The sequence below is a fragment of the Eulemur rufifrons genome, chromosome 19 (assembly GCF_041146395.1).
Source record: "Eulemur rufifrons isolate Redbay chromosome 19, OSU_ERuf_1, whole genome shotgun sequence".
Classification (NCBI taxonomy): domain Eukaryota; kingdom Metazoa; phylum Chordata; class Mammalia; order Primates; family Lemuridae; genus Eulemur; species Eulemur rufifrons.
Genome location: NC_091001.1, coordinates 36,753,318 through 36,825,406, shown reverse-complemented (window position 1 = coordinate 36,825,406; position 72,089 = coordinate 36,753,318). Strand labels below are relative to the sequence as shown.

At 42.0% G+C, this 72,089-nt stretch overlaps 1 long non-coding RNA gene and 1 pseudogene across 1 annotated transcript; one reads left to right on the top strand and one right to left on the bottom strand.

Moving 5' to 3' along the window:
* Positions 1 to 34,358: 34,358 nt before the first annotated feature.
* Positions 34,359 to 43,208, bottom strand: LOC138399884 (uncharacterized). Its single transcript, XR_011236195.1, has 2 exons — positions 43,136 to 43,208; positions 34,359 to 34,886 (listed from the first exon to the last, which is right to left on the bottom strand). It is a non-coding gene; the product is annotated as an uncharacterized lncRNA (long non-coding RNA).
* Positions 40,420 to 40,537, top strand: LOC138400335 (small nucleolar RNA U3; annotated as a pseudogene).
* Positions 43,209 to 72,089: the final 28,881 nt, after the last annotated feature.

Sequence of the window (72,089 nt, the reverse complement as noted above, 5' to 3'; positions counted from 1 at the left end):
ACTGGAGAGACAGCCCAGGAGCGAGCCTGCCCACAGTTCACAGCTCACTGACAGCCCTGAGATGGAATCATAAAAGTCAATTAATCATTAAAAGCTGTTACAAGCACATATCGAACCAGTCTGGCACAAAATGTTAATCAGTCCAATATCAATATAATAAATTCCTGCAAATTGGAGCGATCGATACGTTTAGGGCCTAATGAATCAATTTGAGGGCACTGGGCCGCTCCTTGGGGTCCCCGTGACATGGCAGCCGGGTGAGTGCTACATCTCTAGGCGCACTGCCAACAGAGGTCACCTATCCTAACAGGCTGTTCGCTTCAGCCGCAGTTACCACGGTGACAGCATGTCACCGTTGCCCTAGTGTCCTTCTAGGTAAGGTGGAAACCAATGCATCACTGCCCTTGATGGATTTGTCAATAATACTTAGCAGGGGAGGGGGACTGCTCACATAACACTCGCAGGTCTCCAGTCCCCGAGCAGTTTGGTGTGATTTAATTGTCTGAAGAGGTGTGTGCTTCTGCATATATGCAGGAACTAAGCAGTGGTCACAGGCAGAGGGAGTTGGCAGTGGAGCTGACTGCGTTTGAAAGCCTTGGGAAAACAGTACTGAAAATAACAGGCAGCCAGAGCCCTGGCCAGGTTGGTGTTCCATTAACCAAGTCGCTGTGTAAGTAAGAAATAACCTGGAGCTTCTCAGATTAAGAATTTATTAGCTACAAAATTTTAATACATTACTCATGAGTGGAAATGCAGTTGCGTATTAATACCCCCAAGGCTTAGACTCAGCAGCAACATTTCTAGACACCTGCTTACAGACTGTAGATGTTCACCAAGAAAAGTCCGTCAGGGTACATTTGGGGAGGCAGGAATGAGTGCTGGGACTCTCTCTCTTTCTCCCTGCCCCCACCTCTCTCTCTGCCACCTCCCTCTGGCCCAAACAGAGCCATGACTCCGAAAGCTTGAAGCAGACAGGACACACAGAAAGGGGATTTTAAACCAGCCTCTCCATCATCTGTTTTTACAAACCAGAGTCTTCATGTTTCCAAACACTTTATCTTTTGTTACGCCCTATTAAAACTGACCAGCGAAGGGGGAGCCAAGAGCAGTTTCGGCATCGCAGAGAGGAATGAAACCTCTTTAGAGATAAAAGAAATCTCATCTACCGAGACTCTGGGGAATCGTCGTGTTCCAGAACCTTCACTGTCATTTAACATAAAACATAAAGGTTAACACTGAATAAAATAATACCCTGGCTGATTATTTTAATAGTCTCAAAGTACAACTTTTTCCCCTGGATTGCTGTTAGAGAACGCATGGTCTGTCCATGCTTCTGGGTTGCCTTGTATTTTTCCGCCAATAGGATAGTTCCACTCAGGTTAATCCCCAACAGTTATTGTGTGCACCTCCCTTGCAGTCATTTATTTCCCTTCTAGAAAAAAAAATGGAAGCTATGCCAATCCCAAGAAATGTTAATTTCTACTAGCTAGTTATTTTAAAAGATTTTTTTCTTCTTACCTGGAAAAAAAAAAGAGAGAGAAAAAAAATCACTTTTTATAATAGTGGTCTGAATTATAGGAAACATCAAAATAAATTACAAATTCTCTGCTGAAGAAATAACTATTCAACACATTGAGACAGGGTGATGTTAAGGGTGTGCAGACAAAGGTAATGTGGTGCCTTCGCTTAATTGCCCTGACATCGTGCTTAGTTCCTCCAGCTACACTCTGAGAGCTAAAAATCTCTCATTGTTATTAATTGTATTCCTTTTAGAATGTAATGTCATATCGCTGCAGGCTGAGCTAATGAAACATACCCATATTACCAAAATAGGCATATTTCTTTTTGTTCAATGCGTTCTATCAAAACTGTCTACTAAAGACATTGTGTTAAAGATCCTTTCACAGAGTAATATAAAGAACATCTCAACTACCTCAACATTTCTATTACACGATTACTAAAATGCCCAGGAGGACTAAACAATATAGTGTGAATTCAGTTATCCTATAAGACTTTAGAAATATTGCTAATTCCTGCCTCTGATTTATGTTAATATTAATGCTAGATTACATGCTATGGCTTCTGAACAGCCGCTGCATACCAATTCGCACAAAAGCAGGGCGCTCCCCTGCACCGGAGCTATATGCCTCTATTATAATGAGAATCTGAATTATTTATCTCTATTTATCCTACAGGAGTTCACCCGACCCCAGTCCCATTTTCTTTTCCTACTGCACATCAATGCATGTAAACATGACTTCAGAGCTGCTGCACACTTTATATGTGCTGTTCTTTTTCAGCCACAAGGCACAGCGCTAGGCAGTAGACAAAAATGTTACACCACTAAGAGAATTCATTTAAGCATTTATTTGAGGTAAACTCTCCTAATTAAGTCAACTTTAACACAGACACGCAAATGGCACCATGCATATGTGTCTGTGGCGCCTAAACATCATCTGGTGAGCCCAAAGGAAGTCGGGCAGCGGCAGGCCAAGGAGACAGTTAATAAATTCAGCCTCTCCTTCCTATAACCTTTCTGCTAGAAAAACGTTTGTCTGTGGGGGGTTAAGGGGCTCTGTGTATTCTTGTGGCAAGATGGGCTTTCCATCCTTTGGCTTGTCCGCAGAGGAGCTACATTAAGATTTGTTTCTGGTTTTGCTCTGATACTCACTCAAGTTGGTCTGGTGAGTGGCCGGCAAGTTCCTTGCTCAAGGAAAGGCTGGGATGAGTGGGAATGATTGAAAGTCATAGGAAGATTCAGCCCCAGGGCTGTGGAATAGCCTAAGCTTTCTAGGGTAGGGAAGATTCCAGAGAGCCTGTTGTATGAAACAGGATGTGGTAGGGTACTCTGGGGCAGGGGGTGAAGCATCTGCACAGCTTTGCAAAGCCAATATTTCCATCAGGAGAGTGAGTTGTCAGCAATGGGACTTGCCAATATTTTAGGTAGCCCAAAGTAGCACATTAAAGGGACACCCTTTCCTCTGCAGCTGTCGGGGATGATTGGAGGGTCAATTACTTAGGGTTAATCATCATAGAGTGAACCATAAAACCCTGGTACATGATCAGATAATGTACCATGAGTTCATCTGATCCTACTAAAGTATAGTCTACCAGATGCCACTGACAGGAACACTGGAAAGTGTACATAAAATAGGATTGAAATAGGTAAGACAAAAAATCCTGGAGATGAGCCAGTGTGGCGGTGTGCGCCTGTAGTCCCAGCTACTTGGGAGGCTGAGGCAGGAGGATCGCTTGAGCCCAGGAGTTTGAAGCTGCAGTGAGCTATGATTGCGCCACTGTACTCCAGCCTGGGTGACGGAGCAAGACCCCCATCTCTTAAAAAAAATCTTGGAAGTGTGAATTTGTATTGATATACAAAAATTGACCAAAAAAAATCAGTTGGTAAAGTATTAGTAAGCATGTAAGGCAAATGGCAATACAGCAGAACTAATCCAGTTAATAACCAATAATCTGTGAAAAGTGAATCTCAAACAAGAATATAAAAACATTAGGAAAGTGAGATTTTGAATCATGTAAGGTATAATAACACATTATTTTTTTATAGTGTTCCTTGTCTAAGTCGTGGTACAATATATAACACTGCACACACTCTTCCTTAGGACATCCCATAGAAAGGCTTACTCAGGTGTACGCTGAGATTGGCTATCGGTTCCTGTCCTTTTAAAGGGGATGGGCTGAAGCCCTGAGGCTGTGGTGCCTGGGATATGAGAGGGCATGGAGGGGAGGCGAAGCCAGGCAGGTGGATAATGAATTTCTGGGAGGAGAGAGGCAGAGGCTGGGTCCCTGGGTCCACCGAATGCCTCAGGCCAGTCTCCCCTGTTGGGCCCATGAAACAGGTGCTAACTAATAGGGAGATTCCTGGAATGTAGACATTATCCCTGGAATCCCAGCCAGCCCCAAGACCTAGAATCAACCCTGTGGCTATTTAACCAGCACAGACAACCGCCCTCACAGCAACAAGGCCCAGCTGGGACCAAGATGGATTTGGAAATAAGCATGTGGACACCTGGAACACATAGCTGGCTAGCTGCTCACGTTCATCCTGGTCTGTTCGTCCTCCAGTAATGTGACCTTCAGTTGCACACCACTGAATTTGTTAGATTCCACTCACGGCATAATGACAGACTTTTACTATATATTTTCTTTCTTTTAAAATTTCATTCCATCATGCAGCTCGTTCGATAGACCACACCAAAGTGCATAAAGTAGGAGTCCTGTCTGTTCTCACCCTCCAGGGTTCACCACTGTGACTGTTGGATGTATGTTATGTGAGTTCCTTTGCATATGTATTAATACGTAGCTGAAGAAGAGTTTTGTTTTAACAAAGTTAAGTTCAACACACCTTATAGACATCAATGTGCTATAACAAATGACCACAAACATGGCTTAAAACAACAGAATGTATTCTCTCACAGTTCCAGAGGCCACAAGTTCAAAATCAACATGCCAGCAGGGCCATGCTTCTGAGGTTCTAAGGAAGAATTTGTTCCATGCCTCTTTGCTAGCTTCTAGTGGATTCTAACAATCCTTGGCTTACCTTAGCCTGTGGCTTCGTCTCTCCAATTTCTGCTTCCCTCTTCAAGTGGCCTTCTTCTCTCTGTGCGTGTCTGTGTGCAAATTTTCCTCTTCTTACAGAAACACCTAATCCAGTATGACTGTCTTAACATTATTACATCTACTAAGACCCTACTTCCAAATACGGTCACATTCTCAGGTTCTGGGGATTAGGACTTGAAGGTAACATCTGAGGGGACACAACTCAACCTGCAACAACATGAAACTGTTATATTTGGCTGGAGATAGCCTTTGGAAGTTACGGACAAATAGTCGGGATTCAAACCTCCAGAACTTGTTGAGTTCAATTATATTTTAACTTTGAGGGTTTTATTTGCTTACTTGCCTCTTTGGCATACAAACAATTTTCTATATTTATGTAGTTCAAGTTGGCAATCATTCCTCACACACTTTCTGATTTTTGTATTCTGCATAGAAAGGTCTTTCTTGCTCCAAGATTATAAAAATTTTCTTAAAGTGTATTCATTTTTTTCCCTTTGTGTCTTTGACCCATTTGAATTTATTTTGGTGAGGAATAAAATAGTGATCTAGTTTTATTTTCTCAAAGGGTTAGTCACTAGCCCACAATAAGTATGTAATAATCCAACTTCTCTGCACAGATATGCCACTTTTTGTAATATAGAAACGGGTCTGTGGTTGGGTCTATTTCTAAACTGTCCATCAGATCTATTAATTTGCTTGTCTATTCTTGTCCCTCCTTACCTCCCTGTTTTTTATTATTGTAGCTTTATTTTACATGTTAGCATCTGGTAGAGACTGGTTTTTGTTGTTGCTCTTCTTCCCCGATCGCCCCCACCCCAGAATTGTCCTGGCTAATCTCAAACAAATGTTTATTCTTCCAGATGAACTTTGGTATCATTTTTCTCTTATTAAAAAAAAAAAAAACTTCTGTTGGGATTGCATTGAAAAGGACTGACTTCTTCAAACTGGCCATATTTGCTCCGTGAGAGCAAAATTGTTTCTCCATTATGTGAATCTTTTCTTTAAGTTCCTGAATAGATTGTTATAGTTTTTTTCACATAGGCTGTGGACATTTCCTGGGCAATTTATTCTTAGACATTTCATATTTTTGTTTGTTTTTCTATTGTGAATGGAGTCTTTGAATTATGCCCCCAATTTCTCCTCCTACTCAATCTGTTAGCGAGTACTGATAGTTCTTTCTGCGTCTGGAATATATGTCAAACCTATGCCTGTTTCCTTGTCGCTGCCCCACCACTGTCTCCTCTCACCTGGGCCACAGGTATTCTGCTTCCACCCACACTTCCTACACTCTGTTCTCTACGCATCTGCCGGAGCCAGCTTTCTCAGCAGTCTGTTAAGTCATACCAACACCCTCCCCACTTAAAGCCCCTCAGTGGTGTCCTACTGGGTGCAAAAGAAGGCCCAGCCCCTGGCAGGTGTCCTGTGTGATTCTGCCCGGAGCCCCCTCCTCACTGTATGGGCTCTTTCCTTTCTCTCTAACATGCCAGGCTTTTGTCCTACTGCTATTCCCACTCCCCTTTCACTTACTTCTTTATTTTTTCTTCTAGTTCCTTGCGTGACTGTCTACTTCTTCTCCTTCATGTCTCAGCTCATATTCTGCCTCCTAGGAGAGGCCTTCCCAGGCCACGCTACATAATGGACGACTCTCCCCAGCAACCTGCCCCGACCTCTCTGATTCCATCACCCCTCCACAGCATTCTCCTGAATTCCTTCATAGCACTTCATACCACTATCTGAAAAGTCTTATTCGTCTGTTTGTGTATTTGCTTGTTTATGTATTGTTTATCTCCTCTAATTACAAAGCAAGTTATTGGAGAAAAAATACTCTATCCTCTCTTAGCTGTGTCCCAGTGCTCAAGGAAAATGTGTTAAGCAAATCAGTAAGATATTGCCTCCCCCTTTATTCCTCTGTCTTGTGTTTGTATGATAAAAAGCTATTATTAGTATTGTTTTTAAGTAACTGACTACCTATTTCTTTTGCTTTTAGCTAAGGCTTTATTTAATCCTCATGGAATTTTCCAGGTATACAATCTTATATCATCTGCAAATAATAAAAATTTTTCCTCCTTCTTTACATTATTTATACTTCTCATTTTGTTATTTTAATTCCTTTGACTAGTACTTCTGGAACAATTTTAAATAATAATGGCGATAACAGGGACCCTTGACTTGCTCTTGAATTTAATAGAAACACGTCCCTTGTAGGATTTTACTGTAAAACATGGTACTGACACTGGAATGAATGTGTGTGTGTGTGTGTGTGTGTGTGTGTCTGATTTTATCATGTTAAGGATGTATGGATCTATACTCATTAAAGGAAGGTTGTTAAAAATCAGGATTGGATGTTAACTTTGTTAAGACATTTCAGGATTTATTCAGATCAACAAATGATTGGTGATTAATTTATTAAAGCAGTGAATTATATGAATAGATTTTTAAATATTGAGCTATTATTGCCTTCTTGAGTGAACTCCATTTGGTCTTTTAAAAAAAATCCTGCCATTTCTATTTGCTAATATTTTATTCAGATCTTTGCAGCAGCATTCATGAGTACTCATACATGTAGGTGGTGACTCGTATATGGTTTACTTTCTAGGGCTGTCACTGATGAATACATTTGGAATGAGCGTATCTCTAGAAGTGAAGTTGAGATAGAGAAGAAAAAGAAAACAGGATTCAGAACATGTATCCCCACACAAGTTTATAATATGGGAAAACTTTGATAACTTTGTAGAAATACCTAAAAGCTCAACCACAGCTGATAAAATGCCCTGCACAAATAGTGTGTTCATTCAGAACATGCTCTGCATGAGAAGACGAGAGGACACAACCATTCCTTCACAGTAAAAGGTACAGAATTGTAGAAGAAAGGCTGGAGTGAACTTTCAAGAGCATCTGACCACCCTGTTAAGGAGAAAGGAGCAGCTGAGGAATTGCCCACAGTACACCTTTCCTCAGTCATCAAGGAGTCCACTGTGACCTCATGATCCTCTACAATCTAATGGTGGTACACAAGCAGAGTAGGAGAAGCTAAAATAAACTCTAATCAAGCAAGAGTGAGGAGGATTTCCCTTTCTCCCAGCTGGGTAACCACTCAGGTTTACTTAAGTCCAGTTAAAATGTGGTTTCACTAAAAATTTTCCAATGGTCTACAGCAAAGAATGAAAGAATCAATCTCTAAGCTAAGTAAGGCATGGAGACATCAATTATGCTAAAATATTTAAATTATTTCATAAGTTAAGAGTGGATAATGATGCATAGTAAATCATGTCCTGCTGATAATACTAGAAAATACTTTGGCAAGATGGACATAAGTGTATACTTTAAAACATTCTTTTTCTTTCTTTGTCTTCCCTTTTTCTTTTTAAAGTGCTTCCACTTCTTAAAGATTCCTAGAGAGCCAGATGGGTGATGAGAAGTCTCAAAATACCAGGTTTCACATGTGATACTAATACAGGGAGGAAAAAAGTGACACTAGAAATTATTTAGTATTCTGAAAACTGTCACGTCTTAAAAATGGCATCGGAATTAGAAAAGAAAGAATTAATTGTGTAACATTGTGTTCTCACATTTTCCATGCAACTAGTGAATCATGAGGCCAAAATCCCTTAAAATGGTTAGCCTGGAGCCCTGCCGGAGCTCCAGCCCCTGCCTTCTACCTGAGCAAGAATTTCCCAACTGCCTGATGAGGATGAAAACTATGTCTATGGTCCCACCTGTCCATGGCATCCCTAAGAATCTGAACAGAAGCCCAGAAGACACGCAGAAGACCCACAGATGGTAGCCCGGGATGCACAAGGAAGACTCCTCAAACCCCAGCTGAGGCATGTGTGTGTCAGTGCAAGAAGTCAGTGTTCTAAGATGAGATCTCTCAGGTGCCCTTGATCTAGGAGTCACCTGGGTCCTTGACACTCTCTCAGGTCCAGCTGGTCTGGCCCTCTGGATCTGTGCTTGCCCATCAGCCACTGTCCCTGCCTGGCTGTGCCCTGCTGCAGCTGTCTGTCCCGCTGCCCTGGCTGCTGGCTGGGCCGGGTCAGGCTGCCTCCCAGCTGGGCTTCCAACAGCCACAGTCAACTCCCATTTTGACATGAAGCCATTTAAATGGAAATCCAGTTTTACAAAGTGCAACTGACTGGTAATGAAGACATGAATGATGCTTATGAGAATTTTATTTAATTTTAAACCAATTGTGTGTTCTAATTCATTAATAAAGGGAAAAATAAAGAATACAGGAATGCCTAATCTCTTGTCATTATTCAAATACAAGAGAGTACTTCTTCATATAAAATTCTTAGGGAAATTGTCAATTTCCCATTTTCCCTGAAAATCTATTTTTATAGAAGAACGTGGGCCCAACTCGTTCTTTAAAAAATTAGATTTGACTTTATTGGACATTATGTAAACAAGGGGGAAAAAAACGTCCAACCAAGAGCTTGACTGAATTTTTCAAAATTCCATCATTTTTGTTATTGTATAGATGGTCTAAAAATAACATTATGAGCAACATACAACTTGGTTTGGGTACCAAGTTTCTGAAGAAAAACACCACAGTCTTTATGATAGACTCAAACACTGGAAAATGTGCTGTACTAGAGAGACTAGGGGCTTCTTTATGGGGTCAAAGCCCTTTAGCCCAAGTCTTCTTTGGGCTGCTCTTCTTTCCCTAAGGGTCAAGTTGAGGTCAAGTTTGGGCAATGGTGATTGTTTTAGCTGTCTTCAGCTCCCCAAAGACTTACAAGGGCAAAATATCTATAAACAGTCTCTTCTGTACTGTATGAACTAAGTGGGAACGAAAGAAAATCCACCTTCTATGTTCTCTTTCCCTCCACTCAGTGGGCCCTTAACTTGCTTCTCTCTGTTCCATTTACAGCCACCAACTGGGCAAATCACTTAAACTCTCCAGGTCTTATTTCACTCATCTGTAAAATAACAGTACCTACCTCATAGGACTACTGTGAGAATTAAATTAGGGCTTATTTGTCAACTATTGTGACAGCGAAGTGCTTAGTAGACTACCAAAGACAAAGCATTCCAAACATGTTAGCTAGTATTACTATTGTGCCTGAAGGAGAGTGCATTCTCCAAATGGAAGCATGGAAAATATTCAGGGGAAAAAAATAACAATACAACAATTTAAAATAATACTACTAAAAAATACAGTATAACAACCATTTACATGGCATTTGCATCATATTAGGTATTATAATCAATCTAGAGTTGTTTTAAAATATACAGGAGGATGTGCATATGTTATATGCAGATACTACCTCATTTTATATCAGAGACTTGAGCATGCATGGATTTTGGTATTTGCAAGGAACCAATTCTCTGTGGATACCAAGGGATGACTGCATGTTTAAAATATGCTGTGCGGCCACTTATAAACTCATAAGACATTGTAAGGGATGTGATAAAGGGAGTTGTTGTCTGTGACCGCCATGCCATGGGTGGCCACCACCCTTGATGTGTGGTGCTCAAGGTCACCATGGAGGGGCAGAGTGGGATGGAAAGCTGGCACGTTGTGGGGGTGGGGAGAAGTGTGGTGGGAATTGTGTCCCAAAAGGCCGAAAGAAGAGCATCTCCCAGCAGGTTTGTGGCTGGCTTTGAGGACTAGGAAACCCTCACGTGCTCCTGACACATAGAACACGGAAAACATGAATTTCTGTGCAAGTGTTCTGAGTCAGGATAAAAACTAAGGTAAGGAGGAGAGTGGAGGGAAAAAAAATGGAAGAGAAAGGAGCCGTCAACTACAAAGACAGGAACCATCCCAAACTTGGACACACAAAAAGCTGATTCAGCAAACCCTATCATATCAGAGACCCAAGCAAGCAGAGTCTCAGTAAGGAGAATTTTAGGCATATTATTGTTTCCTTCTGCTTTTTCAGAGTGAAGGAGAGACAGAGAGTTAATTGTAAGCAACATATCAGAAAAGCATGGCTAGGACTTTGTGTAAATAAATATGCAAATACATGCTGTTATATAACATTATAATATTAGGAACTTAAGAGCCAACTTTCAGAAGGTCTTCAGCCTACAACCACCCGATCAATGCAAGTGTACCTCTGACTGCAAAACTCCTGTTAACAGCTCTTTGGGGTGTTCATGCCACCCCCAGTCCCAAGCCCAGAAGCCCACAAGATCTGCTCCACCTCAAGCACCCAGGGCACTCCCCCCTGGGGAGCTGTACCCTCTGGGGAGCTGGGGGGGTGTGTTCTATTGTTGTCACTGCACAGAGGAGTGCTGAGTTTGTTCATGTTGTCGGGCAAGCACGGGGAACCTGGTTGTGTTGTAGGTGCTCAGCACATGCTTTCTGAACAAAGGAAGGAAGGGTTTGGGTACAGGAACATTTCTGCCACAGCTGCGATCACTCACAGACATCACCGGCCACCCGCCCCTCATGGAAGGCTGGCCCTGCACCCACTCTTGATTGCTCTGTGTATTCTCTCCCCAAAGCTGTGGAGCGCCATTTAAAAAAATGCTTAAAATAACCTGTGTGTGTGGGTGACCCCCACAGGGCTCGCAATGGGGCTAATCTGCTCCAATTAAGTATGTGGGTAGCTTGACCATTTTTTCTTTCTTTCACATTTCCAAAGGGCCATTTTTCTCCCCCTTTTTTAGGGTTTGAAAAGAAGACTCAAGATGTACGTTTTATTTATTTTATTTTATTATTTTCCCTTATTTTATCGCATTTTATTTCAGTGTCAGGGCACGTCAGGCCTAAGCATGAGCCCCACTTGCCCTAGGTGGTATCCACACTGTGATGGATTGAGTGTTACCGTGAGGACCCCTCGGCTTGCTGGGGATGGCTGCTGCCAGCCAGGGTGAGGCCAGCCGCGGTGAGTAGCTGCCGTGCTACCCCAGGAGGATGAAGATGCAATGATGCCAGCAGCCCTTCTGATTCTTCACTGTGTGACATTCACCTCACCAAGGCCATTGTCACCTTGCAGACAAGTCTGGGTTTGCTTTGCACAGAAGATTCTGGAATGTGTTCAAGCATTACTCATCTCCAGACTTTTTTTCATCCAATAAATTTTCATACTACTTGAATTATTACTCTCAAGATCCATGGTTTCATTTCATTTATGTAGATAGAAGAGAAAAAATGTAGTAGGGCTTAGCTGGTGAACTTCCGAAGGGTTACAAACCACCTAGATGCCAGGCAATTTTAATACTGCTTCGCTGGGCCTTGCTCTCCAGCCCAAAGGCCAGAAGCAGAGCTTTGTCACTCTGTGACAAGCAAACATACGTGGGCTTGTTGGATTTTTTTTTTTTTTAAGAATAGAGTCCCCAGCTGCCATCAATGTTCCTGACACTTTCCTCCATGTCTATCTGAGCTCGGAAGGGAAGTACTATCAGAAGACTCAGGTGCCAGCACTGAAATGGTCACTCCATCCCAGAATCAAACAGTCAGGATCTCTGCTGCAGGATTTAATACTAGGATCATTTTATAAAAATGTGTGTAAATGATGTTGGTTTACCAAGGCCCAAATAAGAGCTGTGATCTTCAGCATTGGCATCTTTAAAAACTTTTCATTTAAGTATAATACACATACAGAAAATACATACATACTTATGTACCCTAAGTCTACAGCCTGGTACGTTTTTACATCATTATTTTATTCTTGTTATTTGCATGAATAGATCTTTATACACTTAAAAAATAAACAGAAGCCAAGCACATTAGGTTATCTATCATTAAAATGGAAAATGACTGCTTAGAAGTATGCACAACCTCTGTCTGTGAATAGAGGCTCATCCACAATGAATGATCAGTTTTTTAAGCTGGGAAACCTCTGCATGGTACAGAAAAGGCAGCTAGATTTTCTATTGCCCTTCACTTTCTGCTTTCAATCCAAATCCTCTGTCAAAGCCACATACTTATTTATCCTCTGTGCATATGTTCTTGGGATATTCCTACTTAGTAGGAAAGCAATATCGGCGAGCATCTCTGTTTCTTATCTTGTCTCTTGGCCAGAATTTGTTAATGTTATCATGGCTCCATCCCCATACCTCTTGGAGAGGCTGTTTTCCAACACATTCTTGAGTTCATACTTATAAATGGTGTTAATCCAATTGTTAACTCAATAGAAGGGTAACTACTGATGTAAAATCGAAGTGCCACTTTCTGTATGTTCTTTACGTTTCTCAGGAAGCTTTGTCTCCGCTCCCCAACCCCAGCTCCTCTGCTGGGTAGATTCATGGTCGGAGCTGATCATTCCTTCCCGAGCTTCAGGAACCCGGCCTGAGAGAGCTGAATGGAGAAGGACCTGAAGAGTAAGACTTCTTTTATGATGAGTGAAAAGTAGGGGGGAAATTCCCTATCTTTGCATAACCAGGGACCGATGTTTTTAAAGTATTGCTGTCAAATCACATTAATTAAGCAGCCGAGACTTCAGCTGGAGCCAGAGCAGTGTCCACATGAGGATTTGGGGATATCTGGCGTGTCTGGTGTGGGGAAGACAGGCTGAGTCACAGCCGAGCTGCATGTGGACTTTAGTTGGAGGAGGAGGGAGATTGTGGTGGCCTGATGTTCCCTGCAGAAGGGAGGGAGAGGGGAAAAGGAGAGAGACAGTGTCTATCTCTTGCCTCTTCCTTCCACCCAAGGACAGTCCCATCCCTGACCCTGACAGGAGGTTTGCTATTGGCACAAGATGCAAACCAGGAGACACTCCCTAAGACTGGTAAAAACAGGGATATTTCAGGACTCAGGTGACAGAGGGTGACACAGAGTTGGGGGAAAGGACAGTCTACTGGCCTGTCTGTGGAGCCCTGAACCCCTGGGGTACAGGGAGGCACCAGCACGACCTGTGTGCACAGGGGGCAGCAGACCCAGCCTGCGGGTTAGGATGTGAGGTGCTGGTGGACAGCAAGGGCCTGGAAATCTGAGTCATTTCTAGCAAACTGATTCTCATCAGAATTCACCACCTGGGAAGACCTAGGGTAAGTTGAGTTAATTAAACAATAATTGTATGAGTCTTTTTAAGTTTTGACTGAGCACCCACTTTCAGGTAGCAGACAATGTGGCCAAGGTGATGGCAGAAGTTCAGGCAGCCTTACAGACACTCTCCTGCGAACTAGCCTGAGACCATTTGGTGGCTCAGTGACTTCAGGTTCTTCGGTGGGATTTGAGTAGTGTCCAATGATTGAAGATGGATAAAGGCTGTCTCCTGCCTCACAACTCTTTTGTGAACTAAAAGAAAATCTTAAGCCCCTACCAGCCAACTGAATGCACCCCCTCTTGGCCAAGGGGAACCCCTGAAAAAAAAAACCCTTAAAACTGAGTTTCGGGCCAAGAGGAGAAGGAAGGTCAGACACGCTTAGTTATGCCCTGTGCCTTTTGGAGTTACTCTTTGCAACAGTAAGATACAAAATCATTAACAAGCCTAAGGCCATGTAAGACAAAGCTTAAACCACACCTGCAGGTCATCAATTTACTTAACAGATTACTGAAATCTGGATATATGTCCGTGGCTTGTCTCTGATTAACAGACTTCCTTATCTTAACTTAAAACATTCCAAAACTTTAGACAAAGTTTCATTTCTTTAACCAATTACAAATCAAAGAATCTCTAAACCCACCTATAACCTATAAGTCCCCACTTTGAGACGTCCTGCCTTTTCGGGCCAAACCAATGTACCCTTCCATGTATAGATTTATGACTTTACAGGTCCTTCCTGCCTCCCTGAAGCTTATAAAACCAAACTGTAGCCCAACCGCGAGACCAGTGCTCAAGGCTTCTTGGGCGTGGCTCTCCGGGTCATGGTAGCGCATAATAGGCTCAGAATAAACCTCTTTAAATTATTTTACAGAGTTTGGGTTCTTTTCTGTTGACACTTTTCTACACAGAAAGCAAGTCTCTGGCAAAATCATGCCACACAAACATTTTTTTAGCACAAAGGATGAAAAAAGAATGACACAGACCCATGCTGACAAGCTCAGGGCAGTCCCTACTCTCTGTCCTCCACCCAGAATGAAAGGCTCAGCCTGTGCAGGGCACCGGGTGCTCCCAGCAGCCCGCTGTCCTCCCAGTCAGCTCGGCAGAGTCCTCTAAGCAGGGGACCAGGGCCCCAACAGCCCCAGACCCTCACTGACATAAGGGTGGTGGCGAGCCCCCAAATTCCTCAAGCCAACTGTGAATCTTCAATACTGCTCATTTCACCAAAGAGAAGTTGTTTCTAACATCTATGATGCTAATTGACAAACTCTGGAGAACACATTTAGAAGTTTGAAGCACTTGCCTCTGGAATGTGACTTCCTGGTGAATGTGCTTCACCTTACAACTAACCACCCCTGAGGTATGGGTTTCTGCTTAGGGTCTTTCAAATGCTGAATAGCACTCCCAGGGTGTTGCTTCAAGCAAATGTGCTCACTTACCTTAACTTCACAGAGTTGACTGTAAAGTATTTAAAATAAATTACCAGATAAAGCAATAGACATGCAATATGCAACCACAGCAAATGTGGCCCTTAACATAAAATAAAATCATCAGTCCCTTAAATCATTTCTAGAACATAAAACAAACATAAAAAAATTAAACAATTTTAGTATGTGTGCCATCCCTTATGAGATACTCTAACACATATGACTTTATTTAATACTCATTTAAAGGTGAATCTAACTTGTTCTAATAAAGAAGAGATCAAGACTTAGAGAACAGGAGGGTTTTACACAAGTTCCTGATTAGAGAACCCATTAATGTATGCATTGTCTATTCAACTAGCATTAATTGTTAGCCTACTCTGTGCTAAACATTAGGACAGGCGCTGGGGATGAGTGGTGAGCAAGTGTATTAGTCAGTTTTTGCTGGATAACAAATTAACCCAACACTTAGCAACTTAACACAAGAAACAGCTCACAGTTCCTGTGGCTCAGAAGTGTGGGCATGGCTTACCTGGGTGCCTCTGCTTCAAAATCTCTCATGAGGTTGCGGTCAAACTGTCAGCTGAGGCTGTGTTCCTCTCAAGTCACAACAGGGGCTGAAGAGTCTGCTCCCAAGCTCACTCACGTGGGCTCTCTGTGCAGAGCTGCCTGACAACATGGTAGATGGCTTCCCGCTAGGTCACCCAGGATGGAAAACACAGCCTTTTTATTAATATCACTTAATCTCACAAATGACCTCTGATTACCATATTCTAGCAAAGCTAGCCAATAAGGCCAACCCACACACAAGGGGAGGGGATTCCATAAGAATGTGAGTCCCAGGTAGCAAGGATGGCATGGGGCCATCTCAGAGGCTGCCCACCAGGAGAGCAAGTCATACACTGCTTTGAAGGTTAATCTTATATGTCAACCTGGCTGGCCTAAGGGATGCCCAGATAGCTGGTGAAACACCACTTCTGGGTATGTCTGTGAGGGTGTTCTCAGAAGAGATTTGCATTTGAACCAGTAGACTGAGAAAAGCAGATCCCTGTCACCAAAGTGGATGGGCCTCATCAACACCCTCCACGGTCCAGATAGAACAAAAAGGCAGAGGAAGGGCGCTTGCACTCTCTCTTCTTCAGCTAGGATATCCATCTTCTCCCACCCTCAGTCCTCAGTGTTGCTGGTCCTCAGGCCTTCAGGCTTGGACAGGACCTGCACCATTTGCTCCCCTGATCTGGGGTCTTTGGATTTGGATCCAGCTTTCCTGGGCCTCTGGCTTGCAGAAGGCAGATTGTGTGACTTCTCAACCTCCATAATCAAATGAGCTAATACCTTCAATAAATCTCTTTCTATATATCTATATATTACCATGTATCTTATTGGTTCTGTTTCTCTGGAGAACCCTAACTGATATTAATATCAGTGTTCCCTGCAAAAAGTTGTTGAGATGCTTGAAGAAGTAGTAGTCTGTTGGTGAGAGGTCAGAGGATTATGGTGGATGAGGCAAAACTTCGTAGCCCAATTCATTCAACTTTTGAAGCGTTGGTTGTACAACGTGTAGTCGGGTGTTATCTTATAGAAGAATTGGGTCCTTTCTGTTGACCAATGCCGGCTGCAGGCATTACAGTTTTTGGTACATCTGATCGATTTGCTGAGCATACTTCTCAGATGTAATGGTTTCGCCAGGATTCAGTAAGCTGTGGTGGATCAGAATGGCAGCAGACCACCAAACAGTGACCGTGACCTTTTTTGTGTGCAAGTTTGGCTTTGGGAAGTGCTTTGGAGCTTCTTCCCGGTCCAACCACAGAGCTGGTTATCCCTGATTATTGTATAAAATCCACTTTTCGTTGCACATCACAATCCGATTGAGAAATGGTTCATTGTTGTTGTGTACAAGAAGAGAATCTGACACTTAAAAACGATGATTTTTTTTTTATTTTCGGTCAGCTCATGAGGCACCCACTTATGGAGCATTTTCACCTTTCCAATTTGCTTCAAATGCTGAATGATAGTAGAATGGTCAACATTGAGTTCTTCAGCAATTTCTCATGTAGTGGTAAGAGGATCAGCTTTGATGATTGCTCTCAATTGGTTCTTGTCAACTCTCAATGGCTGGCCACTGGGCTCCTCATCTTCAAGGCTCTCATCTCCTTTGCAAAACTTCTCGGACCACCACTGCACTGTGTGTTCATTAGCAGTTCCTGGACCAAATGTGTTGTTGATGTTGCAAGTTGTCTCAGCTGCTTTATGACCCATTTTGAACTCAAAAAAGAAAAGCACTTGATTTTGCTTTTTGTCTAATATCATTTCCATAGTCTAAAATAAATATAAAATAAATAGCAAGTAATAAGTCATTAGCAGAAAAACATAAATTGAGAAATGCACATTAAAATGATGTATAACATAAACACATTTATTTAAGAATGTATTCCAATATCAAACGGCAAATTTCAACAATGCTAAAAATCTCACTTACTTTTGCACCAACCTAATACAACCACCCTCCTCTCAGGAGCTTATGATATGGTCATAGAGACAACTATTCATCAAATAATTCCACTCGTGTTTAGTTATAATTGATTTCTGTGCTGTAAGAGAGAGGTGTAGGATGTTGTAAGTGTACGTAAGAGAGGGGCCTGGACAAGCCTGGGGCTAGCGGGAAGGTCTCTCTGAAGAAGTGATGTTTGAATGGAATTTGGAGAGATGGGATTTAGAGAAAAGGGCTGCAGAGAAGAGGAGGAAATAAGCACAGTCTGTGCAAAGGCTCCAAAGTGGGAGAAACCTGGCTTTTTAAGGAACCAAGGAAAGGTCAGTGTCATTTTAAAACTATACACCTGATCACAGGTAGTGTGGCACTCATTTTTCTTGGACCACTACCTGACTGAGCAGTCCAGGACTGGGGATGTGTCTGCTCCAGGTCCGAGGAGCCAGGCTTCTTCTGTCTGGCTCCCTCGCCAGGGAGCTGCCCTTGTCCTCGAGCTCTCAGGGGCTGCCCCTACATCTGTGTTCTAAGCAGCAGAATTGGGGAATGGGTCAAGAACAGGGAGAAAGATATATCTTCTCCCTTTCAAGATATGACTGAGAAGTTGCATACTGGCCCAAATTTAGTTCCAAAGCCACACCTAGCTGCAAGGGAAGCTGAAAATATGGTCTTTATTCTTAGCAGCCGCGTATCTAGATAAAAACTGGAGACTCTGCTCTTATCATAGCATAATAATTTCTGCTATGGTTTGTTCCTTTGTCCACCCAAAGAGCTGTACATAACCTTCTTTTGGAATACACTCACTGACTTCCCAAGTGATAAAATTCCAAAACCATATCTGGATGATGCATTTGGTTCAGAGCCTCTTGGTGATGCTAAGTTCCCCCCAGTGGGCCCAGATGTGGAACTCTTTTCTGATGACCAAGACAAATTGTCCCTGATATACTCATTATACAATGGAGGAGAAAAACCGGAGTGTTGTGGGTTGAATTGCGTCTCCCCAATAGGCATATGTTGAAGTCCTAAACCACAGTCACTAAGAATGTGAACTTATTTGGACATAGAGTTGTTGCAGATGTAATTAGATAAGATAAGGCCATATTGGCATAGGGTGGGCCCTAATCCAACAACACTGGTATCCTTATAGCGTGGGGACATTTGGACACAGACAGGCACATAGGGCAAATGCCACATGAACAGGAAGACAGACACGACTAGGAGCACAAAAGATTACCAGCAAACTACCAGAAGCTACGAGAGGCCTGAAAAAGATTCTCCATCACAGCCTCTGAAGGAAACAACCTTGCCAACACCTTGACCTCAGACTTCCAGCCTCCAAAACTGTAAGATAATAAATCTCTGTGGTTTAAGCCACCTCATTTGTGGTACTTTTTAGGGCAGCCCTAACATCTAGTGAAATTATAAGAATACTCTTTGCCACAACTTGGAAAGAGAAAGATGAAAAATTTACAGTGGTCACTCATTCATAAAAAAAAAGTTAAGCTATCTGCCCTGTCTGCAGAGTAAAAAGTGTGAGTGTGCACAGGTGTGTGGGTCCATCTGGCAGCCCCAGATCCTGCTTTCTGGGAGGAACATCCCTGCATGTTGTCTCCAGTGTTCCTGGACTTTGGTCTCTGGACTTAATCCACTCTCCTCTGTGGCAGCATCCAAGATGAGCATTGGTGAGTTTGTCCTTGGCAGCTGTTCAGTTCAGCTTTCACAGCCCACTTCCTGCCAGTGCCATTTCAGGGGCCCAGCAGTGGCTTTAGGGGTTGAATGGTCATAGGCTTGGGCAGCTCAAACATCTGACTTCTTTAGCAATATAGTTACCTCAAAAACTCAGCCATCTCCTGGTCTAGTTGCTTCTGGTCAGTGCCATATGCAAGTAACTTCAGCCAATTATCAATAGTTTCTAAACTTGAGGGCTTTGGTTTTTTATTTATTGTCCTTGTGTTCTATCCATGTCTTCTCTCAACTTAATGACAGCAATTTGAGACCCTCTGAAACAATGGGCTTGAGAAGAAAAGCCACAAACATTTGATCCAGTGTTTGAAACTGGACTGGCATTTACTCCTCTTCTCTTCCTTCTCTTCTCAGTCCTCCTCCTCCTACCCCCACTTCCCCCCACCTCCTCCTTCTCTCCCCACCACCCATTGTCTGGCAAAAAAAAAACCACAGAAATGCTTGAAAAAGACTTTGGGTCACAAACCTATCTCCCCTTAAGCCTGTAGCTTTACTTATAATGGTTTCACTCTGGGGTACAGGAACAGCTGACTTTTTAAAGTAGTCTCTCAGTCAACCTACATTTTATGCTACAGACATTGAGCCCTGCCCTTTGCAAAACAAAATCCCCTTCCATCACTGCTTGCCAGCGGGCTGTCTCTAGCCTGAGTTCATCTCTCCCATTTAGGGCTTTAAAAAAGCAGCAAGAAGCAGCCAATACCCATCAGAATTCTCAATTTTCCCTAGAGCTAAGATTGGTCGGTATGTGATCTGCCTCCCAGGTTACTGCGAAAGACAGTTTCCCCAAGCATTTTGCTCTACCATGAAAAGGGGCACTGGCCCTCCAGCCTGCAATTTCTGAGTCGTTATAACTGACTTCTGAAAAGTCAATGCCACATATTTTAGGCACTTCCTGTATCAAATTCTGTTTTATTTGGATATGATGTAATGTAGCTGATGTAAAAGGAATCTAAAATAAAAGTGACTTAAAGTAAATAGACATTCATCCTCTTATTATCACTTATGTAATTGTCAGCAGGTAGGTGACCCGGGGCTGGTGTGGGGCTCTGCTCCCTTAAGTCATTAACAGCCGTCCGGTGTCTCCACGGTGTCACTTTCAGCCTTGTGGTCCAAGAAGTCCTTCTCCACATCCAGTTTACACCCAGCAGGCTCAAGAAGAGGGAAGAAAAAGGGCATACCTCCTCCCTTTAAGGACTCTATGTGGAACTTGGGTCCATGATTTCTGCATACATCCTTTTGTCTAACAGTCAATGGCCACACCTGGTTGCTAGGGAGGCTGAGAAATAGTCTCTACTCCATGAGATAGTGGAGTTAGCTAACCAGTGGGGGCACTATTACTAAAAGAAAGAAGAGAAGAGCACAATGAAGGTGACCAGCTGTGTATCTGAACAGCAGTGAGGGAGGAGGAGGAGGCCGTAATATGAGGCTGACGGCACAGGCCTTATGGATAGTGTTCAAGCAGGATGCTCATGTGCATGAAAAGGATGCCATCAAAACTCACACCAGGACTGGAAAGGATTCTGGGAAGATGGCAGAGTAGGAAGCACCAGGAATCTGTCTCTCCACCTAGATAGCAATTGCAGAATCTGTCTCATGTAACTATTTTGGAACTCTGAACTATATTTGAAGGCTTGCAACTTCCAGGAGAAGGCTTGAACAGTAAATTGTGGTTAGTTTTGATCTATTTCAGCTCATAGCAACCATCTATCCCCAATTCTAGGGCTGGCAGCCATGCATGTGTTTGTGTATAGTTTGCCAACAGCTTGTGGTAGCTGGGGTGGGTAACAAGGACCCTGTCCTCCAACAAACTGGAGATCTATGTTCTGATTGCTGCTTCTGATTTTGGAAGTGCAGGTGCATAAGCAAGCAGTTATTGTTGCAATGCCCCCTCCACAACTATTGCAAGCCCCTTCCCCTCCAACAAAAGCAACTTCCATAAAATTAAAGGGCCAGTGCCCCTCCCACTTCATTTTTTTCTTTTTTCCTCTTTTGGGAGCCAAACAGTTAAAGTCCAGGACATTCCAAAACAACCACATAATTGAGAATTTAGAAAGTCATAGTGCATCCCCAGGGATAGATGCAGGCCTTAAAAAAGACCTGAAATGACCTTAAGTTACACCTCATGCTGATCCCTGGCACAGAGACAGCTTACAACAATCAAAGAATAAAACACAAATAAAAATCAGCAAACCCCAAGGAAGGAGGAGAATCTGATTTCCAGTTACTACATTATGAGATTCAAATATCCTGTTTTCAATTTTTTAAGAAAAAATCAAAGGGCATACAAAGAAATAGGAAAGTATGGTTCATTCAAAGGAAAAAAAATAAACCAATAAAATGTCAAGAAAATGTCAAGAAAATTATGTATGAATGCAATGAAAATGTCAAAGAAACCAAAAAGACAGTCTGAAGCTGAAAATTGCAATAACCAAAATGAAAAATTCACTAGAGGAATTCAAAGGCAGATTTGAGCAGGAAGAAGAAAAAGATTGGTGAAGTTGAAAATAAGACAATTAAAATTATTGAGTCTGAAGAACACAAAGAAAAAAAATGAAAGAAAAGTGAACAGAGCCTAAAAGACATGTGAGACACCATCAAGTGGACCAGCATACACATTGTGGGAGTTCCAAAAGGAGAAAATAGAGAGAATGGAGCAGAGACATTATTAGAAAAAATAATGGATAAAAATTTCACAAATTTGATTATAGACACAAATATAAACATCCAAGAAGCTCAATGAACTCCCAGTACAATAAACTCAATGATACTCATACCAAGACATATAATAGTTAAGATGCAAAAAGCCAAAGACAGAGAGAATCTTGGAAGCAACAAGAGAGAAGTAACTCATCACATACAAGTGTTCCTCAATAAGATTATCAACAGATTTCTCATCTGAAACTTTGAAGGCCAGAAGGCAGTGGGCTGATATATTCAAAGTGCTGAAAGAAAAAAACTTTCAAGAAAGAATCCCATATCCAGCAAAAATGTCTTTCAAAAGTGAGGAAGAAATTAAGACATTCCCAGATAAACAAAAGCTGAAGGAATTCATCACCAATAGACCTGCCCTGCCAGAATTGCTGATGGAAATCCTTAAGCTGATTTAAGAGAATGATACATTTTTTTAAAAAATCTGTTAGTTTAAAAGTTAGGATTATTAGCCGGGCATAGTGGCGCATGCCTGTAGTCCCAGCTACTCGGGAGGCTGAGGCAGTAGGATCGCTTGAGCCCAGGAGTTTGAGGTTGCTGTGAGCTAAGCTGACGCCACGGCACTCACTCTAGCCTGGGCAACAAAGTGAGACTCTGTCTCAACAAAAAAAAAAAAAAAAAAAAAAAAAAAAAAAAAAAAAGTTAGGATTATTAAAATCTTCGGTTATAACTCCCATTTTGTTTTCTATATAATGTAAGAGATTAATGTATTTAAAAGTTTAATAGTTTATATTTTTGGACACACAATGTATAAACATGTAATTTTGTAACATCAATAACTTAAAGGAGGCAAGAAAAGAGCTGTATAGAGGCAGAGTTTTCATATGATATTGAAGTTAAGTTGGTATAAGTTAAAGTTGGAGCATTATGACATTAGAATATTAATTGTAATCTTCATGGTAACCACAAAGAATATAGCTATAGAGTACACACAAAAGGAAATGAGAATGGAATTCAAACATTTTACTGTAAAAAGAATCAATTAAACCCAAAAGGAGACAATAATACAAGAAATCAGGGACAAAAAAAGCTATAAGGCATACAGAAAACAAATAGCAAAATGACACAAGTAAATCCCACCTTATGAGTAATTACTGTAAATGTAAATGGATTAAACTCTCTAATCAACAGAGCAAGATTCTGTCTCAAAAAAAAAAAAAAAAAAGACAAAGATTTGCAGAATGGATTTAAAACACATGATCCAGGCCGGGCGCGGTGGCTCACGCCAGTAATCCTAGCACTCTGGGAGGCCGAGGTGGGCGGATCGTTTGAGCTCAGGAGTTCGAGACCAGCCTGAGCAAGAGCGAGACCCCTTCTCTACTAAAAATAGAAAGAAATTATATGGACAGCTAAAAATATATATAGAAAAAAAAAAATTAGCCGGGCATGGTGGCGCATGCCTGTAGTCCCAGCTACTCGGGAGGCTGAGACAGGAGGATCGCTTGAGCTCAGGAGTTTGAGGTTGCTGTGAGCTAGGCTAACGCCACGGCACTCACTCTAGCCTGGGCAACAAAGTGAGACTCTGTCTCAAAAAAAAAAAAAAAACAATAAAACACATGATCCAACTATGTGCTATCTACAAGAGACTTTAGATTTAGAGACCAAATAGGTTGAAAGTGAAAGGATGGAAAAAGATATTCCATGCAAATAGTAACCAGAAGAGAGTAGGAGTGTTTATATAAATAAGTCAGTCATGAAAAGACAAACACTGCATGTTTCCACTTATATTAAGTACCTAGAGTAGTCAAGTTCATGGAGACAGAAAGCAGAATCATGGTTGCAGGGGTTGGGGGAGAGGAAAATGGAGAGTTAATGTTTAATGGGTGCAGAGTTTCAGTTTTGCAAGATGAAAGGAGTTCTGGAGATGGATGGCAGTGATGGTTGCACAATAATGGGAATGTACTTGACACACTGAACTATGCACTTAAAAATAGTTGAGATGGAAAATTTTGTTATGTGTATTTCACCATAATAAAAAGATATATTATTTAAAAAATCACACCAGGACAAAAGGCACAAACCAGACTCTCCCAGGCAAACCTCCTATGTATAGATCATCGTACAGACTTTGGATTTCTAGAATGATGAGAAGCTACTGACCAATTCTAACTGGGGTGGGGACGTGATTATATTTATCTGATTTTTTTACAAAAGCATTTTGGCTGCTATGTAGAAAATTGGCGGTGGGGGGGTGCTGTTAACTCTAAACCCAATCTTCTGTCCCCGAACACAATTGGTATTTAAGGTTTGCCTCCAGCCGGCCCTCCCTCAGCCCACTCGGATGCCTTCATTCTCATTGCTTTGGATAACAATAAGATTTGTCTTTAAGAAGTATCACATGGCCGGGCGCGGTGGCTGACGCCTGTAATCCTAGCACTCTGGGAGGCCGAGGTGGGCGGATCATTTGAGCTCAGGAGTTCGAGACCAGCCTGAGCAAGAGTGAGACCCCATCTCTACTAAAAATAGAAAGAAATTATCTGGCCAACTAAAATATATATATAGAAAAAATTAGCTGGGCATGGTAGCACATGTCTGTAGTCCCAGCTACTCGAGAGGCTGAGGCAGGAGGATCGTTTAAGCCCAGGAGTTTGATGTTGCTGTGAGCTAGGCTGACGCCACGGCACTCACTCTAGCCCGGGCAACAAAGCGAGACTCTGTCTCAAAAAAAAAAAAAAAGAAGTATCACATTTCACAATTACATCTGAACTTATATTAATGCTATTTTCAACAATATGAAATAATTATTGATCCTTCTCCTTTATAATTTTCAACCAAAACAATTTTCCAAATCATCTTTTACTTCTGACACTTCATAATCTCATCTCTCCATCTTTTGATCTATTCATTCACTCTTTTTCAGAATTGATTTACCACTCTCCTGAAATCTTGCCCTTTTGAGCTACACATAACTCTCTTTGGTTATGAAATGCAGCCTCTGCTGGCTACACTACTAATTCCATAAACCAGCACCCAAATTTTGCCAATTTGTAAAAGGCGATTAGTTTTACGTCTCCCTTCATGAATCTAGAATATTGAACATAGACTTTGGTCTCTATTAAGTGCAGCACATTTTTATAAAGTGTGGAACATTAAAGATACAGCAATTTTTGCACTGCAAAGATATTTTAATCCAGCAACTTTCAGGACACAAAGAGAACTTACGATTTAGTTTTGAAGCCCTTTGATGAGAAGGCAATCACTAGCAAAGTGAATATTCATTCCTGGCATACCTTGGAGCAATCCAGGTTTTCCGGCTTCGGGTTTTGTGCTCACGCCTACAAGTGATGGGAGGAACTGGGAAACCAACATCTCCACCAGCAAATCCAATCTTCATTTTGGTGGGCATTGTTGGACATTCATTGTGCCTGGGAAAGGTAACCTTTTATGTCTTTATTGGAGAACACTTTTGGTGATTTGCATATTAGGTCATTGCATGATAATAAGGTGAGAAGAGTCTTCAATGGGAATGGACATAAAATTGATCCTGGATATTGGAAGGGTGTGCTGGTGAGATTGGAAATAAGAGAGAAGAGAAAAGAGTGGATAAGAAATGCCCAAGATTTCCTCTGGCTCTCCTGACTTGTGCCTCTACACTAACCCTCAAATAGAACCAAAAGAGCACAGAGGGGAGGACGCTGTACATATTCTCTCTGGAATATGCGGAACTGGGTGCCACAACTGTGAGCCATGCAGAACTCGGAGAAGGTGGAGGAGAAAAATGCTTAAATCCAGAAATAATTTTAAAACTGCAAGAAGTTAAGGCCACAAAGGAAAGCTAACTGATTAGTGATTATCTAGCTTAGAATTAAAGTTAAAGAGAAAAGATTATTAATTTTCCTCAAAGTTAGAGGGAAGAATAGTTGCTGGCTGAACCTCCACTCTGACAAAATCAGAGAACATTAGCCCCACCATAAGGGGTTTAGACTATTTTTTTATATATTTATTTTTGTTGTTTATTTTTTTGAAACAGGGTGTTGCTTTGTCACCTGGCTACAGTGCAGTGGTGTCATCATAACTCACTGCAACCTTGTACCCTGGGCTCAAGCGATCCTCCTGCCTCAGCCTACCGAGTAGCTGGGACTACAGGTGTGCACTACCATGCCTGGCTCATGTTTAGACTCTTAGGTATAATTTCTTGCTGGAGGGTTATTTTGTTTGTTTATTAAAAAAACCATTTCAGACTAGGGTCTTAGTCAATTCAGGCTGCTATAACAAAATACCATAAACTGGGTTGTGTCAACAACAAAATTCATTTCCACAGTTCTGGAGACTGGGAAGTTCCAGATCAAGGTGCTGGCAGATTTGGTTCTTATCCTGGTTCGTCGATGACGGTCCTCACTATGTACTCACTGCCGCAACAGGCAGGGGATTTCTCTGGGGTCTCTTTTATAAGGGAACTAAAGCCCTTCATGAGGCCTCTGCCTCCAAGACCTCAGACACCTTCCTAAGTTTCCCCCTCCTAATACCACTATCTCAGGGGTTAGGACTTCAACGCATGAATCTTGGGGGCACACAAACATTCACTTCATAACAACCAGGTTTGGTATGTTTTCTCTTGGTAGCTTTTTAAACACACACACAAACAGGGAGAAAGAATAAGAGAGGGAGTGGAGAGAGAAAAGGTGATAGGGATTTAACTCTCTGAAAAACACTAGCATGTTTAAAATTTTTAAAAAATTGTCCTGAGTTGACTGGACAAGGAGTTAGGGGAAGGGAAGAAAAGCTAAGGTGTATCGACCCCATTATATGGTATTCACAACACACACAGAAGTGGAGAAATGGAGTAGACATTATGATCTTCCTTTTAAAAAAAAATCCAGTGAAAAAATTACTGCACAGAGACATTAAATAACTTCTTCAAGAGCACACAGCTCACTAGTGTCCAGACCAATGTTCAATGTCAGGTCTGACTGAGCCCAGATCATACATGCCATAAGTACAACGTAAGTCCTGCATTAGGACATGCTGTGGTCAGTGGTGGGGTCTAGGGCCCAACCCACTCAGCAGCCCAGTGTGTCCCCACAATGTCCTTAGGTGGGCTGGGGGCTTCTCCATGCTTCCAACAAGGCCCCTCCACTCATAGCATCCTTTCTCTTAGAATCTTGTGCTAGTTAATTTGAAAAGTGCATTTCCATTTATGGGTTAATGAGTGTAATTATAATAGGTGATGTAAAATATGTATGTACACACAGTTAAAATCCAAATGCTACAGGAAAATTATGAAAGATAAAGTTTTCCTTCCTTCTCCAGACTGTCCCTTTCCACAGAGGAAATCACTGTTAAGAGTTTTGTGTTTGCGCTTCTTGATAAATGCCCTAAAAATATGACCAGGTCCATATTTAGCATGTCCCACTGGATCTAGGTATTTGTTTTTAGGGATTATGAAGAAAACAAGAATCTTAACACCCCTCTTATAGGAAAGTCTTATAGATGTTATTATTTTTGAAATGCGTTTAAAGAAAACCTTCTGCCTTAATGTCTTAAACCAAAGAAGTGATCAATGTTAGGCGAGTCTGAGACACAAAAATCATGAGGAAATAATTTATTTTTGTGTGTTTATAATTTGTTTGAAATACAACTAATTAATGACACTAGCTAAAGCTTCTTAGTAATTCTTTTGGGTCAGGCACTGTAAAAACTTTTTAATATATGTTTCCTTACTTGATCTTCACAACGGCCTTATTAGTAAAGTTTTACAGATAGAACCTGCAGAGATCTTGAAGAGGATAAGTCTCTTAAAGTCTCACAGCGCTAAGGGATGAAGTCAGGAACTGAACTCCAGCAGTGGGACTCCTGCATTGTTAACAATGACAATGCATCGCCATTCATTGCGAGATGTCACGGACACCTTGAAAAAACATAGTAAAGAAAAACGCCACTCAGAGACATCCTGGCCAAATAAAACCCATATTCGTGTTTATTTTAATCTGTTTCCTATGGTGACTTTTTTTCCTGAACTCCAGATCTTGACGCAGAACCCCACAGCTGATTTATTCGCCTGCTGTATGGGCATATTCACTATAGGAAAGGAATTCAGTCCCTGTCAGCGACACAGTGAATAACAAACTCACCTGAAAAAAGGACTGTTCTGGAAAATTCAGAGCTTTCTCTGTCACTAAGTGGAAGAGAAGAATGAGTGATGTAGTTGTGCCTGGCTTCCCCCTAGGGCCAGTCTCAGCGGAGACCTCAAGATGGTGAGTGAGTGTGGATGGACAGGCCAGTGGTCAGACTTTTGGGGGCCAGGAAGGTGGCTGGACACCAGCCTCTCCCGCATCCCCTGGTGGCTGGCTGCCCCTGCCCTGCTACCAAAAGGCAAGGAAGAGTATCCAGCGACACTGTTGCCAATCACCGTAATCTCCAATTTTAGATTGACCCAGAAGGGCTCTTGTAAGGCTAGATAAAAACACAATCATAGTCCTTATAAAGTAAAAAAAAAAAAAAAAAAAAAAAAAAACAAGCAAAAAAAAAAACTTGCTACACCTGAGCATAACTGTGGTTATAGTTTAATCATTATTCATAGTATTCAGGTGAGGACAGTAGCTAGGGAAATTGGTTTGCAAACTGTCTAGCTGGGTCCAGGCATTTGTTTTTATTAATTATTAAGAAAACAAGAATCATAATACCCCTCTTACATTAGAGTCCTATGGATGTTATTGTTTTTTTAAATGGGTTTAAGGAAAACTGGCTGAAAATCATGAGCTGCAAACAGCATTCTGGGAATACTGCTAGGCAATACAATTTCGTACCACTCCTGGATGTGGTCAGATATAAATAGCAGCACAGCCATTTAAGAGCTATTCTTGCTGGGGGAAAAAAAAAGTAATTAATTGGTGTTATACACAAAGGAGTTCTCTATTTATTATTATTTTTTTGGTAACCAGCACAGCTTTAATTACAAGTAATTGTTCTCAAAATCAGGCTGCTCATAAGTTCTGCATTCTAGACAGTGATTATGCATCAATACACTAATCTATCACTTTCATTATTTTAGTCATTTGGGTGTATAAATTTGTATTTAATGCAGACAACAAACTAGGTACTTCCCACTGTTACTACCTATCAACGTACGCCTTTTTAAGGCACAAGTTGGGCGATTTAGATTTTCATTCATTTGCTTTTACTTAGGAGAATAATAGTGCATTGCTGTGGGGGGTTTTTTGCTGACTGCTAGGTAGATGCAATGGCATTAGATATACAAGGAGCTGGGTTTGTTACTAGTTAATGGGGAATTTTACTAGGTGTCTCCACAGAACTGCACTTGCTACCTCATTGTAATGAGCTGAAGTCTGCAGAAATTCCCCTACAGAAATCTCTTATTGGATTAATAGGAGCCCATTCCTTAACCTCATTGAGAATTTGTGTGTTTCTTTCCTCCCAAGTTAGACACTAGAACTGTCGCCTGGATTACTGAACTCCAGTATGCTATTTACTCTCTACTGGGGCTTTATATGTCTGAGTGAATTTCAAAAATAAAATTCAAAAGCCTTCTCAGGACATCTGATGGGAATACATTAGATTCACCTTGTCCTTGTGGATGACACCGCTATTTTGTTTCTGATCTCTTATGCATGCAGGCAAAAGTTCTTTATTTCCTGAATAAAATAAGTTTCCTTGAATGCAAGACAAATGATGATGCCCTTTGTTCCTTTTCCAATTCGCCTTTTGGTGTGGTAGTCTAATTTCTAGGCCAAACAGTTTTAAATGAAAAAATGGAATTAAAAATTATATTCATACTCATAAAAAATAAATAATCAAGCGACATTTTGGGTAATCACTTGTTTCATTGAATAGCCTTCATAGAACACACACACAAAATGTTTCAATTAAATTGGAGACTACAGTTTATCTCATGATAAACTATGTTATTATCCATTTCAAAATGTATCTAAAATGAGATATAAACATGGAACAAAATTTACCTTTAAAGCTACTCATTTTCTTCATTAATTCTTTTTTATTAGGCTTTTGTATTAAATGGGCACATACTATAGAGTTGAACTAGCTCAGAGGTAGGCTGCTTTGAACATTTGATCCTATTGTTCTTTCCCAAGTAAAGTATTTACTGAAGTGATAGGAATTCTCCCTAAGTAAAAAATCTCCAGTAATTTTACAACATTTATTGAGGGACTTCTGTGATCATAGATATTCAGTGAGAAAAGGACTTACGACAGAAACAAAAAAAGATGGTGATGATAAAGGACCTATTCTTATTCTCCTGATGGAATTTACAATCCACACAATAACACACATACGCGTGTGTGTATCACACACATGCACACATACATGCAGAGCTCTTGTTCCAGATAAGTACATGAATATAATAAAAACTGGAAAGCTGAGTATTTAAGAACCCAAAGGTCCTCTGAAAGTGGAGGGACCAGATTTACATTGGCATTTATTTGTAGGGTTTCTAGAAATATCACAAAGTGAATGATAGCATAGCTTGTCATCAGATAAAGTAGTCCCAAGTTTGATTAAATCAATTTTATTTCACAAAGGTTATTTAACCAATACTTACCAGTAGTTTACTAAAGTTTTTACTTAAATCAAAACTTTAGAAAGTTGTTTTAGAAACAGGAGGAAAAGACTCTAGGGTGATTGAATGACAAGAAAAAGTTCCTAGGCCAGAAAGAGCAAGTCAAGAGCAAAAGGAAGCTGTGATTGGTGAAACACGGTATCTGTCTGTATAGAACTAGTGAAAACCAAGGCAGGAAATTCCATGAGGGATTGGATGGAAGAGGGATGGAGGAGGGAGGGTGGTGAAAGCAGGTGGAATTGTTTCAACTGGGCAAGCATTGTGGGTCTCACTGGCATTTTCACACTGTGATTACTCTCACTTTATATATGTTCTTGCTTGGATCACTTTGAGCCAGTTGCCCAAACTGAATATTAGTGAAAATGAGACATACTATCATAATACGTGTTCAGGCTCTGCCTACAGAATCTCAAAGCACATCAATTCAGTGGAAAATAAGTGATTATCTGACATACGTATAAATTTTAAAAAGCCCAAGCACTAATTTACATGTTTAATTTCCATTCCCCTATTAGTAAACGTTAGTGGGTTGTCTATGACTGCAGTAATCCAGGGATGGTCCTGCCTTTGAACACACAGCGAATTATTAAGGGAAACCACCCGTTGGTTATGTGCAAGGCACATGCTGACTCTGTTTCCAATTATTGACATGAAGAAGAAAAGGTAGACATGACCACATTCCCAACTATTGTGCTTTTATGTGTAGCTTTCCTGTCACTTGTATTGTACATATTGGGTACTCAATAAATGGTTTTTGCATTAAAGAGATCAATTTGCCTCTTTACCACATGATTTGTACCACATGCAAAAACGATTTCAGTGACACATGAATGAGACAAAAGAGCTAATGGATGAGAGACTCACCCTTCAAGTCACATCCAGAGCGTAGGCAGAAGTTTTGGCTGCAGGGGCAGCCCCAGATCAGCACTTGCAGACTTAACACACCTCTAGATATTGTGCTTGTTTCCATTCTGTTGTAAGCAATGGGAGGTCCCTTTGGAAAAAATTAAAAAATGATAAGCAAAAAGATAAATGGATATTGTTAGAATTTTGAGAATCTAATTTACAAGTACCCATTTAAAATTTTCAACTATAAAACTCAGATATCCACATTTATTTTTACCGTGGTCATGTAAAATTTTGTGGAGGGAGAGATTATTTACAACATTACAAAACAATGCTGTTGCTACAGAAATTTTCTTGGAGTAGCAAGGTTAGGTCCGATAATACTTTGGCTGTGAAACAAACGTGTCCTTTCGCTTTTGAAATGCCTAGCAAATAAAGACTGGGCAGCTGAAATAACAGTCATAACCAAAAATAAATGATCCGTCCTGCGTGTACAACTCCAGTGCGTTCAGTGAAATGAGATTTTTACTATTTTTGCCAGACAATGGAAGATCTTACCCTAACAGAGCCAAAGGACAATATGGCAGTGAATCAGGGCACGGAGGAGTCCAAGTCCCCACACTCTCATTTTCAGGAGGGAAATGCATGAGGAACTGGGGTGCTGTAAAAGGGATGTTGCCTTTCTGAAGTTGTTTTGCTTTGGTCATTCCATAGGTAGAGGCTGCTTCGAGCAATACTTGGAAAAGTAGTATCGCTAAACAGGGTTGGAGTCCTTGGATAAGATTTTAGCCATTACCTACCTTCCCTGGGCATGTCACTTTGGCCATCTATTTTCAGCTTCGTTATCAGCCACCCACCAATGGACCAATTTTTACTGAGCAATTAGGAGATCACAGCCCTGAGCAGAAAGACTGTGGTCTCCACCGTCAGGAAGCTTACAATCTACTTGGAAAGATGACAGACACACACACACACATACACACACACACACACACACACACGGACATGCATTAAGAGATCGTAAACCCATTTTCCAAGCCACCAGTTATTTCCTCGACAACCCCAGAAAGGGAGAGCTTTCTTCCCACCAGAGTGGCCAGGGCATTTGCGAGAGTGCAGAATGCTATGCACTAAGGTGGATATTATGAAGGAGGAGGAGCCAAGACTAGGGAAGGGGCAGGTCTGTGACCTAGCGCTGGCTCCCGGCACGGGAATGATCCCCATTCTCCACGTGTGCTGTGTGCACGGCACGGGCTGCCTGAGGATGGCGCAGCCGAGCCACTGCTCTGCCTGAGGTTTGCCTGAATGCAAACCTCCCTTCTTCGTCCACTTAATCATCCACTAAAATGACAATCCACCCTAGTCAAGCGAAGCTCACGGAGAGAAGGAGAGAGCCAGACTAAGATCAATTTTTTCTAAAAGTTTTCTTTTTTCCTACATCATCTCAACCTTCCTTTTTTAATAAACTGGTTGGCAAATCGGCCTAACTTGAAAGATCTCATTGGTCAGCCTTGTCTGTTTATAAGACCAGGGAACCATTCATGGCATTATTATTATTATTATTTAAAATCTTTTCCTGTCTTCCCAACAGCATCTGGACGATCTTTCAATTCTTGTCTGGTGATAATAAAATCATTAAAAAATGTGCCAGAACCCTTTGTGCTTATCTCTGTGCCATTTGGAACATATGTGAATAAATTGAACACTACTTGTTCATTGGTTTTCTTGCTTTTCTCTCTCCCCTTGTTCTTAAAAGTCCTGTTTGAAATCAGTCCGTAAAAGCGCCAGGCATCTGAGTGACGTCTGATGCTGGGAGGTACGCTTCGACATCCTCCACATGGCCTTGATCTAGACAGTGAGCCACAATCTACCCAATGCATTTTTGTGGCTTACGCAACCTAAAGTCTGGGGCCTTTCTTTGTTGAACATTTTCTTTGGCCTCCAAGTTGATCTCATAGCACCCCAGTTTGGGCATTGCACAGATAGTTCATAGATGACCATGGGGAATCCGGCTATGCTGTTGGGACTAGTAGCTAAAATATCTTAGAGGGCTTGACATAGATCAAAGAATGTCTTTCCCTTTCCTGGAAACCGTGTTGCCAGCCTTTTCCAGCCAGAGGCCCCTGTTAAGTGAGAAGAGAGCAACTCCAGCTCATCCCAAGAGAGGCCTCCCTGGAAGAGATGGGAAAGACTTTTCCAGAAGGAGTTTGCTCCAAAGCATAAAAGGTTCAACCTCCAGCCTATCACTCAAAAAAGTTTTTAAGGCCTTTTTAAGGAAACAATTTAAACCCAGCTGCACCTATCGATCAGTGATTTGATTTTGCTTTGTTAGAAGGGATTTGTAATCTGCTTTTAAATGTTTTTTGTTCCTGGCCTTCTTTGATAGCAAGTTCTGCCTGAGGCTACTTCTCAAAACTCCTCACTGGAGCTTTCAAGTCTATGTGAATAACTAGAATAATTTTAATCTGGACCTTTCCTTTCTTTCCCCTCCTCCCCTCCTTCCCCTCTGTACGAAGAAGAAAATGTTAGGGGGTTGTAAGAATTTTTCATCATAGTCTGCCAAACCTAAAACCTATGAAAAGAAATCATTTGTCTTAAAAAAAAAAATTAAAAAAGGAGAAAACAAGAAAGCAAATTCTATTTATAAAGTCAGAGAAAGTCAATCTGATTTCATTTTCTCAAACATATTCAGTGAGTCTCAAAAAGTATACAACTTCTAAAGTCTTGCCTCTGCTACAATTAAAACACTAAATTTCAAAACAAAACTCTGAGTCATTGAAGAATGTACTATTTTTGTAACAGATAGAGATACATTTTATAGAAACTTTTTTACTTAAAGCTTTTAGAGGTTGTAATCATGCCTTTCATGACATCGTGAACATTAATTTTATGTCTTCTTAAACTACCATAAAGAGTGGTTGTTTTATTATTATAGTATGAACTTAAAACTAGAAACTATGCTCCTAATTTAACTAATCACTTCTAATATTTCTCAAGCCTCTGGAAACCAAAAACACTTAGAAGAGAAATCTCTTTTTTGATTTTCTTAATGAAATGCACACACGTTATTTTTATAATGTAAGCTTATGCTTACACATGTATGATCTTTACGAGTTTATTTAGCAAGAAACCAAATATGTGAGAAAAACAGACTTTTCAAGTGGTGCTTTAATTGTCATTCATGCATGTTCTACAGATCATTACCGAATGTTTACAGGTCCTGCGTGGAATGACTTTACACCCAAGAAGAGGGTAACATATCTTCATTGTTTATAAAAATGACAGCTCCTAATGGACCATATTAACTTTAACACAAACTATTAAATCTCCTTCATTAAATTTTTTTTGTGCGTTCTGTTTCAGCATCTCGTTAGCTCTGGGAAGTAGGTGCAAACTCCTAAGGAAACATGAGCACACATTGAGACGATTATAGATCATGGTTATTAGATAAGCCTCGGGAGGATGTTTTTCTTGGGTTGCTCACAAGCATTTTGAAAGAATCGTGTTCCAGGTTTGAGGTCCCATGTTTCTTCCTCTTAAACTATGAGCAGCTGTAGCACATGACCTACTTCTGTAGGGCCCTGTAATGATTTCCTTCCTTCGGAGGCTTCAGGAGTCCTCCTTCTGCCCTGTGAAAAAAGGGACAAATATTTTAATCCAAGCAAAATGCTGAAGCAGGTTTTGTTGGTTTCAGGGAAGAAACTCAATACAGCTCCAGTGCTGAGTGTAGGCCTCAAATTGGAACCATCTGGGCTGCAGAAGGGCTCTGAGACCTTTGGGGAAGCAGAGACAGTCTAGCCTACGGCTGCAGCCCATACACCTGCAGAGATGGCCGATGTCTCCGCAGGCGCTGGACTCGCCCCGAATCGGAATCGGAGCTGTTCACATGGCGTGAGAAGCCCTCGCTGCCTGGCATTAGCAGTCGGGAGCACTGTGTAAGGAATGGTGACAAGTGCTCAGGGACGACTTATGACGTAAATATTCCTCCTAACGAAAGGAATACCTCGTTATTTTTTTTGAAACATATTTGACACAAATCAGACAGAAACATGTTTCTTAGTTATTTCTTTTTAGCAGAGAAAAAAGTTCACAGGAAACCATAGGTTAGTGCACACAATGCAAACAATATTTTTAGAGTTTTCCTTAAAGGTAGGGGAAGAAAAAGGCGATTCAAAAGCAATGTGTGCCCATTCGGTAGTCTCCATACTCTTTTTATTTTTTTGTTTAGAGGATTGTTATTACTGTTGGCTAGTTTTCATTTCCAACTAAGTGAAAGTGCTCTAATATCTAAACATAGAAGGCCAGCTCCTGAGAGGTTATTTTAGATAAAGTATTCTTTAAAATTTTTAAAACTCTCTATGGGTGAGAAATGAGAGTATCAGCCCATCTCCAAATAAAAAGGACAAAGACCTTTACATAGTGAAAGACCAGAAATCATATCATTTAATTTTAAAACCAGCTTGGAATATATTTTCTGGTAAGAAAATGGGACATAAAGAACAGATCAGAATTGTACACAAGTTGTGCATTTAATAAATATATTTTCCAAACATTGGTTGATAAAGAATACATCTTTGCAATCTGGGTCTTATATTATTTACTATGGTTAGAAACATAATGATTCCAGTGTGGCCGTTACACAAACCTAAATAATATGATCACATTTGACATCCTGAGAATAGGAGCCCCACAACAATGTCAACGCCAAGGTCAGAGGGTGATTTATTGAGAAAGGATCAGTCCCTGGAAAAGGTGGCAATTCAGGGAACTTATAGGAGAGGTAGTTAAAATTTTGAGCTTTGTGAAATTCTTAGAAGTGTAAATTAATATAGTTTCTTCTAGCTCATCTTTTCAATAAGCCAGTGGACTATACTTTTTTACTTATTATAAGTAAATTTATTGGCTTATTGTAATTAAGCCTATTGACTGATGGAAATTACAGTCAAAATGTAGATAATATATATGTGGTAAAAATTTTATATATTCTTAAAAATCAAGAATTATTAGCAAGAATACATTTTTTTTTTTACTCCTGAAGGGAAAATAAGAATTTAAAAATAATATTTGGATTGCAAGGCTCACAGAGCATCTCATTTTTAAAAAGTTCTAAGGATATATCTGGTGCAAGGCTTCCAAGCACATTAGGGGTGACATGACTGTACCGTGTTTTGGTTCTGAGCTGTTCTCACATGCACACTTCATCACAAGCCGGCTGGGAGGGGTACAGGAGGGTTGTGTGCATTGGGCTTACTTTTTTTGCCCTGTTCCAAATTTATATGCATGAATCTAAATTTTTCACCAAATCTTTGTTCTCTTTTCTCTTGAGTCTGCTTCACACTCCTGCCCACACACCCAGCTGCACCCAGATAGCTCTTCCTCCCTCCCCACCCCACAGCCAGCACCGCTGTTAGCTACAGGGTGAGACTTAATGGAGCTGAGCAGCTTCCTATCAGCTTCCTGTGGAAAGCCAGTCGGCCGAGACTGGGAAAGGCCAGCCACCCAACGCCCGAAGCCAGGTGAAAATCAATTGGTGAGCTCCAAAAAGCTTCTCCCTGCCATTTAAGGCTATTATATTGATACCTATATTAAGGGCTTGGGTTTCTCTAGAAAATACTGGCACTGTCGAATGGGCATTCATTGGTATGCCCGTATGCAGTAGCTGAGCCAAGCTGGTGCATCAATTCCAATGAGTTGTGAATTTCTGAAAAGTATCAATGCCTACACTCAGAAAATTAAGAAATTCTGTGGTGTGTCTTTATGAAACCTTTAGATACAGGTTTGATATCTTCAATATAGCCCCTAAATTAAAGCAATGATTATAACAATTGCAAAGCCACAAAATCAATGTTCTGATGGTTTTATTTGAAAAGCACCATTCTCTACAAATGGGAACTAATCAATATAAAATATACATTTATTTGAGAGAAAAGCCCACCCTGTTCTCAGGAAAGGTGAACAGTTGAAAGTGGGCGATTTCAGATTGATTTATGAACCGGGAAAGTACTTCTGATTTTTAAATTTATTTTATTTATTTATTTTTTTGCCAAACTGGTGGGGAGGTGATGAAGACTGACTTCCCAGCCCTTTGCTGCCAAATCTTAACTGCCTGAAAACTTACAGAAATGCTTGATTAAAACTGGAATAAAAATCTCCAGTTGCCTTCAGCAAACCACAGCACAAGGGTGGGAAAAACAGTGCCAGGTTGCAGTTTAAGGATAGTTACTTGGCGCCTGCTGAAAGTACTGCTCCCTTCCTGTTTAATAATTAATTCAACTTTAAAGCCCCAAGGATCTGGACTCAGCACCAGCTTCACAAAGCAGTACAGAAACAAAATGCTTCCAGAACTGGAGAGGGGGGCGCCAATAGAGGAAGAAAGAATCTAACATTTCAAGAAACATCACCACATGGGGCCTGCAAGCGGGGGGTGGGGTTTGGAGGGGGAAAGATCCAGGGTGGAGAAATTCAAAATAAAATAAATACACACAAAATCAAGGTTATTCACGGCCACGGGCACCAGGGCAGGGAACGGCACAGCGAGCCGGAAGTCATCCATTCGGGAGGCAGGCTGGGTGCCCTCGGGCTAGTGGGCACCAGGAGGGCAAGGGGCTCACTCTCTGGGAAAGGAGAGACCCAGCCTTGCTCTTCATTAGTGGCCTCTGCTCATTAGTCAGGGCATCTTGCTGGAAAAGGTATCAAAGGTGGGCCGTCGTCCCTGCCTTGCCCAGCTCACGCTCCACCCCACACCACCCCAGCCCCACCAGGGGAATAGCCAGAGAATGCCCTGATGCGAGGGTGGAAACCAAGCAAGTTTCTAGACTTAAATATTCAGCTATAGATGAGAACACCCTACACAGCAGCAGGTAACTGCAAAAAGGAGCCAAACATCCAGTGGGGTACCTGCGTCGTGCTTTGTGATTTTTATAAATCATTTGCTTTCTCTAAGTTGATGAATCCAGCACGGGAAGCAAGACACTAGATGCTGAAAACAGGCAGAAGCCACTAAATGCTCATCAAATCTCTCATCACACACAAGGTAGGAGGGAGAATGTTTCCAGACACAACTGCACACAGACCCATCTCCATCCAACCACACAATCCAGTATCAAACCACACGGACTGTTCTTTTGCACACCAGGAAATCTAGGTATCTGAAAGCATTGCCAAGAGATGGTCGCACCAGCAATGAACAGTTTAATTAAATGAAATGAAGGCCCGCGTGGCCAAAGAAAAGAGGAAAGCTATTTAAACAACAAATTGTATTTACTTTTTGCTTATCATTGGTAGTATTATAAAGAAGACATGGCTCACTCATATCCTCTGAGATTGTAGTTGGGCATTTTGAAAAAGATATTCATGTAATTAAATGGCTGAGTGGAACAAATAATGACCTGAATTTTTCCTAATCCTTAAAAAGGGATGTTTTGAATACTGTACAATTATCAAAACTATATGGATTTTCTTTATATTTTACTTGATATATACATTAGTTATAAAAAGTTTAAAGTACACCTCCTTTGTCTCTGCCTGCCTCCACTTCAGGTGGATGGCATTGCCCTGAAAATGCAGCAGCTATCTTTTTTTAAAATTTTTTTTTGTTATTATTTCAGCATATTATGGGGGTACATAAGTTTAGGTTACGTATATTGCCCTTGCCCCCCCACCCCCCTGAGTCAGAGCTTCAAGCGTGTCCATCCCCCAGACAGTGCGCATCGCACTCATTACGTATGTATACACCCATCCCCTCCCCCACCCACATCTGACCGACACCCGATTAATGTTATTCCTAAATGTGAGCAGCTATCTTTTAAAAATAAGATTTTGTATTCCTCCTGACTGACCCCTTAAAATTGTGCCAAACTCAAGTTTGAAGTTGGTTTCCAATTATCAAACAATTTCAAAACCAGAAGGTCAACATGTTTTCCCTATTTTTAAGTCAGTGAATGTCTAGCTGCTGTATTTTTTTTTTTTTTTAATTTCAAGTTTGGTTTCAAGCTAATATCTCCATTTCCTTGCAAAGCCCATAGTGGTTTGAGTCAGTGAGGGACCTGACCTGAAGCCAGTTATCTAACCTCTCAGTGCCTCGGTTTTCTGGTCTATAAAATGGGGATAATCACTGTTCTTATCTCACGAGGTTGTCATAAGGATTTAGCAGCATAACACACGTGGAGCATCTGGCACAGTGCTTCTTGCACAGAAAGCTCACCTTGAACTCAAGAGCAGAGCAGAGTGGCCCTTCTTCACCTGGCCATGACACTTTCCTTAACCAGCACTCCTAAGAAGTGATTGTTTAACTCACTTGGTATGTTCTGAGTTTTCATGTGTCCCTTTCACTTTACAGAATAGGTGAGTTTTTAAAGAGTAGTCAGTTGAATTTCTGTAAAGCTCACTATATTTTTAATCCACCGGAGAGCTTTCTATCTGAAGGAGCCTAGACAGTGAATGCTTTCTTATCATAGCAAATTCCTTTGTGGTGAGAATAATTATCCATCAGCTTATCTTTTTCAAAAAAATAAATTCAGATATTTCTATGAGGCAGCATGTTGTAGTGGAAAGACCATTAGACGATGAAAGAAGCCAGCTCCCGGCTGGTCTGGCACTAACTGCAAACCCTGGCAAGTTACAAACGCAGGGACAAACCCCCGGGTGTCAGTGTGCACCGCTGCCGAAGGAGGAGGTCACGGGGCTTCTCCGGGTGCCTTGTGTCTGTGGGGAACCCCATTGCAGCGGAGGGGAGAAGAAACTCACACTCACACACAGCCCCCGATAAACTGGTGCAGACTATGATAAGGGCTGAAATAGAGCCAGGAATTAAATGGACCAGCAGATTGACAAGGCCTGTCCAGCACTACTGCTCTCTGATTCCTGAATTCACCAACGTCTAGGTTAGTGCCCAGTCACTGGCTCCATTCACCTGATGTTCACTATGTCCTGTTCACTCCTGTCCAGCCTGGCCTCTTTAATACAATCCACAGGGAATTGGTGGTACCAGGTAATCTGGAAGGTAAGCACCCTTGGATATAGATGTACCCTACAAAAGGGAAAAGGTGTGACCCCATGATTAAAAAGCAGACCTCAGGCTTAACTCTGGGATAATCAACATATTTCCTCAGACAAGTGTATTCTGTTTAAGATTTGCCCAGAGGAGGTTAAAATGTTGTGTCAAAGACTATACTTTCAGGGATCATTTCTATAGTTTGTTACTAAAATGTTGTGTCAGAAGTTAGAGAATAAAACAGAGGAATATGAAGAAAAAGTCACGTCCTCTTTTCTACCTAATTGTGATCCTCCCTCTCCACGGTTTGAAAGATGGTACACTAGAGGTAACATGTGAGCCCTGGAGGCTGATGGGTGGGATCTTCACTTGTTTTCTCATCTGAAAAGGGGGGATTTCAATCTTGGAAGGTTTCCTTAGTGATTATGTAAATTGATATGTAGAAATCTCTTGATAGAATACACAGCACTTACCAAGTTCTCAGTTGGTGTCAGCCATTATTATTAAGATATGAGCTGTGTTCAGCCAAAGAGCTAATGCCTAGTATTACATAACTAGTATTACCAAGCTGAGATTGTTTCGCCTCTGTATTTAGTTTACTAGGGCTGCCATAACAACATACCACGGCCTGGGTGGCTTAAACAGCAGAAATTTGTTTTCTCACAATTCTGGAGGCTGGAAGGCAGAGACCAAGGTGTGGTCAGGGCTGGTTCCTTCTGGGGCCTCTCTCCTTGGTTTGTAGGTGGCTGTCTTCTCCCTGTGTCCTCACATGGTCTTCCCTCTGTGTGTGCCCGTGTCCTACTCTCCTCTTCTTTTGTGGACACCAGTCATATTGGATTAGGGCCCACCCCAATGACTTCATTTAACCTTAATTATCACTTTAAAGGCCCTATCTCCAAAGACAGTCACATTCTGAGGTGCCGGGGGTTAGAAATTCAGCATATGAATCGTGGAGAGACACAATTCAGCCCATGTCAGTCTCCATATCAGTAATAGCATGGCTTGCATTAAGTATGTAAAAATAACAGAAGCTCAGATTTGTATACATGGGTATAGAAATGAAAAAAGGGATGAAACTGGAGGAGATTATTAAGTAAACAAGCCAGGCTCAGAAAAACAGACATTGCATGATCTTACTCATATCTAAAAATGTTGGTTTCCTAGGAGTAGAGAGTAGAATGGTGGTGACCAGAGGCTGGGGAAGTAGCAGGGAGGGAGACGGAGAGAGGTTAGTCAATGGATAAAAAGTTATAGTTAGGCAGGAAGAGTAAGTTCTGGAGTTCTCTTACACAGTAGGATGACTACAGCAAATAAAAATGTAGTGTATATTTCAAGATAGCTAGAAGAGAAAATTTTGAATGTTGTCACTACAAAAAATGATAAATGTTTAAAGTGATGGATATGGTAATTACTGACTTCATCATTACACAATGTATGCATGCATTAAAACATCACACTGTACCCCATAATATGTACAATTACTGTGTCAACTATACATAAAAGAAAAAGAAAAAAAAAAGGGAAAACAGGCTCCATCCAGGCCCTTGGCATACCTTCCCTGAGATGAAGCAGTGTGGGCCCTCTGACTGCACCCCAGTAAAGAAGTGACTCTTGCAGTCCGTAGACGAGTTAAAATCGAGCAAAGGTGAGGACTATTATAACATCAGTGGAACTGACAAGTGCGACATACTTGGTGACAACTTACGAAGCTTTGGTAGCATAAAACAACAGAAATCTGCTTGAACACAGATTCACCTGGGCCAAGGAGGGAGCTGTCAAGCCGCCTTGGTCCTTGGCCGACCTGACTCAGCACTGAACTTTGCAACCTGTCAATTGATGAAGAGACAGGAGGAAGGTTTCACAAATGCAGTTCCACACTTTGCCTGCATAGTGTCCAGTGACTGATGTATCTGCCGTTTCCCCCCTTCTTCTCTGGGCATCTTCCCTTAAACACCTTGTCCATAGCTGCTTTTTGCACCATGGCTATGTCACCCCTGTCCTTGTGCCAGAGAGGATTGGGTTACATATTTAACTAGTTTCTATATTTAAATGTCTTAACTCAATCAGTTTAGATGCATACTCGTGTTCCTTTTAAATGTTTCTATTTGGGGCTCTTTTAGACTCTCATTTTGGGATTTTCTAAACATGCCAGCCCAAGGAAGTATTTGCACAGCATATAATTTCATTAGATAGTGGTCACCACATTGCTTGAGCATGAAGCTTTCAAAGAAAATTAAAGTGAAAAAAAAAAAGATCTAGTATTGGTTATTAACTCCACCTCAGGGTGACTTCTCTTCAGGGGCAATTAAATAGCAGCTCTGGGCTGTTAAGTTTAGTGGCTTTACTTGTAGGCGTCACACTCTTCTTCAAGGACAACCTCAGTTCAGATCTGCTTTGATTTTACGTGATGACACTAAGGCTGCCTCTGTGGAACCAGATTTTGTTTGAAATTGTAGATGTAACTGCATCTATGTGCTCTGACCTTTCTTCTTTAAGAAAAAAGTTTTGCATTACCAGGTAAATGCCCCTTTGGTAGAATTTTCATGGAGCACTGGGGACATCCTGTGGTCAGCTTGGTTTAAGGCAGCCAATCTTTCTCAGCGACCATCTCAGGGATTAAAGAAACAAATGTCCCACATAAACCCTACTTTGTTTCGCAAGACCAAAAAGAAAAAGAAAAAAAGAGAAAAGGGAAAAAGAAGTATATTCTTTTTCCTAATCATTTTTACCATATAAACATCTTTGTTTCCGAGCAATGCAATTTTTCAGGAAATGTGAATGAAGCAAGTATTTTTGTTAAGGATGGATATTTCACTGAAATTAGCTACAGCTTCATCAAAACAGAGGAAGAATGCCGCGGTGTCAGGCATTGCTCTGCGACCGTACCTGGTTCTCACCATCTGTAAGTTCTCGCTGTACCTTGGCTCAAGTTCCAGTCCTCGCAGGAGACAGCCTTCTGCAAAAGAGCACACAGCATGGCTTAAAGGGAAAACAGTGGGTATTTTGGCAGTTTTACACCGCAGATAGTGCACCGGTGACACCAAATTGAAGCCATTTAGTTGTAAATGTGATATTATACTTGATGGTTTCCCTTGGCAAAGCGCTGAGCTGCCCACGTTGAACAGAGGTTAAAAAAAAAATTGGAACTTGGGGAGCAAAGCCAGTCACCAGAGTAGCAGACCAAAGGGGCTTGTAAAAGCATTTGTCAGGCATTTAGGATCATAACTCAGCTCAACACACATGGTACCAGGAGCAGCCCGCTCGGTTTCTGCCGTGGAGAGCAGGCGATGGAGTTTATGTTGTTCTTCTGTTTATTAAAAACGGATGGCAGCGCCTGACAGAAAAATCAAACTTCCGGTCACGGCTCATTAATCCCTGTTGTATCTGTCAGGGGTGTGTGCGTGGAGTTCCAACAAGCCCCTCGGAGTAAGATAACCGCTGAGCTGTGGTATTTTCTCTAATTCTGAATGGAAAAAGAGATGCCAATCACCTCAAAAGAGAGAGAGAACGCGAGGTTAATTTGAACCCATCTATTTTAGTGGTCATTAAATGTAAGTGTGTTGGTTTAAGATAAAAATGACCACACTGAATAATTTTATTGCCAATGTTTGTCCTAGGGCTTTCTTCAGGAGAAGCAGAAAGGAAAGGGGAACGTGGAATGAAGCCAGATACCATGGCTCTCTCATGAAAAGCACAGTTCTTGGAGACTGGTCTTCGGGGGACCTTTGCAGACGGCTTCTACGTGCTGCGGTCACTGAAGTGCAGCCCTCTGGTAAATGATCTCCGGCCTCCTCCGCCGGAGATGGAGATAAGACCCTGATCAGCCCAGACTGTTTCCCTCTACCCAGAAGACAGGACCAGCGGTATTCCAACCCCTCTGCTGGGAACAATGATCCTTTGTAAGAAAACGTGCGTTTCAAAGCCCTCCCCCTGTGCCTGCTGCACCGGTACAGTCGGACAGGGCCACAGGGCCAGGAGAAAGGCCGTTTTTCCTGCCACTTGAGGACTTGGGCTCCGAGGCCTACATTTCCGAGTCTCCCAAAGCCTCAGCTTTCTCATGGGTAAAAGGTGCATAACGACAGTAATTTAGCACATACCTCAGAGGATTTCTTGAGGATGAAATGAGATAATACAAGTAAATCACTTCAACACAGCACCAGGCCCATAGGCAGCACTCAGAAAATGCTGTTCTTGAAATTGCTATTAGGAACGGCATTGTCCTCATCCTCGCCATCAGGGAGGCCGTTGTGAGCTCCAAGCTGTGCTCTGGCTACACGGTATTCTCAACCTGCACGTCAGGAAGTGGAGGGAGAGGGTAAGGACAAACAGAAACACGTCAAGGAATGCTCTGCATGGGGAATCTTATCCTGCTCATCTTGGCGGAACCAAATCATTCCACCCAAAGAGGTGAATCCATATTTGAGAATCTAATGAACCCTATGGTTTTTATTTATGTTATAACTCAAACCTGCTTACCTCTCTCTTCCTCACTCAGCCAGAGCTCGGGAATCTAAGGACTGGGGGTGGGTGGCAGCGTCATAAAGGAGCATCAGGCTGTGAGCCATATTTTCAATTTTTATTAACATTTCTTATTTGCCCACAGCCTGATTTCTTTTAGGCTTGACATAATTTGCATGATTGAGTTAATCCAAGTGTGAAATGCAGGAGGGACCCGATTCAATGGGTGACCGGAAAGGCAGCATTATTAGGACATAAAAGAGATGGGGCCGGGAGCTGCCCCCGCAACTCCAGGTGCAGACAGACCACAGACCACACTGATCCTCAGGACGAGAGAATAAATGCGAGCGCCCAGCACAGGAGTTGCGCTTCTTCACGCAGTATTTTTCAGGCTAGGCACTGCATTTGAGACGGGCAAACAGACTGTTTCCACGTGGCAGCAAAATCTCTCCACCTGACTCCTCTAGCATTCCTTGTAAAAGGAAGGTTTTCATATATGTGTGTGTGTGTGTGTGTGTATATATATATGTTTGTACTTTTTATTTTAAAATAATTTTAGATTTATAGAAAGGTAATACAGAGAATCCCCGTATACTCTTTACCCGCCTTCTCCTTATGCAAACATCTCACATTAATTACTATGGTACATTTGTTAAAACTGAGAAATTAATATTAGTATTATTAACTAAACTACAGACTTTATCCAGATCTCCTCAGTTCTTCCTTCCCTCTAATGTCACTTTATTCATTTTGAAAGAGATATGTCATCCCTACTCATTTTAGTAATTATCTTTAACCAGCAGAAAAAGTCATTCTTGATTTCATTTTGCAACCTGCTGGCCTGGCTTGACCTTTGAGCTCATCAGGGTGCAGAGCACGCTCGCTCGCAAAGCCAAGCAGAGCACCCGAGCCCCACGTGCAGGCCACAGCCTCGCTGGCACCTCTGGGGAGGACGGGTGTTCTGCTCCGCCATTCCTGGAGCGTTGAGAAGTCCAGAAAGCCAGCTCCAGGGAACAGCTGTAAACTCTCTGGCAATCAGCAGATTCGGACTGAGGAGGGCCAGCTGTCCTCAGAGATCTTCAGACCTAAAGGAAAGACTCTAAGGGTAGCGTGAGGACATTCAAAGAGGGGCCATTCAGTGAGGACGTTACCAAGCAGTGGTTCTTGACTTTTCTTTTTTATTGCAAACTCCTTTAATACTAATATTTAATCCCTTATATCCTCTTAGTAATTTTTCCAAATAAGTCTAATGTTTTATGATAAAACTTTGTTTAAAAATTGGTCAATGCTATTAAAATCATATCTTAGATTTCATATTGAATAATCTTTAAATATTATTATCTATATTTTAATTGCACCAAGATATAAATGACATAGGATGTTTCTCATTCACTTTAAGGTCATAATTCAGGAAAAAGCTAACTGTTGACCAATTCGTTTTAAAATGATATATTGTCTCATAATTGGAGACTGAATGTATATTAAAATATATTCTAACAACTGCATCAAATGTACTAGGAAACCATTTTATGGCTTGATATTTAGAAATTTTGCATGTTGCCTTTAAAAAAAATAAACTGATTTATTTTTGTAAGTTTTGTCCTTAATGACGAGGGAGAAAGTCTCACACTGATATTTGTAAAAACTTTGCAAATAACACATTGAGGGTGTAGTTTTACACTTTCAATTCCTAATAAGTAACAAGCCATTTTGAGTATTTTTATCTTTTTCACATTGAATTTTGAAGTACTAGTGACACAGTTGTGTGCAACACACGGCACTCTGCAGGTCAATGCAGATAGCTTTACGAGAAATTTGCAGACTCATGACCTTTTTATGCTCCTTATTCACTATTTTGCAACATCAGTGGCCCATGTGCTTTTCTCTCTAGCCAAATAGCCAAATATAAGTTTAAACTACACAATACCTAACTAAGAGTAAAAGTGAGTTAAACCTGCACAAAGGTGAAAACCACCCAGCGGCGGGATGTGTCGAATCCGCCGAGTGGTAAGCACAACCCCTTGATCCAAAGTTACCCACGGCACTCACTAGCTAACTACGGGGGGAGGCTCACACACCATTTAAAGGAAAAAATATTCCGTGAGTTATTTTATCTTTAAATCCACTGAAAAATGTGATATTTCTTTTTTTTTTAATTTCAGAATATTACGGGGGTACTAACACTTTGGTTACATATATCGCCTTTGCACTGCCCAGGTCAGAGCTGCAAGGTGATATTTCAAACTCCAGATTGGAAAGGCTCCTGAACAGGGACAGGGAAGGCAGGAAAGTGGAAGGGGAGAGGCGCAGACTGAAGTTTAGCCCCCCTGCTGTGGAGGGGCTCCCTTCAATTCCATCACTCCTTTCTCTCCTGTGGTTCCTCTGTCTGAACATCCTTGTCCCGCAAACTTACAAGAGTTTCTTGCCCAAACTTCCCGACAGGTCACTCCACATGGAGAAGACAGGTGGCTGGGGGCAGGGGGTGGGGGGAGGCGGAAAATAGAACAGAGAGAAACTGATATACTCAAGAAAAAAATCTTATGGTAGTCTCTATTCTAAGGAAAAAAATATATATATAACTCTTAATCTGGCAGCAAAAGCTTAAACATATCTGTGACACTGGACATGGGGCATCGTCATAGCATCGTCATAGCATCATACTACAATAATAAGCAAAGTTACATTTTGGCATTTTGATATTGTTTGTTTTTTCATTTTATTCACAAAAAAAGGGCAGATTCTTATATCAGTTCTGCTTTCCTCTTTCTAATGATACGAGTGAATAGTTGCATTTCCAGGTCTTACTGTAATCAGGTTGTTAAAATCACCTGGCACATCAGCACGTGATACAACTTTTAGTAAAAGGCACAATATTTCTCATCTTGTAAGAGTTAACCTTCAACTTCTGGGGAGGGGAAATGGCCAGGGAAACATCTGTTTCAGGACAAAATGTAAAAGAAAATGTTTACATTTTGTACTGGCTAATTCTTAATAGATACGCGACTCTGGCAAGCTCAAGCCCGATGGTCCGTTTCCAGCTGGTATTCAAGCTGAGGCTGGGCTGTGGGTGGGAGGACAAGCCACGAGGCTGTTTCAGGAGATTGACGGTATCTGAACTACCCAGCACTACCCTGGGACGCTGCTGTGGCCCCTCACTCATCCAGTACTTTAGGTTTGGGACTGCAGATGTTAAGAGGGCACAACCCTTGCTTATTTAATGGAAAGAACTAGTAAAAAGGGCTGTACTTTTCCCAGGCCAGTCAATTCATAAACTCAGACCTGTAAATGCTATTTAAAAATTAAAACAAACTGGCAATGCATCTGTCTTGCTGACTGTGGGCAGAAGAACATCTGCAGGAGAAATTTTTCTTTTTTAAAAAATTTATTTTTATTATGGAAATATAAAATATATACAAAAGTAGATGGCTGGGTGCAGTGGCTCACCTCTGTAATCTTAGCACTCTGGGAGGCTGAGGCGAGAGGATGGCTTGAGGTCAGGAGTTCGAGATCAGCCTGAGCAAGAGCGAGACCCTGTCTCTACTAAAAATAGAAAAAATTAGCTGGGTTTGGTGGGCTGTGTGCCTGTAGTCCCAGCTACTTGGGAGGCTGAGGTAAGAAGATGGCTTGAGCCCAGGAGTTTGATATTGCAGTGAGCTATGGTGATGCCACTGCAATGATGCCACTGCACTCTAGCTGGGGCAACAGAGCAAGACTCTGTCACAAAAAAATAAATAAAAAAAATAAAAAGAGTAATACAATGAAGCTTCATCACTCAGCTTTAATGATTGGCTATCTACACAAGGCCAAACATCTGTACTCCACTCACTCATCAGCTGCCCCAATCTACACTGGATTATTATTTTTTAATTGTGGCAAAAAAGAAATCCAACACACACACAACAAAAAATTCATCTTACCAACAATTTCCAAGTGTACATTACAATATTGTCAACGACATGCACATTGTTGTGCAACGGGTCCCCAGAAGCCCCCATCCTGTCCCCACACCCACTGAGTAACTCCCCACCCCTGCTCAGCCCAGGGAAGCCACCATTCCACTCTGTTTCTATGAGTTTGACTACTTTAGATATACTCATGTAAACTGGAATCATGCAGAATTCTTGTTTTTGTGTCTAGTTTATCTAACATAATGTCTTCAAGGTTGTAGTTGTGACAGGATTTCCTTCTTTTCAAATGTCAAATAATGTTCCACTATGTATATATTCCATGGTTTCTTTATCCCTTCATCTGTCAAAGGACATTTACGTTGCTTCCACCTCTTGGCTATTGTGAATAGCGCTGCAATGAACATGGGTGTATGACTATCTCTTTGAGTCTCTGCTTGCAATTCTTTTTTTTTTTTTTTTTGAGACAGAGTCTTGCTTTGTTGCCCTGGCTAGAGTGAGTGCCGTGGCGTCAGCCTAGCTCACAGCAACCTCAGACTCCTGGGCTTAAGCGATCCTACTGCCTCAGCCTCCGGAGTAGCTGGGACTACAGGCATGCGCCACCATGCCCGGCTAATTTTTTCTATATATATTTTAGTTGTCCATATAGTTTCTTTCCATTTTTAGTAGAAACGGGGTCTCGCTCTTGCTCAGGCTGGTCTCGAACTCCTGACCTTGAGCGATCCACCCGCCTCAGCCTCCCAGAGTGCTAGGATTACAGGTGTGAGCCACCGCGCCCGGCCTCTGCTTGCAATTCTTTTGATCATATACCCAGAAGTGGAATCACTGGATCGTACAGTAATTCCATTTTTAATTATTTGAGGAACCTCCATACTGTTTTCCACAGTGGCTATCCCATTATAAATTCCTGCAAACAGTGCCTGAGGGTTCCAATTGCTCCACACCCTCACCAACACTTGTTATTTTCTGTTTGGGTTTTTGATAATGGCCATCCTAGTGGATGTTAGGTTATATTTGATTGTGGTTTTGATGTGCATGTCCCTGATGACTAATGATGTTGAATATCTCTTTATAACTTGTTGGTCATTTGTATATCTTCTTTGGAGAAATATCTGTTCGGGTCCTTTGCCCATTTTTAAGTCAATTTTTTTGTTTTATTGTTATTGAGTTGCGGGAGTTCTTTACATATCCTGGATAATAACAGCTTTTCAGATATGTGGTTTGCAAGTATTTTTTCCCATTCTAAAGATTGTCTTCACTCTGTTGATTGTTTCCTTTGTTGCATATAAGTTTTAAAGTTTGAGGTAGTCTCATTTGTCCATTTTTGTTTTTGTTGCCTGTGCTTTTGGTGTCATATTCATGAAATCATTGCCAAATATCATGGCATGAGGCTTTCTCCTGATGTTTTCTTCTGGGAGTTTTATAGTTTCTGGTCTTACCTTTAGGTCTTTAATTCATTTTGAGTTAATTTTTGTATATGCTGTAAGATCAGCATCTAACTTCTTTCTATTACATGTGACTATCCAGCTTTCCCAGCAAAATCTGTTGAAGAGACTATCCTTTCCCCATTGTGCAGTCTTGGTACACTTGACAATGATCATCTGACCATATATGTGAGGAGCATATTTCTGAGTTCTCTATTCTGTTACATTGGTCTATGTGTTTGTATTTATGCCAGTATCAAACTGCAAATGGGATTTTCTCAATTTCTTTTCTGAATTGTTTATTATTAGTGTATAGAAATGCAACTTTCTGATTTTAGTTGTTTGTGTCTTCTCCCTTTTTTTCTTAGTCTAGCTAAGGGTTTGCCAATTTTATCGATCTGCTTAGAAAACCAATTTTTAATTTTGTTGATTTTTCTATTATTTTCCATTCTCTATTTCATTTATTTCTGCTCTAATATTTATTATTTCCTTCCTTCTCCTAATTTTGGGTTTATTTTGTTCTTTTATTTCTAATTCCTTAAGGTATAAACTTGGGTTGTTTATTTGAAATATTTTCCCTTTTTTAGGTTAGGCATTTACTACTATAAACTTTCCTGTTAGCACTGATTTTGCTGCATCTCAAGAGTTTTGGTATGTTGTGTTCTCATTTTCAAGATATTTTCTGATTTTCCTAGTGATTTCCTCTTTGATTCATTGGTTGCTCAAGAGTGCGTTGTTTAATTTCCACATATTTGTGATTTTTTTTCAGTTTTTCTTTTGCTATTCATTTCTTGTTTCATTGCATTGTGGTTGGAAAAGATACTTGGGATTTCTGACAAAGGCAGTTGGTCTGTGTATTCCTCATGTCAATGTCTAAAAGGGGGGAGGAGTGTCTGGGACTTCCTATTCTGCCACATTGCTGGTGTCACTCTTTTACACTGGATTACTTGCAATCAGATACCAGACATTGTACAATTTCATCTGTAAACATTTCAGAACGTATCCCTGAAAATAATTACTATTATGATATGCAACAGAATTAATGAAAATTCCTTAATACTATCAAATCTCCAACTACGATTAAAATTTTCCACATGGTCTTATAATTTTTTATTAAAACTTTGTCCCAATCAGAATCTAAACAAGGTCCAAATTGCATTTAGCTGATATATCTTTTCAGTCTCTTTTACTCTCTTGGTTCCCCCGCCTCTTTTTTTTCCTTACAATTTATCTGTTGAAGAAACCAAGTTGATTGCTTTGTAGAGTTGCCCACATTCTGGATTTTTACTGCACTCCCGTGGTGCCTTTTAATCTGTTCCTCTGCCCACTGTATTTTCTACAACCTGGTAATTAGGTTTAGAGGCTTGATGAGATTATGTTACATCCTTCCTCTTATAACACATCAGGGGGTCAAACTATCTGGCTGCCAGTATTTTGTGTGATGTTAAGTTTTATTAATAGGTCTAGGCATTGTCAGACAAATCTATCCATTATAATGTTCCCCATTAGGTATTCACCTGATAGTTTAACAGACATTAATGATCATCAGCTAGATTCATTCCTTTATTTGGGATTTTAAATTGGTGATATTTTACTTCTAACATTCCTTGCAGAAGCACATTTCTTTTTTTTTTTTTTTGAGACAGAGTCTCGCTTTGTTGCCCAGGCTAGAGTGAGTGCCGTGGCATCAGCCTAGCTCACAGCAACCTCAAACTCCTGGGCTTAAGCGATCCTACTGCCTCAGCCTCCTGAGTAGCTGGAACTACAGGCATGCGCCACCATGTCCGGCTAATTTTTTCTATATATATTTTAGTTGGCCAAATAATTTCTTTCTATTTTTAGTAGAGACGGGATCTTGCTCTTGCTCAGGCTGGTCTCGAACTCCTGACCTTGAGCGATCCACCCGCCTCAGCCTCCCAGAGTGCTAGGATTACAGGCGTGAGCCACCGCGCCCGGCCCAGAAGCACATTTCTTAAGAAAGCACCATTCTATGAGCCTCAGTCATCTCATACAAAATAGGGATAATAAGACCAGCCTTACCTTACTCATACCTTGGATGCATGCATAAAGTGTTTGGTAAGCTGAAATCCCCCAAGATCCGTTCCAGTTCAGAGGAAGCACAAAAAACAATCATGTTAGTAGCTGACCTGGGAATGGGCTTGGGACTCTACACTTATGAACAACTTATGATGAGAAGTTCCTGGGAAGCTTCTGGGAAAAGGTCCTTTCTTCTCAGATAAAGCCAGAGGAAGAGACAATACTCTTCTTTTCTCTGAACAATGTCACATCTGGAAATGTCACCTGGAATGGGTACCCTTACTTGCCATCAGCATTGCTACTACTCTGAGGAGATATTGCAAGGACTTGGATACTTGATGGCACTACTAATCTGATGAATCAACCAATTCTAGAGCCATGATTTTTAAGAATTTCCTGTTATGATAGATACAATATTTATTATTTATCTAGTTTGAGTTGGAGTTTCTCTCGCAATGAAAATCATTCTAACTAGTATACAAGGTCAGAAATTATAATGGTGTTATTCATGATGAATATAGCATTATATAAAATTACCAGGATAAAAGTTGATATTGATGTCCTGAACAAATTTTTTTTTTTTTTTTTTTGAAGACAGAGTCTTGCTCTGTCGCCCTGGTAGAGTACAGTGGCGTCATCATAGATTACTGCAACCTCCAACTCCTGGGATGAAATGATCCTGTTGCCTCAGTCTCCTGAGTAGCCAAGATTATAGGTGCATACTACCACACCCTGCTAATTTTTTAAATTTTTTGTAGAGACAGGGTTTTGTAGAGACAGATAACACTATGTTACTCAGGCTGGTCTCAAACTCCTGGTGTCAAGTTATCTTCCTACTTCATCCTCCCAAAGTGCTGGGATTACAAACTTGAGCCACCATGCCTGGCCTTGAATAGAATTTGATCAGGTAAATATTCACTGTTCGTCAACCCTTCTTATATAAAGCATGATATAAAATACTAATGAAATTTCGCACAGAGAGATTTCCAAGAATGGGCTATATGTGATATCTAGTTAAAAACCATCAGTTCTGATTTCTGACCTGAACAAAGGTGGTACCAGCTCATAACTTCGTGGTCCTTCTTGAACTTTGTTTTCTCTTTTATGTGGAGCCATATTGAAATCTTTTTGTAGGATAATAACATTTATGAGTGGAGGAAGTATTGAATTCAGTTTCAGCTCAGTAAAGTGCTAGATGGCTTCCCAAAATTGTGACTCTCCACACATGGCTTGTGAGACACTGTCAAAAGCACTTCAAAATGTACAGTGTCTTTCTCATTTGATGAATTTTTTTGGAACACAAAATAATGTGATACATCCTAAAAGATACATCTAAATACCAGCAATATCCTGTACTCAAACCATCTTACATCTAACTTTGATGAAGCATCTCCTCATTTTAAATTGGAATATAAAATTGTGTATTTTGAAAAATGTAAGAGAGTGAATTTGAAAATCTTTAAGAGAATTCTTTTTTTTTTTTTTTTTTTTTTTTTTTTTTGAGACAGAGTCTCACTCTGTTGCCCGGGCTAGAGTGAGTGCCGTGGCATCAGCCTAGCTCACAGCAACCTCAAACTCCTGAGCTTAAGTGATCCTACTGCCTCAGCCTCCCGAGTAGCTGGGACTACAGGCATGCGCCACTATGCCCGGCTAATTTTTTGTATATATATATTTTAGTTGTCCATATAATTTCTTTCTATTTTTAGTAGAGACGGGGTCTCACTCTTGCTCAGGCTGGTCTCGAACTCCTGACCTTGAGCGATCCACCTGCCTCGGCCTCCCAGAGTGCTAGGATTACAGGCGTGAGCCACCGCGCCCGGCCTTTAAGAGAATTCTTAAACCTCTTAAATGCTACTGAGAAGTCTCACTGTTGAGAGCCAGACTGGATATGGGGTGTGCTGGAAACCACCACCTAGCAGAAAATATTAAAACTTCTCGCCTTTTCTGGGGAGGAGAATAGCAAAGACCCAGCTCAAATCAAGAGACAGGGCAAAATCAGAAAAAGGTAGTGGATGTGAATGTAGAAAATGGAAAAAAAAAGGTGGGGCAGGGCGGCAGGTCTTGGCTCCAGAGAATGCCAAACTAAAGCATTGAGACCCATAAATGAAACATAACAATGGACACCAGAGTTTCTAGAAAAATAAAGCCAAAGAGTAAAATGCAGAGCACACCATCCTAGATAGCTCAAGAGAGAGGAAAGACCTCATGCTTGGTGCAGGGAGCTAGAGGCCAATGGAGTTAACAGGGTTAACTTGGCTGGAGGCCCAGCCAAGATGAGGAATTGGTTCATGATTGGTATAGATTTTACTTTAAACCAGGGAGGTGATCCTGGGCACACACTTTCCAGGACCCGGGCACCAGAGTGACTTAAAGAAAGTAATGAGTGTAGGAATGGATGAAGCTTGGGATGAGTCAAGACTCCCAAGGCCTAAAGCATGCAGATGGAAAGTCCTGTCTCACTGCTTGAGACGGGATCAAACCACTTAGGGCACCGAGATGGGAGTGCTAGAGGCAGGTGCCAGGAGAACAAGATATCAAACAACATTTAATGGCAAAAGGGATGCAGGCAGTGTCAAGAACTGAAATAACCAACTAAAGGGAATCAAATCCTTAAAAGAATAATCTTAAGTAAAGGTCCAGGGGAAACCTTCAATCAAGGTCATTGAGTACTAACAAGAGAGCAAAGGCCAGTGTTACTCTTCTGTCAGAACAGGTAAGGGCTACAGACACCTGCCTACCAGAAGACCTCTTTGAAGGCATGGCATCCCAACCTTACAGAAGCCTTTCTGTCAGCCTTAGAGTTCTGGGTGTTGAAAAGAGCAGATAACAGTTTTGACCTCTAAATCATTATGCAAAAAATATGTATGGGATTAGTCTACGAAAATCCTGGAAAACATGACAAAGTATCTGGCTGGAACTGGGCTGGAAAAATCTTCCTTTTAGCCCTGAAGGTGTCCTTCTCCCCCTTCTCTGATCTGCTCGGTGACCAGGGAGGGTGACCTGTGTGGACTGCATCAAGGACTCTGTTGTCCTTTGGCTTCTGGTTCATTCAGCCATTAAAAGATGCCAGCAGGAGGGTGAAGAGGGAAGGAAGGATATTTATTCCCTCACTGCCTTCCCCGCCAGGCCACTGTCTCTCAAAGGGCCACAGCCCCTTAAGATAGCTCATTCAGCCAACTCACACCATACTTTCCATATTCTTTCTCTCTCTCTCCCTCTCTCTCTCACATGCACACACACACACACACACACACACACACGCACCTGGTCATCACTCCCTCCCCTTGTCCCCATTAGTAGCCATGAGTACTGCACCATCCCTTATGGCTTTTCCTAACCTTTTCCCACACCTTTATAAAACAAATCATTTTCTTAAGCTCTGCTCAGTCACCCAGCTCTGAATGTGCCATTAGATAGGATTCTGACTAGTGTACTAAGCTAACCATTGGAAGGAAAGTTGTTTCCATGTGTCTTTCCTTGTGGGGTGAATTTTTAAGAGGAGTTGGTAAAGCAATCTCCTAGCTTGTGATGAAAAAGCAAGGGCAAGATGACCCCCTTGTGGGAGTCAGTGGGCGGCAGAGATTGAAGGTTGAGCAGAAAACCAGGGCCCCCTGCCTCCACACCACGCCATGGTGATAACAAGAAAAATCAGCCTAGAGACACAGTGGCAGGCTCAGGAGACTGCGACCGCGCCAGGAGGTGTTCACATGCACTCCCTCCGCCAGGCATGTTCATTCCTGCCCCCAACGCCTGCTTCAGTGGGGCAGCTGGAGCCAGAACCCTGGAGCCCCAGCATTGCAGGAAGCACAGGAAGCAGCAGTGACGTGATTTGTTGCTGCTTTTACACGACCTGTCAGAACTGCTCTTTGGCAAATCCCCTCTTCCTGTAACTGGGAAAGATGGATTCCCTGCTGCCAGCAACCACGAGCATTCAGGAAGCCAAGTCGGTGAAAAGGAACTGGAGGTCAGTAAAGGACTCTGTCTTCTCACAGCCTTCCTCGTGTGGATTTCTGCAGGAGGGCGGCACACCTCCCTGACATCCAGCAAGACTCTCGTGTCTCTTCAGCGACTTCCGCGAGAATCCTCAGTGCTCTGAGGTCAGATCAATGACTGAGAGGTAAACATTTCATTCATCGACAAATATCCCTTGAGCTTTTTAATAAGAAACACCCTACATGTGGCTTGTTCTGCCAGCAACGTGGCTCTCAAAGATCTGCTCTAAAGATTCCAGTCTACTCTTGCTAACCTACATTAGCCAATCTCTTCAGATAGCCCAAATCCACTGCTGATTGCCAGGTTTACTTGAATTTGTACTGTGCAAACCGTTCTTCCATCCTTTCCTTCATTCACTTGTACATTCAACAAATATTTTTAGTTTGCCAGGTACTGAGTCTGTACCCAGTTATAAGAAGAGACAAAGCCCTGGTCCCTGCCTGGAAGAGCTCCAACTCTGTCTGGGAAAAGGACAAGTCAACAATTGCCTAGAACCCAGCGAGCTTTGAACACAGGACAGGCAGAGGTGGAGGTGACCGATTCTGCAGGGGTGGGCTGGGGCTAGAAGGGTCAGCAAAGGCTCTCAAAGGTGGCAACATCTGAATTGGGGTGTGAAAGATGAATAGGATTTTACCAGTCAAAGAAAGGGAAGAAGGATGAAGGCATAAAGACGTTCCTCAGCCAGCCCAGCCCTAGTCCTTCTCCTCCCAACATGCTCCAAACCTTGGGAGGCCCTGGGCCTTGGTCCTACGTTCCCATCTGTCCTCTGTCACATGCTCTCACACCTGATCTTGTGCATTAAATCTCTGTGCTGGAATCTCTAGAACTCTCCTCCGTGTTCCAGGCTCACGTATCCAACTGTTCACTTGACATTTCTACTTGGGTGTCTGTAGGCATCTTAAGATGATCCTCCCAATAAAGGGCCACACAGTTCTGAAGAAATCCGAGAGCCTTCCTTTGTTCCAGTTGGTAACACTGCCAAGATACTCCTGGGATCCACTCGTTTCCCTCCATCCACACTGGTGCTCCATGCGTGAGCCACCTCATACCCAGCCTGGACGGCAGGAACAGTCTGACAACTCACCTGCCCAGTTCTGTTCTAGTCTCCATGCAGCATCTAGGCAGAAGTTTCTAAAACATAATTATTTTACTCTCCAGCTTAAAACTCTTTAATGACTTCCCATTGTACTTAAAATACCACCCTGGCCTTCAACTGGCTCTCAGGGCGGCGGATCAGGCCCTGCCCACCTTCTGGGACCCACAGGTGCAGCATCTCCTCCTCTAGAGCTCTGTCTAGCTGCCTCCTTCCCATACTCCTGTTTTAACCATGATGTTTTTCATCCTCAGAAGGATTTGACTACCTTTCCTGGCCCCTCCACTTAATTTCTATGATATCCCCTTGTTCCTATCCTCTGTAGAACTTGTCACAATATAAGTATCATATGGATTTTTATTTAACACTTATGTGTCCCCCTCACTGGAATGTAAGCCCCCTGAGGCTGGGAGCCCTGATTATGCTCTGCTCCACCACAGTCCTGGGGCCTGGCTCAGTGCCTGGTGCAGGGGAGGTTGCATGTAAATACTTGTCGGTGAGAATGAATGAATGACAGCCCCAGGTGCTCACTGCTGAATCCTTACCCTGTTCCAGTAGCATCTCCCTCCCTCACCATCAGTCCTGCGCCAGGTCCCATGTGGTGCAGGAACTGGGTCCCCTCCAGATTCAGATGTGGGGCTAACATCACATTTGGAGTTGAAAACTTCTCCCTGAGTCCCCTTTGCTGCAAATTTGGGGAAGACCCAGTGATGATGGGGATGTCTCCTGGGTTTGGGTTTTTTAAAAATGTAAATCAAAGCTCCCCTCCCTCTTCCTACCACTCATAGCCCCTGTGTCCCATGGACAAGGGGTCTATGATGGCTTTGGGCAGGACTGACCTACCTACTGCCTGGGTTTATGCTTCCCATACGTTAGGTCAAAGTGCTTTTGCTGAGAGATAAAGGAGGATGGATTTGCTGGCGAGTTACCTGCCTGCTGAGGATGTTCACACACCAACTCCTGCTCTCGCCTGGCCCAGCTCAGTGGAAAATAAGGCAAAAATAAAGATGAAACATGATCAGGTAGGACATAAAGTGAATGTTAATATAACTATTTGCTCCCCTAGCAAGACTAAGAACAGCCTTCCACTGATTCCACTTCTACTTCCAAATTTTTAAAAATTAATTTCTAATTTTCAAGATGATCTGAATGGAGTTGAAAAGAGGAAGGTATCTATTTAGGAAATGTGTCATTCAGTGCAGTATTTAATCTAACCATTAGCCGATATTCCCCTTTCTCCATTTATGTTCGCCACAATCTATTTACTGTATGTGTATATGGGGTGATTTATGGTTCGGCCTTTACTGGGTACCTATTATATGCTGGGTATGAAGAATACAAGGCACAGGGAGCCAAAGATAAATTAGACATCCTGTCTGTCTTGAAGGGAGTTTGGAGGGCAGGCAAACACATAAACAATTAATTAAAACAGTGTGATGCCTGCAATGGCAAGAATGTGTGCAAGGAAGGGAGGGGGTGAGTGTATTTTGCACATAAGAGAAATATAAATAATTTTGGCCAGAGCTCAGACTGTGACACTCTGTAAACATGGCCTCTGAATTCTTTGAGACTTTTTCCATTGAGAGAGGGAGGCCTGTGTCTCCTGCCCCTGAACCTGGGCGCCTGGGCCCTGTGACTGCTTGGCTGATGGAATACAGCAGAAGTGATGTTGTACCAGTTTCCAGCCCAGGCTTTAAGGAACTGTTGACTTCTACTTCCCATCTCTTGGGTTGCTTGCTCTTCCAAGCCAGCACCAGGCTTGGAGGAAGCCCAAAGTAGCCCACCTGGAGTGAACGCAGGGCGAGGCTGAGACTTCATGGAGAGAGAGATGCTGCCCAGTCTCCACCTGCCCCAGCTTCTCACTGTTCCGGCATCAACCACTGCCTGACCAGGCTCCACTGAGGAGTTCTGCTGGTCATCGGGGCCTCCGGTGCAGGTGCTCTTGGTGGGTGGCTGGGGCTGCAGTCACGGGAGCGCTTCACTGGGACAGGGGGTGGCTGGCCTCTCTCCCTCCCCATGTAGATCTGTGCCTTTCCATGTAGCTACCTTCGCCTTTCTCATAGCATGGAGGCATCAGGGTAAGCGGGCTTTTGACGTGGCTGCTGGCTTCCCCCAGAGGGAGTGCTGCAAGAGAACAGGACAGGAGCTGCAACGCTGCCTACACCCTAGGCTTGGAAGGCTTGCTGCCGGCCCAGCCAATGCCGAGGGCACCATGCAAGGGTGTGACTCCCTGAGCCGTGGCTCGATGAGAGGGGCATCTCTGAAGACTAGGTGGTGGCTCAGCTGTTCTCCTGCAGATAATGCAGAGTCATCAAGGCTTTTAAGCAGGAGAAAGATTTGATTTGAGTTTTGTTTAAAACAACTATTCTGGGACTAAGTGAACTAGATAAGGAAGGAACAACCCATTTCCTTTCTAGGTGACACCAAGGATATCTGGGGAGGCCTGGGGACCTCTCAAATGCCTAGGGGGGATGCAGAGCCAAGAACCCTGTGGTCCCAAAGCAGTCATCCCTTACCCATCAACAGAGAAGCTGCGGTATGATTTAAAATCTCTCTGCCACATTCCAGCGTAACTTTCTACTGTCCCAGAGGGAGCAAAGAAATGGGTAACTGTTGGAAACAAGGTAGGATGTCAAACTAACTACATAAATTGTACATCATACCTCTTGGTTCTATTTGTTGCAAAACAGTGTGTACATGGTAATGGGGGTGGTGAAGGGCACTAAACTAGAAACTTGCAAAGGACTAGTTGCAAAAAAAAAAGAAAAAGAAAATTGCAAAGGACTATTGTGAATCCTATCCCATGGCACGAGCTGCACCTTGTCTTCACACAACCTTGTCAGTTTTGCCTTTGGGGAGGGGTCAGCCCATCTGGGACTTAGGGGTGCAGAAGCAGACATGGTGGGTGGGGGGGGCGGGGGAGGCTGCCCACATGCCACACACCTGTTGGATGCCAAGCCCTGAATTGCCTCTATAACAAACATTATCCCACTTAATTCTCAAAAGAGTCATCCAAGGCAGGAATCACTGTCATGCTTTTCAAGATGAGGACGCTTCGACATAACTTGCCCAAAGTCACCTGGCTTATAAGTACTGGAGCCAGGACCAGAAACTATGGCTTTCTAACCCCACATCCATGCTTCATCCTACATGATTTTGTTCTAAGCGCCTTTTCAGCATTTTATCATCGGAGTGTTTGCAAATAAAGAAGAAAAGGACTTCACATCTGAGTATAGTTCCCTGAGTACTGTGGTGTCCCTGTGGCCACAAGAAGTCTAATAATGGCTTCTAAGAGGTAAGCTAAGGCTGTGAGCCACACAGGCACTCAAACTCAGATCTTAGAATTCTTTTATCAGCTCCCTTTAGGAAAAGAAATCTTTCTAATCTCCTATTTAAGAATTCTCAGCAGAGTTCAGCTGGAAAAATTGGCAAATGCTGCTTTTGTGACTTCTATTTCTCTCATCTCTACAATGTTTCCATCGCATGGGCTTTGCAGAAAGCAAAGTTTGGCAGGACCAGAGGTCTGCAGCAGAACCGATGCACTACGCCACAGTGGATCTTCACCGCTCTGGAACTGTGATGTTTACAGCCCAGTGACGCTAACTCCTGTTCAATACCGCCTCAGAATTCTGAGAGAGGCTGAAATCTCAAAGCCACACAAGTGTCAGTCACTCATAGTGGCTTCATGGTATCTTACATATCACTCAGCGTCCAGCCAAGAGACTAAAACCACACTAGCTATTTTAACAGAGCTCATTTAACATAAGAAACCATTAACTAGATATTGAGGAGTTGAAAAGGCAAAAAGAGAACACGAAGATATCACAGAGGCAGCACTGCAGGAAGCGGCTCCCTCCCCTAGGACTAGAGGTCGAGGTTATTAAAACTTAGAAGCTGGAGGAAGAGACCCCACAGAGCTGGGACGCAGACTTCTGAGGGTGGGCGCCAGCTGGCTGGTGCAGGCATCTCCCACATGAGATGAAGCTGGTTCTGGGAGTGTTGGAAAAACTACCAACTAGATTCAACTGCACTACTGCCATGAACTGCCGCTGCCTGCGTGAAGAGAGGAGGCTGGGACGACTGTACAGGAACAGGAAGCAAACAGGAAGGAGCCAGTTCCCCCTTCCGCTGCCAAAGCACCACCTCCCTCTATAGCACCCATCTTTGGCAGAGTTTATCAGGGAAGCGACTGGCAAAGCGAAAGAGTGGTTCGCAGAGTCCAAGCCCTGGTATCACAAAACTATGTAGAAGTGGGTTTGAACTGGAGAGACAATAGCTTAATAACTGGCACATTTAGTAAGATGTTAAAAATAAATGTGACACCAGAAACCAAAAAATCATAGCACTAAAAGGCACTCATTTGGGAAAATGTTTTAAATTTAACTGGTTGCTTTTTATATTAAGCCATTGCCTTGCTACTGGAAGGGAAAAAAAAGTGTTACATTATTATTGGAAACCCTGCATTCAAGTAATGCAAATCTGTCTTCAAGTTCATTTAACAAAGTGACATTTAAATTACTAAGAAGAATGGAATAAACTCTATGTTATTTGCACTCTCCCAATACACTGGGATGAAATTGTCCTGGGATCAGAAACTGATTAAGCTGATTATATACCTCATACATGTAGGATGTGGTTTTCAACCGGCCACAATCAAAATACAATTTACTTCTGTTAGTATAATAATGTAGATGCTATAAAAGGCATCTCTTGGTAAGTGTTTTCCATTTACATTTCTCCTACTATTAGCGGGGTATTTTCACAGCCTTGCTCTATCTTCTCCCTGCCTTCAACTCCCAATTCTAATGGTGGAATTTTTCAGACTTCTCAGAGTCGATACTGTAAGGGAACCCTGATCCAGTGTGAGAAGGAAAGGGGGCCAAGCTGGGGGCTGCTGGGGAAACACACACACACATGACAGTCTGGAAAAATGGCAGTAAAAGATGGGTGGTTCCCGGAAAGTTCTTGGGCAAGATGTAAGGTAGGCCAACAGAATAGCTATAAACAGTGCCAAGTGGAAAGGGATCTACCGACCAAATAAAAGGCATTGTCTGTGTGCACCTGGTCTGAAAGGAAATGGGCACGAGGGCAGTGATCACCATGGGCAATGGCTTACCCAAAAGGAAGGAATCTATTTGCTCACTCACCATTTGGATGACTGTTGTCTAATCAACATGTCAGTGATCCATATACTGTCTACCTCCTCAGCCAGATCCTATGGAGAAGATGCTGCAGGAAGCTATGAGGGTGGGGGGCAGCTATTCTGATTTGCTTTTAGTTGGTCATGCAGACACATATGTGTAGCCTAAGCCTTCTCTCCCTCTTCACTGCAACACCTCAGTCCACATTGTCATCATTCTTGCCTGGATTTCTTCAGTCCTGCACCTGGTTGTATTAGTCAGGGTCCTCCAGAGAAACAGAAGCAATAGAAAAAAAAAAATAGAGAGACAGAAAAAGATAGAAGGAGATTTATTATGATGGACTGGCTCATGGGATTATGGGGGCTGAGAAGTCCCACCATCTACCATCTGCAAGCTGGAGACCCAGGAAATCTGGTGGTGTAGCTCCAACCTAAGCCCAAGGCCCAAGACCAGGGGAGCCAATGGTGTAAGTCCCAGTCTGAATCTGAAGGCCTGAGAATCAGGAGCTCCAGTATCTAAGCGCAGGAGAAGATGGAAATCTCAGCTCAAGAGAAGAAAGCAAATGCACCCTTCCTCTGCCATTTTGTTCTCTCAGTCCCTCAATGGATTCAATGATGCCTGCCCACATTGGGGAGGGTAAATATTCATCACACAGTTTATAGATTCAAATGCTAATCTCTCCTGGAAACACCCACACATGCACACCTAGAAGTAACATTTTACCAGCTATCTGGGCATTCCCTGGCCCAGTCAAGTTGGCACATCAAATTAACCATCATATTGGTTTTCAATCCTATTCTTGTCCCCTTCCAATCTGTTCTCCATAAAGCAGCCAGAGTGAGCTTTTAGAAACTCAAATTGGATCATGCCCCTCCCTTATTAAAAAGCTTTCAGAAGTTTCCATTTCACTTAAACTAAAAGCAAAATTTTTTAGCAGAACTCACAAGGCCCTGTGTGATCTCATGCCTTTTTGCCTGAAGCTGCAGTTGGTGCCATTCTCCTTGTTGGCTCTTCACTGGCTGCTGCCTGCTGCTCTTCCCTAGTGGCTTTCTCTGAAACGTTCTCTCCTCTAAATCTTGAGTATGTAAAGTCTATGCATTCTTCATCCCTGAGCTCAGAAGTCTCTTCCTCAGAAAAGCCCCACTTGCCCCAGCCTCTCTTTCTTCCAATCTAGAGAAGGTCCCCACCTTGTTCATTTCCTTCCAGATCCTAATAGTTACTCATAATCCAAATGTGTTTATTTATTTAGTTAATATCCTGCTCTCCAATAGAAAATAAGCCCCAGGAAGGTAGGGATCTTGGATTTTTCTTATTTTAATTAGCTGCTGTATTCCTGGTGCTTAACATAGGGCCTGACACATGATAGGTACTCAGTAAACAGCTGCTGAATGTATTAGCGGTGCAGCAGCATATTGTTAGACAGAGCTGTCCTCAAAAGCCATTGTCATCCCCTGACCTGGAGTTTTTATTGGCAAAGTTTAGTCTTTGGGCCCAACTTGTTGCTATTTTTCAAGCCACTTTCTGTCTAGGGTTTCCTTGATAGCTTTCATCTCCTCGCTAGCTGCTGGCTGCCAACATCCAAAGTCACTAATTTATCCTCCACCTCATATAAGCTTTGCACCTCAGTGGACCCTAACCTAAGCACCAGGCCTGCCTTTCACATTCCAAAATCCATTAAGGTGATCTGCCAAGCTATGGGCTCACTCATCTGGTCTTCACCCTTTAACTCTGCTGTGCTTTAGCCTGGGTTCCTCCCACACTAGTTTCTGTAAGTAAAGGAAAAATTGTTTGTTTGTTTGCTTGTTTGTTTAAAGTTCTTTTCCTTTTCCAGTCTCCAGAACAAGCTCTTGGAGTCAGGAAAAATGTACTTCCCATCACACATCTGGTCTATGTGTGGTGTGGTCATAGGACAGGGATTTTGTCCCCGAATTGAGAAAAGCTTAGCCATTTTAAGATGGAGTCTGGGATCACTCATTCAAGTGCCAGACACAATTCTGGTGAACCACACGGAGCATGTGTTCTGTGGGCGATGGAATATGGGGAGGGGCTTCACTGAACAGGGGTATTCTGATTTTCAATAAGGAATTCATCTCATTGGTTAAATTCCCTAAAATGTCATAAAATATTTGAAATTTCAGGGCTGTGTGTTTTGTGTCATGAATATTTTATTTCTTATTTTCAAATATTCTAGGTAACATAAATGCTGTGGAGAATATTTTACACTAGATAAAAAAGGGTTACATTTGCATTCCTACTCATTGTCTTAGTCCATTCCAGCTGCTATAATAAAATAACATAAACTGGACTTTTATGTTAAAAACTGTGAGAAATTTATTCCTCACAGTCCTGGAGGCTGGGAAGTCCATGATCAAAGCACTGGCAGATTTAGTGCCTGGTGAGGGCCTCCTTCCTGGTTCATAGTTGGTGTCTCTTCTCTGTGTCCTCACATGGTGGAGGGCGAGGGAACTCTCTGGGGTCTCTTTCATAAGGGCACTAATCCCATTCATGAGGGCTCCACCCGCATTACCTAGTCACCTCCCAAAGGCCCCACCTCCTAATACCATCACCTTAGGGGTTAGGATTTCAACATATAAATTTGGGGGATGGGGGACATGAAAATTCATACCATAGTACTCATAAAGAAAAACTACCAAATGCACCTAAGGAGGCTTTGTTATCTTGCCAATGATAACACCTTATCTAGTTTGGAAAGTAGGTGGCAGGATACCTATACCTCCAAAAAGAGGAGTTTAAAGTACGTGGAAAGGTTTTATAAATTAATGGCTGAGGCAGAATTAACATTTTAGTGTTAACTCATACTAAACCAGCAAGATTCAAATGTGCTTTTTTTCTTCTGGCCACAATCAGATAAAATGTCTGCAATAGAAGGCACTCCCGCCACGGTGATGTGAGCAAGCCCCTCTGTGGGAGATCTGCAGTGGGATTGCTGTGGTGGATGCTAGACTCCAAGTGCAGCAATTGCAAAAACAGATTCCTTCACGCCTAAAAACAGAGAAAGAATGTGCATTAGTAAACCATTATCAAGTGGAAATGTTTGATGCAGCAACATTGAAAAAGCCTGAGAATTTTCACTCTGGCAAACTATAAGCAGTCTGGCTTACTTTTTAGTTTAAATGCTTAAAACAGAGAAATATAATCCAAATGAGACAATCAGACTTGGAAGTTCCATAAGCATCTTTCCTTCAAAGCATTTTGCTCTTTGGAGTGCTGTTGGCATTCTCACTACTTCGAGCCCTAGGTGGGAAGCAGGAACAAAGAGACAAGCAGTGGACCATCCCAGGTCTGCTGGTTAACGGCTGAATTAGAGGCAGGGTCACAGAAAATGTGGCCATTGTCACCACATCTGCATCCCCCAATTCTCTGGCATTCGGGGAGAAAGGGAACATTTCAGGATTGAGTCCAGGAAAGCCCTCCATGGTGTATGGAGGCTGGTTAGTTCTATAATTTAAAAGAATTTTTAAAAGATTGTATTAAGGGGGATTCTTGATTTAAAGAGGTACTTCAGGAAGTAATCAACTGTTTTACTGTCATATTGAGATAATAGCTACTTCTCAGCCTGTATAAACTCAGATGATATCCATATCTCAGCCCAAGCACAGCAGAATGCAGCCTGCAAGAACAAACTGACTGGAAAAGGCTCTTTCCAGCTAAGACCCCACAAGACTCACAGGCCAGGAGAGAACACGTATCGAGGAAGGAGATGAGATAAGGGGAAAATTTTATTGGCATCAGTTTATTTTTGATTGTTTGGTAAATGAGGAGGAGAAAAGGAGAGTGAGTAAGGAAGAGGAAGCAAGAGAGAGAATAAGAAAGGATGGGAATGTAGAAAAACAACCCACTGGTGTCAAACGCAAAACAAGTTTTCATCATTTTGGAACCTCCAATAATTCAGCCAATTTATTCAATTAAAAGAAAGTGACTTAAAAATACTTTTCTTTGTTGAGACAGGGTCTCACTTTGTCACCAGGGCTAGAGTACAGTGGCATCACCATAGCTCATGGCAACCTCAAACTCCTGGGTTCAAATAATTCTCCTGCCTCAGCCTCCCAAGTAGCTGAAACTACAGGCGCACACCACCACATCTGGCTAATTTTTCATTTTTAGTAGAGACAGGGTCTCATTCTTGCTCAGGCTGGTCTTGAATGCCTGGCCTCAAGCGATCCTCCCGCCTCAGCCTCCCAGAGTGCTAGAAGTACAGGCACAAGCCACTATTCGTGTCCTAAAAATACTTTTTTCATTATGTTTCCTTTACTGATGATTTAATTTTCTATCCATTTCTAAAATATGACAAAATATTGAAACCCTGAGTTGCAGCTTTTGTGATGTTTTGTCACTCATTTAAAGCCAGTCCTTCAAGATGGAGCCAGATCACCTTAGTAAATCAATAGAGCCATGATAATACTCACCACCACTGCCACAACCAGCATCGCCACCACCATCAGCATCACCATCACCACCACCACCATCAACATCACCACCACCACCACCACCATCAATATCACCATCACCACCACCACCATCAGCATCACCATCACCACCACCACCATCAGCATCACCACCACCACCACCACCATCAATATCACCACCACCACCACCACCACCACCACCACCATCATAACCACGGCCACCACCTTTCTTCAAGTTAAAACAAACAATATTTCTTTTGTCCTGGCTGAAATTTCATTTATAATTATGTCATTGAAAAGGATATCATTTCCCTGCAAAAGAGAAAATGGCTGAGAACAGAGTCACACAACTGCTGAGATAAGAGGGACAGCAGTTTACATGGTGATGGTTGAAGCCAGTTTACAGAACTAGCCATACACGTAAGGCTTTGCCAGGAAAAGGAATATAATCCAAAAGAAGCAGCAATCAATGTTTTACCTGAACAAGTCTCATCTTCTGGCCCACTGGGGTCACGCTGCCCTTTCCTATGTAGAGGAAATGACTGAAAGCCCCAGCACATCCCATGGGGCCTCTAATGCTCTCCTGTATGTCCAAGGACTTGGAGGGAGGAGGAAAGACCCCAAATTCCTACTTCACTTCCATTCTCAAGGCCTTCTTGCCTTCATCTCACACTTTGTGGCTCAGGAGCTCCCTCAGAACCTCGTCACTCACAGATGCCCGACCCCCTTCCTCCTTTATCAAGCAAAGCCATTTTGATGCAATATTCTCTACTAAAGGTTTGGGGACCCTAAAGGGGTGGCTGCACTGCAGGATACGATAGGAAGCAACTGAAATCTGAATGTCATGTGTTCAAAGTCTGTCAGTTCTGTGCCACCAAAGTCCTCTTCTTTGGATCACAGCCTGTCATCATGTTTCTGGGTGTTATTCTCTCTACTGAGACTTTTCTCTCTTCTTTCTTCTCTGAACCTTTGGGTCCCAGCACAACTTCTTCCTCTCTAGAAGCCAGTGGACAAATTACAGGTTATTTCTACTCTATTATAATCAGTTAGGATGGATTCAAGTGGCAGGAAGAAAGAATACCTAATTAAAAATACATGTTTTTCATTTAGAAGTTCAAATATTAGGTTATCTCAGAGTTGGTTCCATAGCTCAACCACATCATAAAAGATGGAGGTTGTTTCTTGTTTCCAGCTCAACATCCTTACAGTATTGGCTTTACACCCTGCTGTGGACTGAATGTTTTTGTGCCTCCCAAAATGCATATGTTGAAATTCTAACCCCCAATATGATGGTATTAGGTAGGGCCTTTGGGAGGAGATTAGGACATGAGAGTGTAACCTTCACAAATGGGATTAATGCCTTTATAAAAGACACCCCAGTCAGCTCTCTCACCTTCCTTCTGACACGTGACGAAGGACACAATGAGAAGTCGGCCATCTGCAACCCAGAAGAGGCCCCTTACTAGAACCCAACCATGCTGGCATCCTGATCTCAGACTTCCAACTTCCAGAAATGTAAGAAATAAATTTTTGATTTGTGTAAGCCACCCAGTCTCTGGTACCTTGTCTTAACAGACTGAACTGGCTAAGACACACCCTCGTGTGTGTGGCCTTCTGTCGCAAGATGGCTGCTGTGGCTCCAGGCATCACATCCATGCTTAAGACAGGGAAAAAAGCAGCACCAGGTAGCTTTCTTCCTATGCCAATCTTATCATGAAAGGACAGCTTTCCCAGAAACATCTTCATTGGATACAACTGGGTCAAATAATTCTGGGAAACTGCCTGGAAAAGGAAAACAGGATTGTTGTGACTGACTCACTTCTTCCCTGAACAAAATTACATTCTCGCAGCAAAGAAAATAGGGAATGTGACAACTAATGATGTCTGGCATAGCGGCTATGCCTTTCATAACCACAAAGGACAATTGGGATTTGTACCAGTCAGTAAATTTCATTTTTCCTCCAGCCCTTGCTTCATTTTACTCTGTGTGTTACCTTCATTTCTTCTCACTACCCTTCAGCTTCCTCTACATAATGGGAATATGTTGGCAGAATGCTCCCTAATTTTCCATCTTACGCTTCCAATACAGGAGAAAGGGACTGCTCTCTTTCTCAGGACTAAATAAAACAAACAAAAAATAACAAGAAAGTCTTGGCTTGGGTCAGCTCAGACCAGGTGGCCAACCCCAGACCAGTCAAATGTGACGGGGGAGGGAACGGATCCAGGAGTCAACAACTCGAACTAGGTACATCCACGAATCATTTAGCAGTGGCCTGAGAGGTAGAACCCTAGAAGAAAACAGAAGCCCCTAGACGGCCTTGCAAAAGGAAACCAGTGGCCAGGAGAAGGAGTAGAGAAGGCTGCTAGGAGTCAGGCCCCCAGAAATCCATCTCCAGCTGCTTCCCACTCCCTTGCCCCCTAAAAGCAAAGGGAGCCACTGTCATTACTGTTTAAAATAGTGTCTTGGCCACGGACCCCTAGAAAGCAGAGGCTGAGATCAAAACTTTTGGGCTGCCACTTTATTAAAGAGTATAGTCCTAGGGAAATAAGAGTGATGGAGAGGGAGAGCGAGGGAAGGAAGGCGGAGAGCCGATGTGAGAGGGCATTGTCAGAAGGGATTGCGCCATCTTATGGAAGCATCTTCCGGAAGCATATTCCAAAAGGCCCCATGAGCTAGAGTCTCAGTCTGGGAAGGGGAGAGAAGGAGAATGTATCCACCAGCTCCTGTCTCCTGTTGGTCAAAGTTTTGCCCTAAGGACATTAACTACCTTCAGTGGACATGGGTACCAAGTGGGCTCTTCCACATCTCACGCCTCGGTGACAGGAGGGGAGCCGCATGAGGGAGGCATGGGGTGCACAGAGGCAGCACGAGATCTGGCCTTGGGATGTCTGTGATCTGGGTGGGCACGGTTGCTCTGAGGGAAAACAAGCAGCCGAGGGCGCTGAGGCTGAGAGCATCCGAGGTAGTGCTTAGGAGGCGTCAGATGTGGATACTCATCTCTTTCTTTCCATTGCAAGTAAATGTGCACTATAAACATTACATGTACACTGTGCTTCCCGAGGAGGGAAATACCAAGAACAGGACAAAGTCTGTGCCTCCAAAAAATGAAAATCTAGTTAGGAAGGCCAGATAGGCATTTATGCAAAGCTAACTAACAATATGTAAATCATGAATACAGAAATACTTGCATTTATTCATTTGTATATTAGAAAACATTGATTGAGTGCCTGTTGTTTATCCAGCAATGGGGGATTTGACGACATAAAGTTTCAGAGATCCTAGAGGATGATCGTGCTTTCTGTGAACATTTACAATCACAAGGTGCTTTAAAAACATTTTAGTTGGAATTTTTGTATAATAAGAATTTGGTAAAATAAGAATTTGGAATTTGTATAATAAGATCTATGTTCATTTCTTGAAGGGTGTGAAAAGGTGGTTTTATAAGAAACCATATACCAATGAGTATATGTTAATTTTGAGGGGTTTTATTTTGTGAAATATTTTAATTTCTGATAGAAAAAATCCAAGATGATATTTTATCAATACGAATGGTACTGTAAATATGTCTCACTTCTGGCCACTTGATCCATCTCTTCAGGGAGTAATGGGCAGAGATTGGGAAAGGAGGCAAGAGCTCTGATTTAGAACCTCCGTTCTTCCACCTACAAGCTATGTGACCTTGGCAAATCTCAATCTTGTGGATCCTCGATTTCCTTGTGTAAAATAATGGGAATATGTCAAGCTTGCTCCATAGCATTTCTTTATGATAACATCTTACATCTGTGTAAATTACTTCACAGTTAAAAATGCTTTCCTAAAATTTAGACCATCAGATTCATTATAGCCCTAGATCTTTTCAACAATGAAAGAGATTAATTTAACATAAACTGTTTTGTAAATTCTGAGGTCCATTAGGCCATCAAGAAATTCTTCTAAAGTAAAAAGAATAATTTAAAATAATAACATAATATCTTGCATTTGGATAGCAAAATTCTTTAGCCTGTACGAATTTAGAGATGGATCCGGGTCTCCATGGGGACAAGGATGACACACGGGGGAGCTGCTCCCTGCAGAAGTCTTTAATCATTGTGTTCACACTAACAGCCCCAAAGTCTACCTCTCCACTCACCTGGTGAATACATAATGGCACTTTAAATTTAAATTGTGCATTTCTTTTTCAGATTTTAAAATACTTTTACCTTTACTGACATTAGTTTATAAAACATGACAACATTCTTATAAAAGAGTAGTAATTTTTCTTCTTCCTATTTTTCAACCTGAAAACAGAACAGTGATGGGAGTTCCCTGAAATTTCAGAGCACATTATTGGCAAAGGCAGAATGGGAAAAACCCAAATCAAACAAACGCAAATTCCTTTCCACCAGATCACATTGCCTACCGACGCTAATAGCATCATTGAAATTCCATTCTGAGCTCAATTCTGCACATATGGAGAGCCTTAAAAAAAAATCAAGACACATTTCTTACTAAATTTTAAAACTTCCTCAATGCAAGGAATTGTAAAAATAAAGGTTTCAGCTCATTTTTCATTCAGGGAGTAATAAAAGTAGAAGGATGACAAATTGATATAATCAAGCCATCAACTCGAAAATAAGATTTCTCTTGCCTTTCAGGTTCTACAGACACATTGCACGTGCCCCTTTAATTACCCTTCAACACCTAGGTGAGCAAGGGTTTAATGCAAATAACCAGCTTTCTTTCTGATGAAAATAATGTTTACTTTACATTTCAAGCCACAGCATAATACATTGGTTATATTTACAGCAATAATCATTTTAGAGATTCTGACGTAATTTTTTTCCCTTTAGCATGGGAAAGGTCTTCAGGACCACAGTTACATACTTATCTCTCATTTGCATGAGGAAGGGCTGTCACTCCAGAGGAAATGTGTGCTTCCATTCACTGACCCATTCATTCATATATTAGCTGAGTGCCTACTATGTGTTCTAGGCACTGGGAATATAGCTGTGGGGAGAAAAAATCATGTGCACTCATATGTCTCCTGCCCTACATTCTAGCTGGGGGAGAGAGATGATAAACAAAACAAGTAAGTATATACCAAGAAGAGATCGATGCTTTGCAGAAAAATGAAATGGAGAAGGAGGATAAAGGCTGGGACTGCTATTCAAATGAATAAAGTGGCCTGCGAAGCCTCACTGAGAAGAGAACATTTAAATATATTCTTGAAGGGCCACATGAATATCTGTGGCCAGACATGAAAATCTGGGGCAACAGGGAACCAGGAAGAGGGAAAGGCGAGGGCAAAAGCCCTGCATGGGAACATGTTTGGCATAATTAAGAAATAGGAAAAAAAAAAAACAAAAAACACTCAAAATTGAG